Consider the following 72089-nt stretch of genomic DNA (forward strand, 5'->3'; position numbering starts at 1 on the left):
TAAAGCACACCAACACTACACACGCAATAATATTAAAGATTAAACCTTTCATAAGCAACGAACGGTGCATATTAAATTTCCTCAAGATAAACAGCCTCTTGATGCGTGTGATAAGAGCGCGTGCGCACTATCGATTACCGCCGGCACAGCTGTCAGTGACGTAGCGTACAGGAGACGTTCGCCTTTCTATCAGTTATATATCGATCTCGAGGCTACGAACACATCCAACGTTCTGCTCCACCGAATGTATGTCACCCCTCAAATAAGCGTGACAGGGGCGTGTGGAGACCCCTTACCCTTAAACAAGTAACCCGTGGACATTGATACCGTAAACATTGCTGCCTGGAGGTAGGTCATCTTTCCGAATACTCTACACACATCCACATCACGTTCGGTGTTAACGCCAGTGTAAGATGTCTAAAATCGAATGATTGAACTCTGTGTGTGCTTTTCATGGATGTTTATAACTGTCCCATAAATTTTCATTTTTAGCATCAATTCATTCAGGTATTGGAACTTATTAAACTGTTATATATATTTTCTGTAATTGTTTTGAATTATGGCATATACTGAATAAGCTTAACATTAAGCTAGCTTTCAAATTATTGACCATGTATGTATGCATAGAGGCTGTACCTGTAAACCCGCGACTCGCAATAGATTTTATCACAGGCGAATATCTTATGGACAATGCTGACAAAGGCAACATCTGGGCGCGGATGAATTAGATAAACGAAATTGACTTAATTCAGTTAAATAGCCCAACATTTCAATGATATTAAGATACAGATAAAATTTCTATGTTGAACTCATTCGCCATCTCGATACTGAGCATGGCATCGTGATAAACACAAGTGAAAAACACCTCAACCCATGAAAGACCAAACTGTCCTCTATATTTCGTTCATTAGCCAATGTTTACATTATTAATCGTGCAATGTACGTGTCTGTAGATATATTGCCTACATACTATTTGTTGATTGGCGTGCATTCAAATAACGTTTTCAGAACCTAAACGCTCTCACTATGACTAAAATTATCACAGTTACCCAATGGAATGTTTATGAAGGGATAGTGCCCAATGAAAAGAAATTTGTAATCAGCTGATGCGATTGTGTAGCTACGTTGGCTCAATGCGCTGACACGGCGGGCTTAACATTGTTACTTCTGAATCAATATTTCCCGTCAATAATTGCGCGGGGAGCTTGCAATGAACAAACCCCCTCTTTTAAACCCTGTTTATAGCCGAGTGGCGGACCTCATTTTAGCTCTCGTTGTTGTTAAACGTCTTGCATTCACGAGAACAAGGATTTGGATAGACCTACGAATCTCCTGGAGCCACTACTCGTGCAGAAGGTAGGAGTTACGACAGCAATCACAAACGATGTAATATATTAATTGGGAGTTCCCGATAAGCTTTCTTTTCGACCCACCCCCTCTTCTTTTGTTCTCTGACGACGGTAAAAGGTTGTCTGAGAGGCCTCACTCGAACCTGTATCCTTTCTCGCTGTTCATAGATTAACGTTAGTGCTAAGATTACCGTATTTTCATGACAGATTGCTTGCAGTTTGGATAATAGCAAAGTGTGCAGATAAAGAGATGAGATCTGGCACTATAATGGATGCAGTTTTTTTTTCTGAATCATCTATTCAACGTGAGTCATCCACGTCTTGGAACGAAAACGGGCCCTTTGTTTGGTTAGGAAAACGCCCATCTGCACTATTGTTCTGCCATGCCTGTTTCGGAGGAACCCTCGGATGGCACCGAAGTCTGGCTTGTATGTATACACAGAGAAGCCGATGAAATCGTTTGTATAGGTTTCCTTGAAGAACATTTATCACGGTTAAAGTATGTTATAACGGATGTTTATGTTTATCTATGTTATAACGGATGTTTGTGTTTATCTGTAAATTTCATTACCGATCACTATTGAGGTGTCGACACACAAATTGGTCATCTTTGAAGTATTTTAAGAACATCCTGTCGATTTCGTTAACCGTCGTTGATAACAGACACGCTTTCGATGACCTAAGAATATACGAGCTGCTTTATGTATCAGTCAATATGTGTAGATGCTCGTCCCTTATGTAGTTGTAACAGTATTATATTCAGAAGTTTCAAGAGATCAAACATGACTAACAAGGCACCAATGAATTGTATTTCACAGAGCTGCCTATGTGGATTCAGCTGTTATTAATTATGCTTTATTACCAAGAAATGTTTTAGTAAAGTAATTGCTAATAAATTACTTTACCTATATGTATCTGTAACTTAGACCAAACAACAAACAACGTCAAATTGCCCTTTTGGAGGAAAGGTGAGATTGTATGCTGTAATCCTGTTATGTATTAACTTGCCTTACACTCGATATCATGTATTGTCATATCCGATTATTTAAACCGGGACAGTTTGAGTGATGACTGACAAACCTTTTTTGTCAAGAAGAAAAGTAGAAATATGTCACATGAGAGTCACATGCCGATTTGCACACACACACACGCGCGCACGCACGCACTCACGCATGCATGCACGCACGCGCACAAGCACACATGCGATCACAAACACGATCGCAAACACACACACACAATCACAAATACACACACACAATTACAAACACACAATCACAAATACACACAGTCACAAACACACAATCACAAATACATACACAATCACAAATACACACAATTACAAACACACAATCACAAATACACACACACAATTACAAACACACAATCACAAATACATACACAATCACAAACACACTATCACAAATACACACACAATCACAAACACACAATCACAAATAGACACACACAATTACAAACACACAATCACAAATACACACACACAATCACAAACACACAATCACAAATACACACACACAATCACAAACACACAATCACAAATACATACACAATCACAAATGCACACAATCACACACAGTGTCAAAAACGAACACACACACACACACACACACACACACACACACACACAATCATTAATTCATCTAAAAGGGAACCCGGGCGTCATGTCTAAAAAGCTTTGCGTCAGAACTGTTCTTGAGATAAACTAACGTACGAATTATACAGTCAGGTACAACTGGGTATAATGTACATGTGTATAATTTGAGAAAAGTGATTACTTCCCGGTATAAGCTTGGCTTCAGTCTGAGCCGTGCTGTTAGACAGTTGCCAGATACATGGGGATTACCAGACCTGGCCTAGACCTGGGGAAATGTGAGACCAGCAGAGATACATGAACTCAGGTGTATCTGTATCTGTAGGTATATCCAGTATTGTCGCAATTTCATGAATAACATGCTCGCTACTGAATCTGAGGCATATATACCGTATTGCCCAAGGTAGGAGTTTCCACTTGTCAGCTGAATTTAATAATCGGATGTCTTTAAAAGCATAAGCACAGATAAAGAACGAAAAGAACGGTTAATAGATATTTGCATTCATCATGTACAGTAAGAACCAGTTTAAATAAAAAGAACGGTACTTAAATAGGACTTAGGCATCAACCAACGAAATATGAAGTATACGACATAATACTTAAGATGTTGGCAACAACGATGCGTGTTAATAGGACAATCATGCATGTATGATATTATGATGCCGTGTAATACATAGGATGCTGATTTCGTATCCAAGGACGGGGTAAGGCATTTGGTGTCCCCTTTGACTCGCAAGCATGATATTATTCACTTTAAAGCGGTTGACATCATTTCTTTACCTCTTCAGTGTCATATAGTAGGTGATATTTCCTTTACTGGAACAGACCTGTGCTGTTTGATGTTATATTGTTGGCGTTATTCCCTTTATTGGAATAGACATGTACTCTTGAATGTCATAAAGCAGGCATTATTCCCTTGACTGGACTATAATGTCATACAGTATAGGTCCTATTCCCTTTGTTGGACTAGACATGTACTCTTTGATATCATATTGTAGCTGTTATTCCTTTTGTTGCAGTAGGCATGATCTATTCAATGTCATGAAGAATATGTTATTCCCTCTGTTGCTGTTGGCATGGTTTATATTATTCTCCTACTGTCGTAAACATTGTAGGTATAACCTACAAGGTATAACAAGGGAGGCGTTATTCCTTTATTGCTGTTAACACGGTAGGTATAACATCTCCATTATAACAAGGCAGGCGTTATTCCCTATTGCGGCAAGCAGTACAAGCATCACCTCTTCATTAGATATCGAACCTCTAGATGAAGGCTTCCAGATGTACAACTCAATCAGAATGAGAGCCTGTTGTTATTAGCAACGAAGACCGCTGATTAGAGCCAGTTCAATGGATGGCTAGTGATGTTAGTCAGGAAGCATGATATAACAGACTTATCCGCATCCTCTACATCGTGTGGTATCTGACTGTTGCTCCATCATTGATCTTTCCATCCGGCCATCACCAGAACGTGTTGTAAATACTACAACGTGAACAAGCAATCTCTTTACGACCTTGACAGCCGTGTTGGTACTGACGCTGACAAACACTCTAGGATGTTGTGTAAAATTAATTCGTTTCCATGCCATTGCGCTGTCATCTGTTTTTAGCGGTAATGCTTTTTCCTAGCATCATGACAAAGAGGTTGCCTGATCTGAATTACGCTTCGTAATTCAGTCAATGAAGGAAAGTGTCCTTGGGTTGGAATGAATAATTTTGTTTGTTAAACTGAGTAAATATTTGCTATTAATGCGAATATGCATGTATGATTTGATGTCTGTTAAGCATGGGAATTGTCTATTCATATTATGTATCCCATCAAGCGTAAGTATTTGTCGCTATGTCCCGGCCATTCAAAACTGAAAGGATTCTACTGCATAAATAACATATCATCTTAATAATGCATCAAACCACTGGAGGCATGGTCCTCCAGAACGCTAAAATTCGTTGTAAAGTTGCATAACACTTTCGAATCCCAGATTCACATCTGGTTTGTGTTTCTAGTGAACAACACGTGTTTGTGGGTATCGTTAAAGTGGATCACGTCTAGAACCTGCTTCACTTTCCACGAACATCTTCAATCCATAAAACGAGTTGCTCTACCCGTCTTACATGCGCACAATGCTACCACGTGCTTGCCATTTCTCAGAACGTTATTACGCGATGGGTAGTTTGCTGAAGCTTGACCGACTGTACCTTACAACCAGACATCTAAGATAAGCGAGTGAGTGAATTGAGTTTTACGCCACTTTTAGCAATGTTTCAGTAATATCACGGCGAGGTACACCAGAAATGGGCTCCACACATTGTACCCACGTGTGAAATCGAACCCGGGTCTTCGGCATGTCGAGTGAAAAGCTTTAAACACTAGGCTACTCCAAGCGCCCCTCTATTGCAGATAAATAGATTCTAGCATCATGGAGTTTATCAATTAGGTCCAATTAGATATTTATTCCGACTGATGAAAGAAGTTCTTCAGTGTCGACGATAATCTTAGATGCTCAAAAAGCATATATCAGTCCCAATGCGACCAGTAGCCCATTATGTGAGAGGGTAAAGAGACCTCTTCAAAATTCGGTCCCAATTATCCACTAATGTTTGAGTCCAGACTACCATAGTCAATGGCATACAGCTGGTTTGTGACCAGCTCGCTTATGCTACCAAATTTTCAAGGTTGCATCATTAAACACAGAAAGCAAGACAGCAAGCGCTACTGAAGTCTGGAATTGGTAACATGAAATGGCTGCAGCAACATTGTGAAGTTCTCTTGCAGCGTGACAGAATCAATGAAGTCTGTTCATTTGCGGTCAAGAACATACTTTGATCGAGTTTTCATTAGCTCGATATCAAGGAAATCCTGACCGACTTCTCCCTCGAGTATGAGAAATCCTAACCAGGCCGCTCCGGTGATTGGAAGGGCGGGAGTGAAGCCAACGGAGGGGGTATTGGGGAAGGGATGGCAGGGGAGAGGGAGTTGCCGAGTCTGATAGAGCTTTTTGGTGTATCAGAGACTGATCAATACAGTCATGCAGACCGAGGCAGCATCTGCTGCAAAAAGATTATGAAATGGATCTGCTTTGCTATAAGACTTATTAAAGTTCACAAAACGGCCGCCATGTAATTTACACCTTCTATGATGGGATGTAAATAAAGTCTGATTTCAAAATAATGCCTTAAGTCACTTGCCTGATATTTTCAGTATTTAGTAATCCCGCCATTTACTGCAAGTACAGCCCTCATTCGCTAAGGCAGAGTAGCATACAGTGAGTATGTGATGTCCAGATACCTTGAACGTGATCTAACCGATCCTGCCTGGTTTATTTTCCATGTAGCTGTCTTTGTAACCTGATGTTCAGAGTTCTCTATACATTTTCAATGATATTACACTCTGAGGACTGAGGAGGCCAATCCATTGTCTGAGTGTCATTCATACGTTTAAACTGAATTGTCTGTCTAGAACCATGGACAGGACAGTTGTCCTCTTGAAATATATAGCCCTAGTAACTCTGTCAGTTCATTTTCTTCTCCTGCCACTTCTGATGATTTTCTGTATTTCCTCCTTGAAAATACGTCTTCAGGAATTTGCATACAGTAAACCTATTGATTACAGTTATTTTACAATTTCACTTCCACTCTTGCCTTCTGAATTAAAACTTCATGTGAGCCTTATCTGATAGACTGTATGATCTTTCCCTCTAGGTGCCATGGCACTTTGAGCAGACGTCATACAAAGTACCTGAGAGTTTACTGTCATTTGTCTACAAAATGTAACAGATGTTAAGTGAAATGTGTACCCCCTAAAGCTTGAAACTCTATAACTATTGCCAAGATGAAATATATTTTCATTTAAAAGAACCAGCTGCTACTGGGAAGAATCACACCGGTCATTTTCTGAACTTTAATATGGCACATGAGCGTAAGTGGACAAAGATCACCGTGAGCACGTTCAAAGTATATTTTGTGCATGAAGACGGTTGTCTATTTACAAAATGTGCTGTCATATCAACGTGTTAATTTCACCATCGTTTCTGCCCTCAAATATGTGTGTGTAAATTTATTTAGCTGTCGGATGTACACGATCCTCTATTCCGCGACCATATATACGTATATATTCAGCTGTCAGATAAACATATTCTTGTTTTCATTTGTCAGATATACATGTTCTTCTATTCTATTGCCAGGTATACTTGTTCCTAAGTCAGGTATACTTGTTCCTGAGTCAGGTATACATATGTTCCCCTAGTCAGCTGTCAGTTATACATGGGCCCCTATTCAACTTTCAGCTATACATGATGTATTCACCTTTCAGATATCTATGTTCTTCTATTCACTTGTCAGATATATATGTTCTTCTATTCAGCTGTCAGTAATACAAGTGCCTCTATTCAATTGTCAGATTTACAGGGGCCTCTATTCGGCTGTCAGATATATGCATGGGACCCTCTTCAGCTGTCAGATATAGTTTTTCCTCTATTCAGCTGTCACGTGCCTCTATTTAATTGTCAGATACACACGTTCCTGTATTCAGCTGTCAGATATACGTGGACCTCTATTCAACTGTCAGATATACGTGGACCTCTATTCAGCTGTCAGATATACGTGGACCTCTATTCAGCTGTCAAATACACACGTTCTTGCATTCAGCTGTCAGATATACTCGTATGTATACAGAGGGGCACCAGGTACAATAACCTACTTTGGTGTCAAAATGGATATCTGATTTCACCCATCTGCACCGTCGACAGTCTTAAGACGTCAACGACAATGCCTTTAGTCACATTTTAGAAATGCCATGGAAACATATAACGTAGTGGGGCGATTAAGCCTTACGTGTTTATTGTTAATGCCCTCGCCATGTTACTTAAAAACAGTTGGAAAAACACATGCTTGATATATTATCACAGTCTTACATAAACATTGATAGTTAATTGCTAAGAAACGTTCAAGATAAATGTGAATGTAGGAGACATATCTATAAGACAGTAACGCTAACAACTTGTTACATATTCTATCACACCATCCCCATGGCATTTGATATGTGATGTGTCATAATAAAACTTCATAGACTGAATCAAAAGCAGCGACATATGTACAGCTCAAATGTCACTCTGAACTACAACATCACACGTGAAATATCAGCCGAGTTCTCGGTATTCAATATGTGGCAAATTACATATGAACTACCCATCGGCGACCATGACTACGTTTCCCACTGCTGTACTACCTGATGTGATACCACACTGAAGATGAAGTACACTTTATCACCATGACAACGGTTTAGGAAAAGTCTTTATTTTTAAAGTATGAACATTAAGTCTCCAACTGCCAGCCTTTCATTACAGATCCGCTGACAGACTTTTTAAACACTTTCAAAAGGAATCGTTAGCATTTATTAGACATCGATTTCTCATCAACGACGTCTCTTCTGCAACAACAGGTATGTTGTTCTACATCGATGTCATTCATTACAATCTCGTAAAGTAAAGGTGTCGGTTTCATATCCGTAAAATGAGAAGACTGAAGCTATTTTGTAAAAAAGGAGAGCTCTATGTACTTTTCCATGTGTTCCCTCCCCAAACTGATTAATATTGGAGATTCATGATTATTGTTATGTTCCGTACATTGACGTGTAACATAGTGTGGCTTTATTCAATTCCATATTTATTTTCCGAAACTTGCCCGTGGTTAATTAAGGGTTCAAATGATACAAGTGAATCAAATATATTTCCCGAAACATACCTGTGTGCTCAATTGAGACGAGGATTAGATGTCATGGGTGTACTGTGTAGAGATACATGATTGTATCCATTCTTCCATCCATCCATTAATCTATAGAAAGTTGGTAATATATATTGTACTGTGTGCAGACTACCTTGTAGACTGTTGGAGTTGGGTGTCTCTACTGTGTAAAGACGGTAATGTAATTTAACGATAGCTAGCAGTATATTCTGCATTCTGTGGCGGTAAACAATGAACCATTCAGTATTTGTAATGCTCCTAGTGGCCCTGTAGTCTGTCAGTGATCAGGGTGATTTATGTATTTGGTTGTCTGGGAGGAATCAATAGTGCTGACAAGACTCTTTTGTTTGAGAGCAGGTGCTTCATCAGCGGGACTGCTGTTTGTAAGTAGTTGCTGACTCCACCGTCCAGGTGATGTCACAGTAACCGCAGCAGTTGCAGTTGGCATCTCTACTACAACTGTACCGTAGTTTCTAAATGCACTGTCAGTATTATCTCCGCCATTCAGTGTGCAAAAAAGCCACTGGTCCGTTAGCCCGAGTCGAGTAAAAATCCTGTCTGTCCAAAAATTTTCAGTCACTGGCCCGACTTGCTAGTGAATTTCCATGGTTCATTTGCAAATATATCACTCTTACCGACTCTTTAAGTTGTAATGCATATTTAATTCAGGCATGACTATGGCCTGATGAAGATGTTCAGCATGCTAGCAGCTTAGTGATGAACCCTGTGTCTACACTCAAATTTCGGACTAGTGAATTATTTTGTTGGGTAGTAACTTTCAGGCACAATGAGCTCGACAGCGTAGCAAAATGTGAAAACTATTTCCCATATTGCTGTCATTAACTGTTTCAATGATAAATGCTTGGCGATGGTAGTAGAATATTGCCGAACAAACATTAGCAAACCATGACATAGCAAAACAACATTCATTGGGGAGGTGGGTATATACTGCAGGTTTGCAAAGTGTGAAACCTGAAGATTAAAGATTTGTGACTCTGAGATTTTGAGCTACTCTATTAGAAAGCTGACTTTAATGGTAGGCCCATCGGACCAAGGGGAACTACAAGGGTACGTTGACAGTTTACAGCCCAATACATTATTCCATCTCTGGTCTATGTGATTTACCCCTGCCTTGTAGGCCGTATCTTGGTCTCTCAAGGCTTGTCAAGTCCTGCGCAGCAATAACCAACTCGTGGTCTTCGTAAAATGTCTGACCAACCAAGTTATGTATTTTCACATTGTAAACATATTGTAATTAGGAGTAAGAGACATTTTAAAATGATCTGCAGGGTGAAAAGGTTTTACTCGTAAAAATTGGACTTTACTTGAAGGACATTAGAAACGTTGTTGCACTCTTGAAACACACCACATTGGTACAATATGTTAAGTCCATTTCCGCCGTCATGTTGTAGGAATATTACTAAAAGCGGCTTAAAACCATACTCACTCTTGAAACAGAACACTTCAAATTACAAGCCCATACATGTATACATACATACATGTATCATATGCATCACTATTGAATCGCCATTTCTGGTCTTTTTGTTATAACTGTAAGTCCTCGTTTATGTTTGTGACGTCATTTCACGCCGTGACACTGGACGTAATAGCGCTCGGGAATCAGTATCAATATATTGCACCTGCAGGACAGGTATCGTCCCGAGCTGTCACCTTGAGCCCCTAGTGATAGCCAGTAGCTGTTGAAGGTGAAACGTGTCTCACTCATTACACTGGGACCTTGCGTAAGTCGACGTTTATGTATAGAATAATGATAATAGCTTTTATGAGACATATATTAAAGGGAGCTTTCGTAACCAAATGTGATATGTATATCACCCACATCTAATTAGTTTGTAAAGATTAAACTTATGGAGTTATGAATTTAATGTTGTTGTCAACGTCAATATTATAACATGATAATATGTTTGAAAAAGCAAGCATTTTGAGTAGATTACTTGTTAGACCCCCTCTTATCAAATCTATTGACTAGTTTTAGTATTGTCCCTGTATGCAGTTGCTCACATCGAACATCTCAAGGGTAGTGTGGTAGCCAAGTGGCTAAAGTGTTCGCTCGGGTTCAATTCCCTACATATTTCCTAGAAGCCCGGTTCTGGTGTCCCAACATACTGATGCTGCTGGTATATTTATAAAAGCGGTGTAAAGTCCAACTTACTCAAATCTAGCTTCACGGGGGTAACTAATGTTGGTACTGTCGCGCCTTGTTGTCCAGGTTGGTACTGCCCTCCCTTGTTGTATGTTGGTACTGCCCTCCCTTGTTGTATGTTGGTACTGTCCTCCCTTGTTGTATGTTGGCACACACACACACACGCACGCACGCACGCACGCACGCACGCACACACACACACACACCTTGTTGTCCAGGTTGGTACTGTCCTTCTATGTTGTGCAGGTTAGTTCTCTCCTTTCGCGTCTTGCGGGTTGGTATTGTCCTCCCGTGTTGTGCAGGTTGGTATTGTCCTGTGTCTTGGGGGTTGATACTGTCCTCACGTCAGAGTGTTATTGAATCTAGACCCAGGGTGTGCTCTGGGATGCGTGTGAAACGCTGCTCCTTCATCTAACACACGACAGAGCCTACTCCTGGGTGAAGGCTATGTAAAATTTATCGCCTTGATCCGAAAAACCTCTTTATCTGGCCCGGGAGGCCTGTCATTACAGTAAAAGTACCGGAGGGACTTGAACTGTCAGTTAGGTAGAGGCTGAACTCCATGTGACTGGATATTGTTGTTTGTTAGGAACTTACTGCGTGCATTACAGGAACATGGTGAGGACCAATGGTTGCATCTGTTGTACTTGATGAGATACTGGCATTCCCTGACGTTGGACTTTTAAACGTTTGACGCCGTAACCAAGACAAAACAATGATGCATATTTGTGTGAGTGTATGCGTGCATGCATGCGTGCGTGTGTATGCGTAAGTGTGTGTCTGCACGCTCATGTAAAATATGTGTATTCGTGCATGCGTTCGTCGTGCCGTGTGTACTTGTTTGAAGTTATGCAGATCTACAGTACCAGCCTACTGAGATACCATGACGCAGTTTAACAGGGATACCCTACTCAAATACAATATACTCCACGCCGATCACTGCTGTTTCATCCCGTCAAGACCAAGCTCCAGGCAGCGCAACAACAAGTAGTGATGTGTGATGTGTATCGGTGTCACACGGACAGCTTAAAGACTTCCTCAACACCAATGGGCACGTAGTATAATTGCTTCAAATATCTAAGAATAGTGAACCTGGTGAAAGGTGATCGGATTGACAGGGTACGTTCTCTGGAGGTGTCACTTTTCAGAGATCGTGCATAGATAGTCTCACTGTTCAGATCGAAGTACTTGCGTTAGCCAGACTTCTGTATGGGGTATTGTCGACATAATTATTTCATTTTTCAAAGCTGCTGATCAATTATTCCAGCACAGCTAGATTAGCGTCTCAACGAAAACAACGTTCTGGTTAAAATTGGGTGAGTGCCACGACCGGCATCGCATCTTACCATGTTGCTAGTGTAAACCTTGGAACTCCAAACAGATCAATAGGATTCAAGGTTAACCAGTATCTCGGTTGAAATCTTGTTGGCGATGCGTTATTTAGGTCGACTCTATGCTTCGAGGTAATGTGTGGCCCTGTATCCTGGCCAGACAGCGCGGACAGCACGATGTAGGCACACTGACAGGATCGTGTTTTTCCTCTGTATCGATCAGAGCTTTATGGAGGGGCCAGGGATGCTATTGTTGGCGACTGTAAACACTTCCCATATAGGGTATACATGCAGTCGGTCAGGACTGATTGATGCCAGTTACCTGATCAACAATAATACTCAGGATCGAATTTGAAGTCTGATGTTGTTTTGACACTGAATGTGACTTAGTCAACTGGATCTGGGTCGTCGTTTCGAGTTTTCAGACGGTATTATGTTGTGGAGTGGGGAAAAAGCATGTTTTAGTGGGGATTGGGGGATATTTAGTTATTTAACTGTGTAGGATGGCAAACCTGTAGAGTATTCGGACTCGGTCACGTGGTGTAGGGTGGCAATAACGGTAAGGTCAGGTGATGCAGGGTGGCAATACAGGTAAGGTTGGGTGATGTAGGGGCAATACAGATGGGGTCGGGTGATGTAGGGTGGCAGCACAGATGTGGTCGGGTGATGTAGGGTGGCCACACAGGTGAGTTTGGGTGGTGTAAGGTGGCAGTACAGGTGGGAACGAGTGATCTAAGGTGGCAACACTGGTAAGAAAGGGTGGTGTAGGGTGGTTATACAGGTGATGTCGGGTGATGTAAGGTGGCAAGAAAGGTGAGGTCGGGTGAACTAGGGTGGCAACATAGGTGAGGTCGGGTATTGTAGGGTGGCAGTATCGATGAGGACGGGTGATGTAAGGTTGCAACACAGGTAATGTCGGGCGTTGTAGGTGGCAACACAGGTAATGTTGGGTGGTGTAGGGTGGCAATACAGGCGAGGACAGGTGATGTAAGGTGGCAACACAGGTAATGTTGAGTGGTGTAGGTGGCAATGCATGTGAGATCGGGTGATCTGAGTGGCAATGCAGGTGTTATCGGGTGATGTAGGTGGTAATTTCGGTAAGATGGGATGATGTGGGGTTCCAATACAGGTGATGTAGGGTGGCAATACAGGTGAGGTCGTGTTACGTAGGGTGTCTATACAGTTGAGGTCAGGTGATGTTGGATGGCTATATCGATGAGGTTGGGTGATGTAATGTTTCAATACAGGTGAGGTCAGGTAACGTAAGGTGTCTCTACAGGTGAGGTAAGGTGATTAAAGATGGATGAGTCTTGAACACGTAATGACGATGTGTAATATTATTGTGACACCGTGGCAATTGCATTGAATGATCACTTGTTACGCGAGTATGTTTCATGACATCTCAGCTTCCTTGGGCTTAAACAATGGTGACGACGCATTTGAACTCGTGAATTTATACTTACGATCTAGTCTGTAAATCATCGTTTATTGTAAACGTCCAAACTCATACAAGGACCTATTCCTACAAGCCTACGTAATTTCGATCTGGTGACGATGCTGCCAAGCTATGTTCCCCTCTACTATTCTATATAACCAGCGGCTTTGTATTGCGTGTAGATGTCGCTTCTAATGTTATCAGCTCATTCCATGCAAAGGAAATATGCCCCTGATTTGACATAGCCTGGCAGATGAGAGCCAGGTTACGAATGCTTGGGAGAGAAGAGGTCGGACCAAACCTAATTGAAACACTCAAACTTGTGACGCAAACTCAATTGCTCTAGGCTACTTCTCACTATCTAGTGTGGGGATATGATCAGAGGAACCTATCGATTTGTACATCATGGAAAGCGGCAATTATCGATGCTTACAAGAAAAAAACCCGAATCATCTCGTGAAAAAATAAAACCGCCGCCCAGTTGCACGTCATTCCGTCTGAGGAGGAGCCATTGGAGGATGCCAAACATATCGGAAACATGTACAAATCTGTCAGTGAGCTCTCCAGTTCCCGGTAGAAATGCCCCTGGGCAATCGGCTCTAGCTGGCAATGCTTACCTTGTAAATAAGTAAAGCATAAACATAACGCTTAGCACCCCGTGCTAGTTGTGACCACATATGTATTGATCAAAGGACTGTGAAGGATTGGTTTTGGATATTTTCGCTTCGATGAGAAGTGGGCGACTTCAAAGGACAGAAACGATTTAGAGCCAAAGGTATATGAAGTCGGGCGCTGCACAAATGAATAGGAGACGTCCTTTCAAGCGAACATTTCAGACAACGCCAGCAACTGCAACAGCACAGGCAACTTCAACTGCTTAGCCAGCTTCAACAGCTCAAGCAACTGCAACAACTCAGGCAACTGCAACATCGCAGGCAACATCTCAGGCAACTGCAACAACTCTGGCAACCGCATCAACTCCATCATCAATTCCAACAACCGTTCAAATTACAGCAACACTGCCAACTGCCAGGACCTGCAATCTGCAATCACTCCGAGAACCGAAACAACCTACAACATATGTTAGTAATATTATTAATGCGTCGAAATGAAGAAAAGCCACCATAATAAATTCGGTAGACTGGAGATAATTAGCAAAAGACTTAATTGAGATTAAGCATAGTGTCTGTGTTGATGCTTGTGTGTGTGAAGTTGTGGCAGAGTGGGTGGGGCAAGGGGGCTTTTTTTTATTTGGATTATTTTAAGTTGGACTTCTAGGTGGCTGCAGATAGTTATAGCGTGGGTTTGTCGTGGACTTCTCCTTAGAAATATTAAAAGTGATTAAAAGTCCAAATGAATTTCCTGTCACTATTTCTTTGCTAAAAGTATACGTAATTTCGAAACGCAAGCTTAAAACTCTTTATCTTTATATCAGTTTATATGCTCTCTTTATGCACCGTATAAGCTTCAACATGACGTTATCAGTATTTGTGGTAGCAGATTTATGACTAAACATGAGTGGGAGGGAACAATGCAGGTTGTAGATACAATGACGTCGTCATTCGGTCACAGCACCTTGTTCTGTGGTGATCCACATATTGATTCCTGATTCTACAACATCAACGTCTGTAACTGCTTGTTATGATCAGTCAGTGTTTATAGCTGACAAAAACATATCGTCTATCCATCCATGAATACATCCCATCAAACCATCTTCGGGTGATAAATGCACGGACATAACTGCGTTGATTGAACATACGTACAAGTAGTATGCGGTGATGACAATCACCACGGCGTTGGCGTGACAGTGGTTACGTTGTGGCCTCATCGCCAGCGTTAAATCAGGATAGTCAACACAGAGGCTTTGAGGGGGATTGAAGAATTTCTTGTAAGGCATGTTAGGTGTTCTTGCGGTGATTGGCAAACAAACCCTGACGTGAATTCATTAATCGTGTGGCTGTGGCAGCCCTAGAGAGGAAGGCCTCGGTGGGTGTTTGGGGAATAACATATAAATGTTCCTAATAGCTTAACGTAATCTCACCGTTGCAGCTGGCATTGAGTAATGACAATTGAAATAAATTTTCTTATGAGACACATCATTACAGTTTGCAGAGTTATTACGATGACATCGAATGATTAAATGCAAGGTTTTAGTACAATATTTCACTAGAATGTTTTCGCAAATGAGAATCTTGATAGTTTATACCGCAATCTAACTCTGACGAGCGGGGCTAAGGAGAGAAAGGGGAGTTCAGGCTCAGAGCCCAGTTCATAAAAGAAAAATTGTAAATCATTCAAATGTATAAATCTTACTTTAGAGTGTTAAAATGCTTATATATTTGCGAATTTCACCCGACGGTCACTGAAATAGACATCCGAAGTCATCTACCTGCCCCCTTTATAAGTCTATATATGACTTTAGTGAATGCAGGTGTCACAGGTTCTAGTGTACACACTTCCACTCGGATGTCGTTTATTGGTTTTTGACAGAAATGACGTCACGCATACTTCCAACACAAACATTCCTATTTGTCTTTCCACACGTGTTGCTAGGGGTATAGATTTTCCCGCGCTGTCAGATCCATACATCCTAGACCGACTGATTGACAGCTGGAAGTGACATGTAGCCTATCTGCACGTATCTGCAGTTTCATCATCTTGCGGATATTTGAAATAACGTCATAGATATTCCATTAACAACCATGTTTGGTTCAATCGGTTTCTTTACTACATGAAAATGCAATTAACGTATGTATTAGTGTCTGTTGGTTTAAAATCGTGCAGAGGTATTTTTGCAGTAGAAGTCACTTTTATATTTTACACCGAATGACCTTTACTCAGGTCTCGAGAGACGCGCAGTTTATAAATAAATAAATAAATAAATAAATAAATAAATAAATAAATAAAAAAATAAAAAAATAAATAAATATCAATACAGATTTGACCATATTAAACATCGGGTTCGTAAACATGTCGGTCGGTTTCATCAAATATGTTATCACAAAAATTATATTATTTTTTCACACTACGTCAAACCTAACCGCCACATTTCCACTGAATCAAAAATCTCAGTTTCACATCTGAGCCCCATTCAAACCCACCCTCCTTTAATTGATGTTTAATGAGGACTGGTTTTCCTTAAAAAACCCTACAGGGAGTGGTAAAGCAGTCACTGTATAAGTGTATTTATACCTACATTCGCCCGCAGCATACATGGACATTTGCCGCGGGCCGATCGGCGACGGTTTGCCAGTATTCAAGTTGTGAACTCATCTCCTAGGGCAATGCAAGATACTATCTTGTATTCGTGCGTCATCTCGGGTTAATCTTGCAAAAGCTGTTCCAATCAAAGTTGGTCCAAATCACTTCTATTCGTACTCAAAGGCAACCGAGGACACATGAAGTGCTCCCATTCTGAGCGATGTACATTGTAGTTTGAATTCCGATGGGAAGTAAGAGAAGGATGGGTTCTTTTGCAGGTGGTCACGTGGTAACTTGTAGGTGGGCGTGCATCGCTGAATTTTCATGTTTGATCCTTTATGTTTATATTGTGTCAGAAATCCCGGACAGTAAGCGGACACACACACACGCGCGCACGCGCACGCACACGCACACATTCATTTCCCTGTTAATATATATAAACGATTATCGCTAGGCATCAGCGCTTTTGCATGATACGTATCTTTATTAAGAGGAGGAACAGCTCTAGCCCGGGTCTCCTTTCACAAAGCACTAAGGTGATCGTAAGCTTTAAGTCACTAAGATAAATTAAGTGCAATGATAAAGAATGGGAGTTAAGGTTATTCTCAGTATGGGCTGCTTTGTGAAACGAGGCCCCGGTATTATTCAACGGCCTGTTAGCTCTTGGCAAATAACAGTTTGTTCCCTCTACACTATGTACATTCACGTCCGAATAGACTCTCAGTGGTTATCTACCTACTGGAAAGTCAATACTCGAATGAGCGTTATCATATACAGTACACATTCAACGCACAACTCATAACTACATACAGTACAGTAAGATATATGATTGCTAAATGAGTGAGTGAGTTTATATTTACGCCGCATTATTCCAGCTATATGGCGGCGGTCTGTAAATAATCTGGGCCAGGCAATCCGGTGATCAACAGCATGAGCATCGATCTGCGCAATTTGGAGCCAATCACATGTGTCAACCAAGTCAGCGAGCCTGACCACCCGATCCCGTTAGTCGCCTCTTACGACAAACTGAGTCGCCTTTTATGGCAAGAATATGGCCTGCTGAAGGCCTTTTCTACCCGGATCGTCATGGGTAGATATGGCTAAGGCAACTTATCTGCCGATTAAGCTATGAAGAGTTTTGATAATAAATATTATTAATATGTTCCTGATTTTCCCATCCCAGGAAGTAGATCGTTTCATATTTATGACACATTTATGACGCACTCAGTTGGTAAACAGATATGGAAAGTTTTCTCAGTGTATATGTGTAAATTCCAGGTTTAAGTTTTAACCTATCTGCACGTATCCTTAAACTAAAATATGTCAGAAAACTGTCATTGATTTTAGCAAATCGTAATGAATTTGGTACAGTTTAAATTTAAGCGAATTCTCTATCACTGCAACCCTGAACTAATACCGGCGTCATCCATAGGGACGGTTTTGTGGAGGTGACCTTTGAGATCCGATTAATTGCTTTGTTTTCAAAATGTCAAACTGCCTCACAAAAGATAGAGAAGATGGTTGGAAAAACAATTCACTGCATTTACATGACGCTATTGATACATTTCTAAAAAAATATCCAGTATGTCTAAAAAAGTTCCAACGTTGTGTAGATTACAAACATGGTATCATGCCCTAGGATCACTATTTGCATAAAACAGACAAACGGAATTTAACATTTAAAAAACCTGTTTACAATTTAAACTACATTTCGTGTAGCAATGTCCGAAATACATTCACAGTTTGCTTTTAAAGCAGCAATCATGTCTAAAAAAGGTAAAAAAAGATGAAGAAAAAACAAAACAGATGTTACCATAGTTATTGGTCTGAAATAAAATTGAATTTCAATGCCCGAGAAACGTTCCCCGTTGACATATACCTATCAAACATATGCGCATGCAAAAGTCATTTGAAAACCGACTCTGCGAATATTAAAAATGACGCACTCAAACATCAGTTTGTACATGTTTTCGCTGATAGTTACAATGTGATTTAATCACTCCCCTAAATTTCAAGGGGATCAGTCTTGTTCAGTCTCTTAAGATCCGGATTAGTCTTGTTATTCAGTTAACCAATGCTTGTTGTTAGAGGCGACTTACGGGATCGGGCGGTCAGGCTCGCTGACTTGGTCGACACGTCATTGTATCTAAGTAGGGTAAATCGATGCTCATGCTGTTGAGCACTGGGTTGTCTGGTCCAGACTGGATTATTTACAGACAATACAACTGGAATATTGTTGAGTGCGGCGTATAACTAAACTCGCTTTTCAGCGGAGTCAGCAGGTCCTAGAACTGGTTCAAAATAGAGTGAAATTACTCCATGCCTTAATATTAAATCAGCTACCCTTATGATAAAGTCACGCACACGGAATATTAGAACGGTGGTATGTTGAAATTAGTCCATTTTAATGTGTTACTATAGTCTAGCTATATAAATCAGTCATGGGTTGCAATATTGCAAGAGCAATATAGAGAATCTCAATTCATTGAATTCAATCACTCATTTAAAATGAGGAGTCTAGTACTCCATGCTTCTTGCTGAACAGGAATGATGTGTCCCTTGTTTTGTTAGGTGCACCATACCGTGCTTGAGAGCACGGTTGGTACAGCGAGCAAGGGTCTTGCTGAACCGCTTTCAGTGTGATGCGAGATGACGTTATCCTTGAGAGCACGGTTGGTACAGCGAGCAAGGGTCTTGCTGAACCGCTTTCAGTGTGATGCGAGATGTTGTTATCCTTAGCAAATATAAAATCATGCATTATGTTAGACTGTCGTACATCACGCTTCAGAATATCCCTTGTCTCGAATTTCGGGTGTCAGAACCGTAGAGCTGACAAAGCGTCAGAATGTGCACCACGTACATTTCGACTTGTAACTTCATACATGCAAGTGGTGTTGGGTAGATAATGTTGCATGCAATCACTTTTCACCTCGAAAACCCGGGTTGCATGTTTACATTTATGAAGTATATATCCCATCATTAGATAGCTGGAATATTGCTCGCTCGCTCACTCACTCACTCACTCACTCACTCACTCACTCACTCACTCACTCACCCACTCACTCACTCTATAAACACATTTTAAAAACTTAAGACAAAACCTATGCGCAATTGCCTTAATAAGCGTCCGTCTTCACCCACCATTGGCGTTGCGAGATCGCCGTTCCAGAATATTTCTCCACAAACAATATGCTTTTTTATGACCAACAAACCGTCACCTCAGCTTATATATATGTAACAATATGTGTTTTATTTCAGAGGTCACTGCACGAGGGCCCCCAACAGAGGAAGTAGGCCTGCGGGCCTATCTGCGCCATTATGAAACGCCTGTACACGGAAGAGAAAGAGTGAGTGCATTAACTGCTAGTAGTGTATAGGGACTTGTGTGAGGGCTTACTATACGGCACACCAGGTAGTGGTGTAGGTTAGCGGGCAGATCAAGGATCATAGCGTCATGAGAAGGCTTGAGGAGGAATACAACGAGTGAGTGTACATTTTCTTACTTGACAGGAAACTGTAGCTTGACTTCTGATTAGATGGCCTCGTGAACGACCAGCATGCGTTTTGAGTTGAGGCAAAGATACATTGTACTGTGAATAGTTTCAATAGTATTCAGCTTTCTGAATGAGGAAATTATTCGTATGATGCTAGCACTGTTTACACAATTAGATATAAGTAGATCAGCATGTGCATGAGTTTGATGTGTTCTTTGATGGGACATTGTTGAAAAGTATGCATCATTAGTGCATGCAGAGACCATATACCGATCGGTATATGATCTCTGCTGCATGTATTAATGTGGATGTATATACGGGCATGTGGGCGTGTATAGGGCATGCAGATGTTAGCCTGTTTGCGAACACCTGATCTTATAACGAATATTCAGTATGCTACTTACCTGTAACGACAGTCAACAGTGGGAGGAATTTCTTAGAAAATATCATATTATCGCCTGTCAACTCCAAATCAACTCAAAGGGTGGTTTATCCTACCGGTTGAAATTTGTAAGGGCTTTTCCTCACAGGGGCATTTAGCCTAGGTTTTTCGTTCTTAAACCTTTTTTCCCGGTTGGCTTATTGTCTCCCCACCGAAAGACTTACGTGTTTTACTTGGGGAGAGACTATGAGACATACTTCTACCACTGACTTACCCCTATACCACTTTATGTCATACACGATACATACCGACCTGTATCGATATAAAAATATACCCCTTACATTTCATACAGTATACGTTACACTGTTATACATGTTAGACACTGATGTCATCTGAATATTGAAAAATATAATTATTATATAAAACAGGATGCTTCTAATCTAGCCTATCCCCCGATAGATTAACCAAAAGATTTGCTCTTTCTTCTGACCCTTTCCATAAGGCTAGGACTCGAAATGAAGCAAGTCGTAGAATGTTCATAGGTTTAGTAGCTTGCCAAGAAAATTGTATGTGTTAAACGTAGCGGCCTGTGCCTATTAAACTATATATAAAGACTAGGCGACAGTCTGTGACACTGGGTCAGGTATTTTGGTCACAATAGGTCGGCACTTTAGACTTGTATTTTGGACTTGCAGTGGGTTCAGGAACAGGGTCAAGAGTCTATGTCCTGTTACTTCCGCCCTATTTCACACAGATGATCTACACTGCAGCATCAAGTGTTTTTGACGTAGATCAGCAATATTGGAATTGTGTGCTTATCTATGGTTATTGCCAAGTTTACGTCTTCATTGAAATGACTGTGAATGGTATCTGTCACATTTTTATCACAATTACCGTTTGTGCATAAACAGGGCCACTGTTTTGTTTGTATGAGGTTTCGGTGCCCCTGTCGTGAATATGAAACAATGTATGTGCATATATGAGTAGTTATCTCCCTTCGATATTTCGTAACAGTAAGTCTGGCTGTGTGAAACGGTGTTCGGACTCCACACTTGAAAGAAGATCTCCCACACAAGTCTGACCAGTGGGTCATCTCATCTTATCACGTTACATTATAATCCGTAAAATACACACTGCTGGTCAAAAATAGTCGACTGCAGTGTTTAATGATGGCTTAGAAAGGACAAGCAAGTACCGATTATTCAGCTGTGATGTACTGATACGAGCCACTAAGCCATAGCTCTTACGTTTCGAAATGTTTTACTCCAGTAACTGTCACATAACGTTTTCAATATTTTCACAAATCTGATTTTCAAGAGTATATCTATCTATTGCCAGGAAGTATCCAAAACTTCACGGCCTCAGGTGTATTATACTATATATTTATTACGGCCCCAAAGCTACAATTCAATAACATGATTACGAATGACGCTGTAAAATGTATTACTTCTGCGAACAAGTTCATGATTATATCGAATGACCATGGGCGTCTTTGTAATACGTTTGTGTTTATATTCCCCCTAATCATGTCCAATGCTTACACTCAGCGTGCTAAACAACGTAATGTAATGCTATTGCTTAGCTCACGTCTGTTCATCCTGAACCTCCAGGGTCTGGCCCACAAGTCGTGTATGGTATATCAGATATGCCTTATCCCAGCAGTCGTACATGGAACCGTAAGACCTCCTATTGTGGTCAGTGAGGACGGGTGAAACATACGTAACAGCGAAACCATCTCCCGAATGTGTTTCTGGTCATTTGACGTAACGTCTCATAGAGAAGAGTAACTTGGCGTCCTGCTGTAACCCTATATGGCTGTCTCATTTCTTCTTGAAGTTCCTGTGGATGTGCTCGCTTCAAAAGAGCAAAGGATCACGTTATCTTAGCCGTGTCTGCTGTGACCGCTGCGACGGTCATTCGCCCAGCACTAAGGTTTTTAGGTGACCGCTGTTTCACTACCACGGCTACCCTTAATGTTGGGTGGCCGCATGTGGTATTTAAAATGCCCGCTGTGACGGCATGTGTGTCTTGCTGTTGTCTCACCCAGAGGTCTGTCGTTTGTTGAGTCTGTGCTGTGAAACATGCATCTGAAACTATCGTCTGTTGTGCAATTGCCATAAAATGTTCACGTGAAGGTATTGCCTACGGTGTTTGTATCATTAAAGATTTAGATTCTGTTGTCTGTCGGATCTTAAACCACGCTTGTGTGTGCATGCGTGTTATTATTATCACATGTCTGTACCATGTTTGACACTGTCGTTAGTCTACCTCTACATCTAGCTCGTGTGTGTGTGTGTGTGTTAGTATGTGTGTGTGTGCACGTGTGTGTGTGCGTGCGTGCTATTATCTGTTACTGTATCTGTGCCATGTACCATGTGTGATAGTCTGTCGTACAGACCCTGAAGTATATATATTCAAGAAAGCCCACGCAAGTCTAGAAAATGTGGCAAGTCTAGATTTCCTTAGCTTCTGAAAATGAAGAAAGTCTCAGGACTCCATTTCATTATAATTTTTTTTTTTCACTATGAACGTTTTTCAGTAAAATATGTTCATTTCAGAGACTAGCTGTTAGTCTACATGTGTGATACCGTCGTCTGTAAAACTCATGAACAATGTTTGATAATGTCGTCTGCTTCCTACAGGGCGCCGTATGACGAGTTGGAGGTGGCCGAGGAGCCTCCGCCTATGCTCAACAAGGCACAATGCATCTTACTCAACATGACCTCGTTTGGCATCAACTTCATGGTGCTACTCCTTAGCGTCGAAGGTATCTTAATATTAATTGTAATTCGTTAGAAAAACAACAACAACGTGTTATATCTTCTTCAGGGCACATGACTTTCCATTCTGAAATGCGTGTCCATGAACGGTGAACAGTGGGGTAGCCTAGTGACCTTGGTTCTCAATGCCTAAAGCCAAAGAACTTTTATCCCCAGTATTTTAGTGCTTAATATGATAATATACCCTAACATGGTTTTGAACTGATCGGAAACAGCGTAGGACCATCACTAACTCTAGCACCTAGTTGAAAAAAACGATTGTATGTTTTAGAAAATCCAAAATTGCCCACCCCAAAACTACGATATAACATGAAAAAGGCCATCACTGTGATATTGAAACCACTTTTAAGTAGCATGAAAGGTGTATATCTGATAGCGTTCCTATCAAAATTAGGGTTTGAACGTGTCTGATATGTTAATGAGGTTCCAACACACTGTGCGATATCACTGGACAGTCTTAAGATATCATAGTTAAATAATAATCACCATATACATAGATATACACATACACACACAGTGGACATCTTCATGTGTCTACTTTCAGTGATTCCGGCTCAGGTGGAAGCATTGGTGGGAGATGGGGCTAAGGGTAGCACATTCGGAGGCATGGTTGCTGGAGGAGCAGGTATGGTAACAACAAACTGGTTATAATTTTTGAAGTGTATCGTTTTAATGAATTATATAAATGGCAGCATTTAAATACTGCTGAGACAGATTTCGGTCGTAAAACAAATTTGTAACATTTTTGTTCATAACCAATTTTCATATATAGTTGATTTAAACAGTTACTGTATACTTTGTATGACCATTGTAGAACTTTGATGATATTGTGATACTTTATAGCTTGTCTTTCAGTTCCAAATCTGAGGCTTTAGTATGTCCCGATCTCCATTCCTTACTTAGAGTTGACTGATAGGAGCTTTGTCAGGAATATTGCCAGCTGCAGAGTTGAACAACATTCAGTTACACCCTTTACTGTTCAACCATCATAGCGTGTCCATGTCAAGATGACAAGAAAATGATCCTCTGTATATGAAATTGCAAAAAAAATGCAAGAAGAAATAATAATCAATACGGATTTGACTTGTTGGTCCCATGAGCTTGTCATTTGCATTTTGAATGACAAGGATGCGTGTAAAGGATGTGTTACGACCCAAAGGACATTTGTATATATGTTCTAAAATGCCTTGACCTTGTGTTCCAGCCTTGACCTTCTTCGTGAGCCCTGTGGTTGGGATGGTGAGTGACCGGTTGACGTACAAGATGGGCAAGAGGCGACCTGTCATGATAATCGGAACCATCATCCTCTGGTAGGATCATCACAGATAATCATAATCATAATAATAACAGTAATAGGCCAATATACAGCCTGAGACGAATTCCAGCCAACAAACCTGATCTTGTCCTTTTTGATAAAGCCAATGAAATTATTTATATCATAGAATTTTCTGTCCCTTTTGACAGCAACGTGATTGGCAAAATTCAGGAAAAGCATGATAAATATGCGGACCTCGCCTTTGAAATGTCTCCCTTGCATCCCAAGTACACTGTCGTCAGGCTCCCCATTGTTCTCGGTGCCCTTGGTTTGGTACCTCCTGATCTCTTGGCGCAGATCAGGAGAGTGCCCGGGTTCTCCACCGGGAGCACATTGCCTATTGCGTCCCACATTCACGCTGTCTATATAAAAATGGACGCGTGTATTACCTGTACACCAGCCAACAGACGCCGACATGAACACCTGGCAACAGAAAACGCATCGCACAGTTTGGACACAACATCAGACCAACAAAACACACCGTTCTCGAAACCAGTATTCATGTCTCTATCTTAAGGAAATATAACCTTGTAATTATAATCATTTATCCTCGAAAATCCAGTTATTATGTATAATATTTATTAACCTAGACAACGTGAAACACACATGCTAAGATCAATAAGTATAGGCGTGAGACAAGTCTAACTACTGAAACCAGTTCCGGAAATTAAACATTTACGGTAACTAGGAAAATAATCGATTATTGGCAAGCCCCTAGGGACAGATGAAGATGAGCAAAAACGCTGACTGAACTGTAATCTGCCGCCAGGTTACCTCGTGAAAGCCTTGTTGGTTGATATCATGTGCCCGTGGTTACAGAGACATTACACGACTGCATGACTGCCGCCTCATCAGTTTCTGCAGTTTCTGAAGCTAATTATTACAGCCGGTTTATCCATATGATAGGTCACTGGTCACATTAGTCTCTGTGTATAGGATTTCTTGGATCGTTTTCATTTACGTGGGTGCTTATTTGTACCGGGGTTGATCTATAATTTCATGACACGTAGGTAAAAGCAAGCACTGGTTTGTAAACATATAGATTATTAAATAAGGCTCCTTCAGAGCGGTGGGTAGCTTAATGGTAAGGGCGTCCGCTCGTCACACCGGAGACCTGGGCTCATGGATACAATTTCCCTCATGGATACAGTGTGTGAAGCCCATTTCTGGTATCCCCGTCTCGAAATTGCTGGGATATTGCAAAAAGAGGCGCAAAACCATTGTCATTCACTTGCTCAGAGCCGACGATATATAATCATTGACTTCATCGATGTTTTAGCATTGAAAAATTCCATATCAACGTAATGGCATGGTTCGGGTTTACCTACCATACCATGCTCAGACATCTTTTTGATTTAATGATGAACTGTGAAAGATTTTCTCATGCTACATCAAACGTTGTTTTGGGAGTAGCAAGGAAAGCTATCGCACAATGTTGAAAGGGCAATAGCCCTGTCTGCACCTATGACAAATATTCTTGTGCACTAAACAGATGTCACAAAACAGTGTCTACAAAATAGAAATTATATGTAAATCTCATATTCTGATTATATAGGAAAACAATTTTATTCAGTTTTCTGAAGCGAGAAAATATATTCCACACACGTGATTCCACGTACTAATCAATATTATTTTGCACTAAACAGATTTCATAAACCAGTGTTTCCGACATGAATAGAAACAATGTATAACTGTCATACTCAGAACACATAAGAAAAAAAATGTTAGCCTGTTCACGTGACAACACATTCCATGCACGTGAGTCAACTTACTAATAAACATTGTAGGTTGGAGAGATGAGTAGTTGTACGACGTCGTAGAGATGTTGCATTTTATTGAATTGGTATGCCTTTTTCATTTACATTTTGTTCACCGTAATAAGAAGGACGTCCGACTATAATCAAAGATGCTATCATGATATTGAGGCTGTCAGGTGTTAGCTGATAGCTCACCTACAAACACGTGCGAACACAAGTCAATTGTTTATCTATACAATAAATGCTGCTCCATGTGTGCTTGTGTCAATTGCGTGTGTGCGTGTGTTTACTTTCACACCGCCTTCAACAATAATCCAGCAACATCACCACGGGGGACACCAGAAATTGGCTTCACACGTTGCACCCATATGGGGAATCGAACGTAGGTTTTCGGCACGATGAGCAGACACTGCGACTACAAGGCCTCCCCAACACCCCCAATTATGGAAGACCCGTGGATAAGCGAAATGTTTATGATTACTCAAGATGAAAAGTGAAGCGCCAATCTGAGTGAATGAGTGAATTTAGTTTTACGCCACCTTGAGCAATATTCCATCTATATGGCGGCGGTCTCCAGTCTGAACCGGACAGGCCAGTGATCAACAGCATGAGCATCGATGACATGTGTGAACCAAGTCAGCGAGCCTGACTACCTGATACTGTTGGTCGCTTTTTACGACAAGCTTGGGCTACTCAACATCTACTCTAACCCGGATATTCACTATTTGATGCAGGCTAAACGGAAACTGTGTATTTAAAGGTGCCTATGACTTAAGTACGACTTAACTTTGTCACGCAACACGTTGAGAGAAAATGAACGTCAGAGTGAACGAAATCGTGAAAACACAGTTAAGTGCCATGTATTTTTTGCTTGTGACATATGATCATCAGCACCCGGAACACTAAATTATTCATGTACCTATATTTTCAAAGACGCAGGTTTAATAAAATGGTGGTTGGTACTGACCTGTTTTGTACTTGTTTCACTCAATATAGGTAACCTGGTCCCCACGACAGAAAAATGATACATTGTATTTATTTATATAGTGTAACCGAGGAATCAAAATAATACCACTATTGTAATCAATATGCAGTCATGCGATTTATACAGAGAAATCGTAATGTCAAGCTATGAGCTATTTCTGATTTCACGCCGGATGGAAGCTGTTTCTGAATGACGTCAATCTGTTGATAACGATTAAAAGAGGAATTATTCTCACAGAATGATGCACAGCAGGGTGTCTCCGTTTTTCTGTCGGGTATTTTATATCTGTTCTATTAACAGCTGTGCACACATATTGATATTACCCCTGTGAAAGACCAGATGTCAGGTTTCATGAATACACTGGACGGATGTATTTGCCTTCAAATATTTACCTCAGGCAAAACTGAATTCAATCGTGTGAAACAAATTTTGATACGGTATACTTCCCTAATGATTGACGTGGTCGTATCCAAAGTTACCTAGTCAATGTGGGCACTGAGAGTACGGCGTAATGATATGTTAATCCTGAAATGTAATAATCCGGTCGTTTTCACTTTACAAATACTGTCCTCATTAACAGGGTTCGCTGCATGTAAGAGGTATATAAATATGGAGAGTAAAGTTCAGGTGAATTATCTCTACAAATGTGTGTTTCATTGATTTCAGTTTTGGTCTGATTGGCATGGCTTTTAGCGCTCCACAAGTTGACGTGTAAGTACATCGGCATATATCACATGATACGATGGCGAAAACCGCCCTGACTTCTCTAAACCGATTATGCGTTATATATATTGATATAAGTCATAACTCGACCGAAATCATATGGAATACTATAAGGTGCATTCCCGTATATTTGGCATATTTAGTCTCTCCAAAAGTCGGAATCTCGATATTGCGGGAACAAGATTGTGACCGTGAACATGTTCCATATAGGGACCCAGGCTACTGTACCTAATGCAGATAACTGTGTTAATTAACCTTGACATGCCACTCCTACAGTCTTTTGCCAAGCATTCATGTACTTTGCGTTCAGATGACAGTTTCTTTTATAAAGACGTGTGTTGATGATTGTATTATATATGCTAATTTTGCAGGCAACACAGGGACACTAAGGGATTGCTTGGCAACACAAGTCGAATGGTAAATATACCCAAGTCTGATATGTGTGAGGAGCTAGCTGGATCATTGCCCCGCGCCCATATCCACCGAGCTCTCCTTCCAGTAGGCAGGCAATATAATACACCCGCTTTGGGGCGACTTTGTCCTAAATATTTGTTTACATATTATCACCCCTATCGTGATCATACGTGAACAAATCTTGACATTAAAACTTTCGAAATCCGAAGTATTAAACATGTTATAGTTTAATGGCCGCCATATCGATCCAGTCCTCACACATAAAAAGTTAGGTACTCTTGCGCAAACATTCCTTAAAAAATACCACTCATACGACTTTTAGCGCTTTTAAGCCAGAATGGTTGTCCTCGTTTCAAACAATTGTTTCACCAATGAACAACTTTAACTAACTTTGTGATATATTGGCTGACCGGTCACTGCCCCCCCCCCTCACCTCCCACCAACACGGAGGCGTACAGATAATGTGTTCAGGCTCTGCATCGCATCGGAGGATGTACAGTATGGTTCAAAATTATTGAGAATAGCTAAATCATTTCATATTATTAAACGAGAACAAATTAGATAAATTTGAATGTATTGTGAAATTGAACTGACCTTTTCATGTTGTGTAGGTAACAATTTAATATTTTATCAAGTCTCCTTGAGCTTCACGGCACAGTCTAAGACGAGTAGGCATACTTCCTATCAGAGAGGTTAGTGTCTCGTGAGTTATGCTGTCCCAGTATCGGACCACTTCTTTCTTCATGTCTTCAATTTTTGTCAACCCCTTTTGATTCACACATTCCTTCATCATCCCCCAAATGTTCTCAATGGGATTTAAGTCAGGACTATATGCAGGAAATGGTAATGCAGTCACATTTTTCTCCTGAAACCACTGCTTGGCATGTTTTGCGGTGTGTTTAGGATCATTATCTTGCTGCAAAATCCAGTCATTTCCATAAAACACGTGCACTTGGAAGGAGAAAATTATCTAATATGTTAGTGTAGCGTTGACTTGTCAGATTTCCCTCAAACACACACAGCGGGGTCGTTCCTAATAAGGATATCCCTCCCCATACATGAAACTTTGGGCTGTATTTAGGTCGTCGATACAACGGTGCTGACGCAGACTTTGTCCATATTTTCACATTATTGGGATATACCCATATTGAGCTTTCATCAGTAAAAATCACATTTTCCCAGTCCAAGTTTTCATGTGCCAAACACCACTCAACACGCCTGTCTTTATGTTCTTGTTTCATGAGAGGAGAAGGAATTCCAGTCTTTTTCTCCCATCCAAGATCAATCAAATTTCTTCTAACTGTAGATTTTGATACAACTGTTGATCCCCTTTCTATCATTTCATACCTGATGTTGGAGATGCTTGCCCTTTGCTTTTTAGACGCTAAAATTCCCAGCCGGACGCGATCTGAGAAGTCCAATTTTCTGGGTCTCCCTGCTCCTTTCTGGTGCCCAAAATCCTTTCCCTCTTTAAAATTCTTCCTAATCCTATACACAGTAGAAAGAGGAGTTCCTGTTCTCTCTGCCAATGTATTTACATCATCAATTCCTTGATTACACAACTCAAAAATCAACCTTCTTTTATCTTCAGCAGACATTGTTGACAGTACTGAGGAAAATGACGTCTGCTACAAATTCAGGGGAGGTAACTCTAATTGTACTATACTCAGTAGGCCAAGATGAGTTACCTCCCTTATACCATTACTTAGTTTTAAGTATCAGTGAATCAGTTGAGGTGTTAGGATAGCTCAAAGTAAGAAGAAAAATTCTCAATAATTATGAACCAGACTATAGCTCTGCATCGCATCGCAGGATGCAGCACATTAAACTGGTGTGATTCTCGTCCAAAGTATTTCTTGTGTTTACGGAAAGGAATTTGTCGCTTCTATTTAGATAAGGGTGGTGGGGTAGCCTACTAGTTAAAGCGCTCGCTCGTCACACCGAAGACCTGGTTCGATTCCCCACTTGGATACAATGTGTGAAGCCCATTTCTGGTGACTCTCGCCGTGATGTTATTAGAATATTCCTAAAAGCGGCGTAAAACCAAACTCTCTCACTCTATTTAGATAAGAATTAAATTCAAATGGAATGTGCATAAAGTTGCAGATCTGCATGATTTGCTTATAATGTTTATATTCTCCAATAAGCCCATGATATGTTATATCTGATATGATCCTCCGACAGTGTCAGCTGGACCTGGTGAAGGAGAGGTGCGCCCCCTACATGAACCACTCTGTACCAGCCAAAGATTTCACCAACCCTGCCCAGAGTGGCATCGTCGCAGACAAGAAGTCACTGACGGAACCCGTCGTCGCAGAGAAACCTGGAAACCTAGGTAAAGCAAATAGTTATTTTAAGCAAAACTTAAATAATGATCATCTTTTGAACTGCGCAGGTCTGAGCTAACAACATGCACTTAATAGCTTATCGTAATCGTATTTCATAGTCGGTCTTTACACTGTATAAAAAAAACGTTCCTACTTTTAATTCCAAGCCAACTTTTACACTGGTATCAGCTGCGCCAGGTCAATTTACTGCTCGTAAATCATGCCTGTTTACTATGGGATAAAGGATGCAGGAGACAGACAGCTTCTTCTTAACTACTTTTTGTTATAATAAATCGATTTCGGGTATATACAAACCCATTCCTTGTTACGTAAAGATTGTACTTTATGTCAAGACTTCAAAAAACTGTTTCAAAGGAACTGCAGCCACAGATGAAACGTAGTATCCTGATTGGCTTATTGGATTTTCAGTGTACCTTCTGGCTCTCAGTATATTGATGAAGGCGTTCTGTTGTATTTGGCATTAACATAATATTTTCAGTGTGTTTTAAGGAAAACATGTGAAACAAAATATGGTCTGGTTTTACAAACTTACAATGGTATATGATTTAAGAGAGAATATAAATTAATTCTGCAGAGGTGGTTCATTGGAAGTCTAGTCTATTTAGCAATAAGCGCTCTTCTCAAGATGAACAGGATTATCTTGATGGTGTTGTACCGGGAGGGCTAAAATTTATTTTTCAGATGTCCCGGGAAGGCTAAAATGTATAGTTCGGTTTTCCCGGAACAGCTAATTAGGGAAGTACCGCCAAAGCTAAAGATAAAGATAAGGTGCCGGGAAGCATAATCCATGTCGGGAGTAGAGAAACTTCGCTTCTTTAGAACTTTATGCTTCAACTTCTTCATTCTCATAAATCACCATCGGTAGTCCAAGAGCAAAGAATATACAATATTAACAAATGTACATAACTATAAACATGCGCTATGATGATGAGTAATTTAAGTAACAAATTATGCAAGTGAGAGGTAAATGCTGATAAACATTTGCTAAGCTTTAAATTGACAGGCGACATGACCTTGTTAAGTGTTGATAAATTGGCCCACTAAAAGTCATATACGTTTAAAAAGATAATTAAATTCCTCACCAACTAAAGTAGACACCAACTAAACAGAAAATGCCGAGGGATTTATATATATATATTTCAGATAAACCAATTCTGTCAAATAATTATTTCATGGAGTGTATCCTGATATGGGAATGTTCCCGATGTACATTGTTGGCATTTTGTTAGGAAATACAACTAAAAACCGGATGTCCAGACAACGATGGCGTGGCAACTGAATGATTTTGTGCGTTTCAGGGTTGTACATTACATTCTTCCTGATGGTCATCTGTGCACAGGCAGCTGTCACCGTCCCTTTCAACGCCCTGGTGGCGGACAAGTCCCACCCGACACAGCGAGGTCAGTCGGAAACTTCTCCCCCAGTGAGTGAGTGAGTTTAGTTTTACGCCACATGCAGCAATATTCCAGCCATATGGCGGCGGTCTGTAAATAATCGAGTCTGCACCAGACAATGCAATGATCAACAGCATGAGCATCGATCTACACAAATGGGAACCAATGACACGTGTCAACCAAGTCAGCGAGCCTAACCACCCGATCTCCTCTTAAGACAAGCATAGTCGCCTTTTAAGGCAAGCATAGGTTGATGAAGACCTATTCTACCCCGGATCTTCATGCGAAACCATTCTTCCAACATTTTCAACTCATAAATCAGCATGATCAGTGTCTCGAGATTGAAGAGTGCGACTAATGAGATCCACTGTGAGATTAGTGATGTCGCGTGATTGTGTCATGGTAATCAATAATGTCACAATTGTCTGTTAAGCATTATCAAGCGAGGTCTCCTAGGACACATTGCTGGATCACACCAAAGTGATTTCTGCCATTGACGTTAGGTTTGGATGATGATATAAATTATATATATATAAATGTAGGTAAATGCAAACTTTAGATTGTATTTAATGTTGTTCAGGTTTTAACTCTGGTGTGATGGGCGCCATGATATTGCTGGGGAATGTGAGCGGAGCAGCGGCCGGACTCGGCTTCACGGTAAGTGTGAATTCTGTACACAGGCATATAATCATACTCGTTAAACCGTGAACCTTGTATACTGATGGCGTACACTTCATGGTGAAGACACTGCTAATAGCCAAGTGGATAGAGCTTCTGCCTGAGATAGGGTGTTTAGAAGCTGGTACTTGTTGTTACCCTACCTGAGAGGTAAAACTAGGACAGATCGACCCGGAGTCAGACGGGTTTGAGACGAGTATCCAGGTTCAACACCAGTGTCCGTGTATGAGGTCGCTGTATAAGTGAAAGAAATGTTGAACCGGACGTTGAATCTCGTTTCCGGGTGGTGGGGTAGCCTAGTGGTTAAAGCGTTCGCTCTTCGCGTCGAAAACCCGGGTTCGAATCCCATTGGGTGAAACCCATTTCTGGTGTCCCCCGCCGCGATATTGCTGGAATATTGCAAAAAGCGGCGTAAAACTAAACTCCGTCACTGGATCCAATGTCATCTCATGATAAACAATAACTACAAGGTCGTCGTTACCATTGTTACACCTCAACTGTATGATCATGAAAGTCATTTTGAACATAGTTCATTTAATGATGTTGATACATCACATATAAACGTATTCAAAGTGATTCAGTATTATAATAACGATTGCCAGAGTGGGGTATTATAAGGGAGATAACTCTTGCAGCACATCGGCGTGATAGGGATATACGGGCTGATTCTGGGGATCCTGGTGTTGTGCGTGACTGTGACGGTCGTGTCTACCAAAGAGTATCGGACCAAGGAAGAACTGGAGCTCCAGCCACTGGGTAATGACTACATTGCTATAAACTGAAGTCAAATGCCATATTTGTTCATGTGACTCAAGATGAACGTAATTCAACATTATCTGAAGCGCACGTATAATCATTACTTTTACCTTTATATTGTTAATTCGTGTCTTCATGTGACCTGGACCTTTCTTTTAACAGGATGCAAGCTTATATTCTGTGGATTCTGGGAACCATTGAAAGGTGAGAGTGCCTTATATCGTTTGAGACGCTATCCCCGTTATATATGTTATTATATTGACAATTTTCTGTTAAGAATATATTTCTAGGTTTGTCGGTGTTAATCTATTTCAGAACACGATTTCCGTTGGGTCTTTATAACGAGGTTCCTCATGCAGCAGGGCGTGGCTACCGTCACTGGGTGAGTCTTAAATACTGGGCCGGGGTAGCATTCATCTTGTATTTTAGAAATATTGTAGGGGAGTCGAATATATTACAACGCCATAGTTTACCACTGAAGTAGACTAACAGCTAGTCTCTGAAATGAACATATCTTACTGAAAAAACATTCATAGAGAACAAAAAAAAAATTATAAAATGAAAAGGAGACCTGAGACTTCCTTTATTTTCAGAAGCTATGGATATCTAGACTTGTCACATTTTCTAGACTTGCGTGGGCTTTCTTGGATATGTGTACTTCAGGGTCTGTACGACAGACTACCACTGAAGTTGCTCCTGGGTGCTTATTGCCGAAGTAGGTCATAATCAATGCACTGGGATATACAGATTACGTGATGGTGAATGAGCCAGGAGTTAGGGTAGTCAGTGTACAGATTACATGATAACGGATGGGCCAAGTAATAGTATAATCAGTGGACACATCACATGATAATGAATGAGAAAAATATTTACAAAGTCTGATTACATTATGCTATGTGGGGAAGGTGTGAGAATTCTGTGTATTTGGCGGAACATTCAGTGACAGGTGTATATGAAATTATTCATATGAAATCGACTGTGTCATTATCGAAATAACTTTTGCGAAATTTGAAAACGGGTACGCCTGTTGTGACCTTAGAGCTAAAATGGTCTTAAGTGTAGAATAGTCATGGATACTCAGTCAGCGTATGGAGATTATGTGACCACATCACAACATACGTCCTTCAAATGCGATTTGTTATAGTCATATTAGCAATCACTGGATTGTCTGGCCCAAACAAGATTATGTACAGTCAACCATCACATGACAACGCATCAGGAACAAGACTAACTAAATGAGACATAAAACTGCTGTCTTCAGATTCCTGGAGTACTGGCTGGGCGACATGATACCATTGCCAAACTGTTGGACAGCTGCTACTTCTGTGTCTCTCATGCTGCTCCCAATGCTCTTCGCTGCTGCTTTCAGGTCAGTATTTCATCTTGGATCTAAGATCTTCCAGATTGTCATATACAGATGCTCCAAGTGTCCTACAGAAACTACAATCGAGGTCTTACATTATTGTCCAATTCACCAGGGTTAAAATACACAGAGATCTTGGTATTCAGAGACACCGGTGCCGTGTGAAAAAAGGGAACTATTCAGTGGCGTATTATACCATTACAGACACGTAGTGGCATAATGGTAGAGGGATTTGATATTGTGATCTACGATCAATACTGGTATGATAGCAGTTGGTTGATATGATTGAACTGGTTGATATGACGGCAATCATGAACTTAAATGAGGTTATTTCTCTTTCAGTTCTGTAATATTTGGAATAATATCTGACAGAACAAACAGACGTAAAAGTATAGTGACAACTGCAGGTAAGTGTCACTGTTTCCATGTGTTGCACGAATGTTTGTCAGTAGTGACGTCCATATATGCGAAGAAGATCATGGACACTCTCCTGTTTGTGTTCCCAAGCTTATCTTAAGCGTCTTCGTGTTGACCGTCAAAGTTTAGAAACTATGTTCAAGACCAAAACCCTGATATGAACATTTTGGGCAGGGTTTAAACTCACATAAAGTTGATTTAAACCCAAAATATGCATATAGTGAAGTGTAAAATCTCATTCAAATGATGAAATCTGCCAAAGTAATTTCAAAAACACTGTGAAATGTTCAAAGGTTGCTGATTAAGGTCAGAATAATCCTACAGTGCCTGTCACTGTATGTATGGTGTCGAGTAACACGCTGTGTAGCTGCAGTGTCATATACGTGTGTTATCTGTTCAGCTGTAGTGATGGGATGCTGCGCCCTGACTGACGCATTCCTCAGGGGGAACTACGCTTTCTACATCGCCGTTGTCATGGCATTTTTATTCGGTAGGTAAAACACGACGTTATAATCCTATAATACCCTGTAAACATATGCTCTGGGTATAACCCACTCTCCCTGTTATTCACACATTTTAGAAAACATATATCTTGTTTTGTTTGTAGAAACAAAAGGAGTCAAGTTAGTACAGCTCCATCCGTGTATACATATGTTCTAAGGTGACCAAGTGAACTTGGATTATAATAATGTCAAACCAGAGTGTCTTGAAATATGCACATGGAAAAGGGTTACCACATTATAAAATTTAACGTAAGAATATCAAGCTTGCCAAGACAGTTATGTATTTTTGTATAGAGTGATCATGTGTCGCAAAAACTCTCATTTTCCCCCGCTTTTCATATGGCACCGTCCACAGAAGGATATTCATAATGATCAATTTGGTGTCAGTCAATCTTGACCACAAGGAATTGTCAACTTTCACCTGCGACCTTGTCAGGTGTGTGGTGTCGTACAAGTCATCAAGAATCTATGTGGAGGTCTGCCTTTGACCATTGCAACAGGACTTATCTCCCCTTTATATATGATTTTCACATACCCATTAATATACTCTGCCTTTTACGCCCAAGACAATCCATTTCGCCGGATAACAGAAACTCTCTAGTTTGAGCGTGTAATATTTACATGCCAGCGGCATACATCACTGCTATTGCTAACGTATGAAATATCTCACTAATGAGTGTATGCTACCGATGTGTTTGCAGGAACCGGATTCGGAGCGTTCCAGTCCGTGGACTTCGCCCTCGTGATGGACGTTCTTCCAGAGGAGAAGGACAAGGCCAAAGACATTGCTGTGTGGCACTTGGCCCTCATCCTTCCTCAGGTCCTGGCCACGCCCGTGGGGGGCGTCGTGCTGGATATATTTGAGAGGGTCGACTGTGAAATCGGGCTCGGTTATATCATTGTGTTTGTTATGACTTCCCTATATTTTCTGCTGAGTGGACTTTTTGTCTTCAAAATACGAAGGGCAAAGTAGAAGTCTTGAATCTGGATATTTCACTTGTGGATGGATTGCATAGGATGGTACATTTTCTAATGCCATTGTTAGTCACAGTGTCTGATATCTTTTGGCCACTGAATGGATGTCATTTTAAACATTTACTCCAACCCCTGGTGTACGTGATCACATCAGTAATGGTGGATGTCGTGCTTATCATACTGTGAATCTAAGGGTTTTACATGAAATCCTGACTGGATATTCCCGCAGCAATGAGAAACACGGGGAGGTCATTATTTTTAAACGCGACAGTTATGTCGATTTTTATGTCATAGTCTTTATTGATGTATGATCCTACATGTATGCACGGTGTTTCACGTTTTAAATCAAATCAGTATTGTTATCTATAGTAGTTAGGAATTGCCAGTGTCCACTCCGTAGATGCCCAGGTTAACGAAATTTACCTTTAGTTTAATTAAACTCAGTTAAATCTAATTTCGTTAAAAATTGAATCAACTTAGTCAATATTCATTTCAATACTCTTTATTGTCGTATCTGTTTACATCTAGCTGATTCCAAATGCATACACTGTAAGTTAATCGATGCCTCAATGAGTCAACAGTTTCGAACATTTGTGTAGATAATTCTTTTCGCTTCAAATCTCATTGTCCGCTTTTCACTCCATGCACCGCTATAGTCGTAGTACTGAAACAAGGCGAGGACACAATACAGCCCTGGTGTTGGGGATAATCCGGGTTTTCGTGGAAGTCGTGGGAATGATATTGAAATCTGTCATCATAGTGCTTTTTGAACTTATATGTTTTTATGTATATCTGTGTCATGACATTTAGAACGCAGTACAAAGTATTTCATTTGTTAGTGGCTTTACTGTGATCTCTCACCGCGTGGTTGTTGTGACATCGGTACTCTATTGTTTTAAAATAGCTTTTAATGAGTGCTTACTCGCTTACTTGCAAGTACTTTCAAAGAGTTGGTTATAGTGTCGCTATGAATTACATCATAGACACCGTCTGTCATTTCCATGAAAATGTTTCAGCGTAATGTTTACATGAGTTATACATGAAGGACAGTTGTTAGGAATAGTGTGAGCTACACGTAGAAACCGTGGAAATCTATATGGAAGAACTAGAAGGACAAAACATCACAGGTAAACTAATACCAGGGCAGAATAAATCTTAATGCTGAAACATCTCTATGGAAGAGGCAGAAGGACAAAATATCACTTTATGATGAAGCATTGAGGACAAAATATCACATGTTAAAGCATTGAGGATCCCCGTGGAACGACTAGAACACAATGTATCATTATATTGAAACACTGAGTCCACTATGGATATCACAACTGAAATATGCAGCATTGTATAGCATCATACACATAATATTTACACGTTGTTTAAGGTCGACAATGTGACAACGCATCAGCGTCTTTGCGGTTTCTCAAGGAACTCACACAAGACACTGACAACTGTACATATCAGCACACTCGTGTTGTCCGAATGTATTGATACACTGTCATTATGATTCTATAATACATTGTACTTGAGTTGTTGTTCCAAAGACTGGATTGACGTCAGGAATGTTTACTTCATGTAAACTGAACTTTCCTACTTACCGAAAACTTGTTTCATCCCCGAAGAGTTAATAATCTCATGTCTTTATGTTTCAAAGCAGAACTCTACGACGTATAGGATTTGTGTTAATGAGGGTACGATATAATAACATTTAATGGTATGTGTGTATATTTGTTCCAAAATGTGATACATTTAAGACAGATCCGAGGTTTGAAACGGTTGGATTTTGGGCACATTATGCAGTCGAGAATATTCTACTTAATGAAAATGAAATTCATGCATATTCTGTTTTAATGAAATACAGCTAGGTTTTACTGATGAAATGGCAAAACTGCGTCAGTATTAAGCTATTGTCTTTGTTACACTGTTACAGGTACACAATCTATTCTTATAATAATAATTGTTATGATCAATATACCACTCTTTAGAAACACACGGATGTTGACTTAAGTATTGAATGTGTAAGAATCGCTGTTGAATGACTTCAACGAAATGTAGTATTAGCATCTCTGTGCATATTGTGTATGTGATAATTCCGTTCAGGTGATTCTTCTGTAATCATTCGTATCATTTCGGTATGTTCATTTCAAATGTCAGGGCTAATCACTCTTTGGTTTTCAAATATCATCGAATATAAATTCTAAATACGATATGTTTTCAGTAAACATTGAACATTTTACGTTTAACCATTAAAACAGCATCATCGGGTTTGTGAGGCTCCTATTTCCGCGATGCCCCTGATAAGTTTATGTGTAATGTTGATGGCCATGATGGTAGACTGAGTCGCACTGATGTCAGCTACTACTTGAGAAGGACAGGATACCCTTGTTACGAACATCATGGCAAATGATGCCATTCATTGTAACTGGCTTCCGGATTCCGAGCCATTAAAGGTCAATAGACATTTCACTGTATATAGTTAAAAGGACACTTACGTGCAAGTTAAATGTATTTTGTTGTCTCATCTTATGGTCACAATATTGTCTCATGAGCTAAACGTGTTTGGAACGTTGATGCTATTGATTTCAATATGCATTGTAAATCGTAATATTTCGATGACAACGTGCATGTTACATATGTTCACATTTCTTGACATGGATGTATTTTGCAATAAATACATATGTATCACCAACGATTGATTTGATTTGATGTGACTCTTGCTCAAACCTTGTATCAGTAATAGTTTCAAAGTAGTTTACGCTACGCCTATGGAGTACATGGGCATGTTCCTCATGTTTAATATTATCTTTAAAGTTTTCTAAATGTTGGTTTGCCTTTGCATGTGTTTGTGACGTCTTTGACGGTGATTCACACCTGCTCCTGTGTTACGTGTCGATTTTGAAATCGGAACTACCGGGGTCCAAACATCCGGGTTAGAATTGATTTTTAGCATGATGCTTGTCGTAAAAGACGATTATCGGGTGATTAGGGTCGCTACCTTGTCATCGTATCCCGTTGTCGTAGATCACTGCTCATACTATTGAACACTGGATTGTCTGGTCCAGACTGGATTATTGGCAGACCTCCGCCATATAGCTGTAACACTGCTGAGTGCGGGGTAAAACTAAACTATCCTGGAACTATGATTGGGTCGGAAACCAACAAACAATGAAGAAATGCTATGCAATTAAAAATAGTATTCTAAGTTAACGTTTACAAATAATTCAGATTACTGCAGAGGATTACAATGACAGTACAACAGAGACCAACAGTACACATTCGGTGGCAGTGCTTATAGGCAGCATGATATATAATTAATAGTTTTAGAAAAGACACTGACAGTAGTTTTCACCTCACAGCAACAGCTAGAGGTCAAGCTTGCGAAAAAGGCTAAGGCTGAGTAATTTAAACTTTAAGCTGCCGGTGTTCTTCAAGTGTAAGAGGCAATGCCAGATAAAGAAGGCAGTAGTGCGCCCCCTTTCACATGTTTACAAAATACGCATGCATTTTCTCTTACTCCCTGGGCCACGTCTAAATAACGTTGGCATTTTCCGTAAGCCAGACTAACCAGCAGGCCACTGCCCTTTACGATATTTTAGAAGCAATGACAGACAAAAACAGAGTTGTTCAACATTGAATAACACCTTCATCCAATCATGTAATGCGAGAGATGTTGCGTGAGATGACAGAGGCAAGGATGTGTCATAATTATATATACAGTATGGTTCAAAATTATTGAGAATAGCTAAAGCATTTCATATTATTAAACGAGAACATATCAGATAAAATTGAATGTATTGTGAAAGTGAACTGACCTTTTCATGTTGTGTAGGTAACAATTTGATATTTTATCAAGTCTCCATGAGCTTCACGGCACAGTCTAAGACGGGTAGGCATACTTCCTATCAGAGAGGTTAGTGTCTCGTGAGTTATGCTGTCCCAGTATCGGACCACTTCTCTCTTCATGTCTTCAATTTTTGTCAACCCCTTTTGATTCACAGATTCCTTCATCATCCCCCAAATGTTCTCAATGGGATTTAAGTCAGGACTATATGCAGGAAATGGTAATGCAGTCACATTTTTCTCCTGAAACCACTGCTTGGCATGTTTTGCGGTGTGTTTAGGATCATTATCTTGCTGCAAAATCCAGTCATTTCCATAAAACACATGTGCACTTGGAAGGAGAAAATTATCTAATATGTTAGTGTAGCGTTGACTTGTCAGATTTCCCTCAAACACACACAGCGGGGTCGTTCCTAATAAGGATATCCCTCCCCATACATGAATCTTTGGGCTGTATTTAGGTCGTCGATACAACGGTGCTGACGCAGACTTTGTCCATATTTTCACATTATTGGGATATACCCATATTGAGCTTTCATCAGTAAAAATCACATTTTCCCAGTCAAAGTTTTCATGTGCCAAACACCACTCAACACGCCCGTCTTTATGTTCTTGTTTCATGAGAGGAGAAGGAATTCCAGTCTTTTTCTCCCATCCAAGATCAATGAAATTTCTTCTAACTGTAGATTTTGATACAACTGTTGATCCCCTTTCTATCATTTCATACCTGATGTTGGAGATGCTTGCCCTTTGCTTTTTAGACGCTAAAATTCCCATCCGGACGCGATCTGAGAAGTCCAATTTTCTGGGTCTCCCTGCTCCTTTCTGGTGCCCCAAATCCTTTCCCTCTTTAAAATTCTTCCTAATCCTATACACAGTAGAAAGAGGAGTTCCTGTTCTCTCTGCCAATGCATTTACATCATCAATTCCTTGATTACACAACTCAAAAATCAACCTTCTTTTATCTTCAGCAGACATTGTTGACAGTGCTGAGGAAAATGACGTCTGCTACAAATTCAGGGGAGGTAACTCTAATTGTACTCTACTCAGTAGGCCAAGATGAGTTACCTCCCTTATACCATTACTTAGTTTTAAGTATCAGTGAATCAGTTGAGGTGTTAGGATAGCTCAAAGTAAGAAGAAAAATTCTCAATAATTATGAACCAGACTATATAGTGCTTGTCATTATATCATAATTTATAGTTTCATACAAATCATAACAGTAATGGAATCATAACAGCAATGATGCAATGCAGTTGCGGCACTTTTCCTAACATTATAACACCTGATGTTGTCTTGTTTCAGAACTGAGTGTGTGGTTCGTCTTCCCCTCACTTGTTCGAAGTGGCGATATAGAAGTTATTGGCACACCCTGTAAAATAGAATGAGTGCTCTGCTATTGTCTTTCACTAGTCAGATATGTTCAGACTATACCCAAGTGCGTAGATAGATGCTCATGATGTTGATCACTGGAGTTTCTGGTTCAGACTCGATTATTTACAGTCCGCATCCATATATAACTGGAATATTGGTAAGTGCAGCGAAATACTAAACTCACTCACTCATTCACTAGGCTGTGTTACTGCGGGCAGTGTCGTGAACACCTATCTGCGCCAAAAGTGCACGACGACATGTATGTGTGTCACTGGCTGTCAACAATTTCAATTCAATAACGAAGTGAAAGGTGAATTTCTATTATGAGAGCCTTCGGCTTGTTACGCACAGAGACACATGCTTGCAAATGGTAAATTGTTTTAGTAGAAGTTGGGTTGACAAGCCGTTGACCCTATCGTAATTACAACAGGGTGTCTATAAAGACACCAAAAGTACCAAGAAACCAACAATTTTAAAAGAAATCCACATGCGAAATGCCCATCTGTGTCTTAGGTTACCAAGAACCGATACAGAATGTAAATTTAGAAGTGCAAACCGCTGCATCACTGTACACGGATTGCAGAGTTCAGAGAAACTTCTGTAATGGCAAATGATGCGTTGGTTTCACTGCAGAAGAAAGTTCCAGACATTGGGAATAGCATCGATGATAAAGAAGGTGGTGGTTTCAGTGAAAGGGAAGGTGTAAATATGATCACTGACATCTTCCCAAACAATGTCTTGTGTTTGCTTGATGATAAACTTTGCAGAAGTGATTGAGTGAGTTAATCTTTAATGTCACATCGGCAATATTTCAGCGATGTCGTGACTAAACTCTGAAGGACGTTCGTGAAGCACGAGCAGAGCAGTGTAACCGTAGAGAAACACGAATCCTCTTCTATGGCATCAGATGAGAATGGACCTGAGGACCTTGTGACACCAGATCGCCCCGATATCACGAGAAGGTAATGCAAATTCCAAAGACCACTCTGAACATTATCTGGGTTTATGACATGCATGCTACCTGATATGCAGAATGGGAATCCACGTGTCTCTACAGAAACTACGCACAAATTGGTGATCCAGACATTCCAACGTTTGGGCATTGAAAAATGGAGTAATAACACAGATCCACGTTTTTCATACTTGATTCTCACCATAAGCTTACAAATCTTTGTGTTGAGCAGAGCTCCAGATAAGGCGTGCATTTGCGTATCTTACTCAATAAAAATTACATTTATTTAATTAATTACAAATCTAGGAGTAAAAAAACAAAAAAAACGCACAACAATCACTTAAAACCCAATAGCTCTATAATACCTTGCGTACACTACTCAGTTAACTAAATTGGCTTGGGTATGATTCGTTGTTGCGCACAAACTCTACAACAGCATTAGCTAATAGTAGGCAACGCCTATCTAATACTATTATAGCCATAACGACTATCCAGGGTTTACTCTAATAGCCACAGGACTTCCTCATTGAGTACTTAGAAATGACTGCCAAATGTTTGGCAATATGACAATTACTAAATTTATCTTTTAGTCTATTGAGATGCATTTATATTTATATATTTAGAAGAGTTAAGTACCCATTAAGGATAAGAACCTCTGTGTAAAAGTACTCAATTCTTTTAACTAGTGGGAGTTACAAAATGACAGTTACTCCTCCAAAATTGAATTACCCATACATAAACAGAAGTGGGCGTAAATATCCAAATGCCAGAAAAATGATCAGGAGCTGTCTTTAAGGTCTAGGAATAGCACATTGTCTTGATATAATATATATATTCTCTAAGCAGTTTTCTCATTTTTCAAAAACTTCATTTTAATACTGGCTCTCTGAATTTTATAATATAACGTATAAATGTTATAAAACGTTCCCGTCACCGTGACACAACCAGTGTTATTCAGACGTAACGAACCGTTACTCTTTACAGTGCAAACCGTAACAGCAAACGTCTTGTCGCTCGTGCTTATTACAGAGTATGGCATTGCGTGTGGCACAGTCAACATACATGTTGTTGACACCTAAATTTCACAACATTTGATACTGAAAATTGATCATTCGCTAGCATTTGCTAGGTGTTGAAACACGTTAATTTGAATCTAAACTACGGGTACGTTATGCCACGACTTACGAAAGTCTCCGCGCCGCGGGTATTCTGGAGCATGGAATGGCCCAAAATGAAGTGGCCAGACATTTTTGTGTCCATTGCAACACGACCTCAACATAATGGGAACACGAGAGATTTGCCTCGGAGACACACGATACTAAATTTGTGAACTGTCTTTTGACACCACATCTCTTCAAAGGCATGTCAAGATGCCTTGAGCCAAATCAGATTTTGACATACTAGTAATCCTATCAACAATTAAACAGCTATTAAGGAAAACACGGCAAATCGTGTTACTATCTTTTTGCATAAAATATAGCATAAAATAATGTACCGTTACTTAATATAATATATTACTGTTTGCGTTTACAAAACCTCTTCCTAGCGGTGTGTTGTAGCCGGGCTTTTACACATGGATATGTGACAAGTTTTACACCACTTTTTGTTTGAAACTTTTAAGCGAATAAAACTGAAGTGAAAAAGTACACCACGATACGTATTGGTTACATTCAAATGATTCAGTTGACTTTTAAATTGTAAAAGCAGAAACGCTAAAAATAAACACACTGAAACAAGTATTGCAACACCTGTGAATAATGGTGTCCGAATATGACAGCTAAGCCTTACCGTTTCAATAACTACAACACATGTATCATTGGTGCGTTATCCCATATGGCAGGAACTCTGTACAATGTTAATTTTACTGTATTTCTGTATTTCTACATTTCTGTACGTGCACGAATGCTTGTTCTTGTATGTATGTATGTATGTATGTGTGTGTGTGTGTGTGTGTGTGTGTGTGTGTGTGTGTGTACGTACGTATGTGTGGTATGTACTTTGAAACAGCATAGAACACAAATTTTGTTTTCATTATCATGTCAAACGAAGAGACACATGAACGCAGTAAATTTCGTAACGCTTTGAAAATCACCCGTAAGAAAGTGAAAATACACTCAAAACTGTCCAGAGGACGTTTTTAAAAACGATTTGAGGACATGTGTAGTGCCAAAGTATGGCAACAGATGTAAGTTTATATCCCCATAGCCATTTACTTACTTGTCATAAACATTCTTATTTGTATGGTTATCTTTACCTTTCGAGCGCACCATTAATTTTAGATGTATGCTTCTATAAAAAGTATATCAGGTTTCAGGAAAATGTCTTTCAGCCAGATAACATAGAGAACCAGTTGATTTCGGTGCTGATAAGCTAAAATGGGGGTCTCCTCAAATTTCAACTACTCAAAGATGGTAAGTTGGTGGTAGGCGAAATGAGATATGGACAAAAAAAATTACTCGTTGGAACATGAAAGGATATTTGTACAAGGACACGAAGGTTGGTCTTCTCGTGAAGCTGTGAGTCTCTAAGTTTCCTAGGTAACGCGTTGGGTTACTGGGCTGGAATAAATCTTGCACCTGGAACTAGATGCCATATCTACATATACTTGTATCATACATTCACGTATTATTTTATGTGAACACTTTCTTGTCGTTATATTTTTTGCTGATGATGGGTGCCGCCAATGTTACCGGAAACACTCACCGTTATCGTGACATAGTCGTAAGAGGACAATACATTCTGCTTTCAGCAGATATTTCTCTTGGAAGTGGAAGTGGATATCTCGGTTTTAGTATAATATATTCACAAATTCTAGACAAGAGAATACACAAAGACATAGTACATTTAAAAATGTAATCTTTCTCTTTCCAACAGTGGTCCAGTGTGACTGATCATCTCGTAACAGATGTGACTTTTGATTATTGGCTTTTGTCCATGGTATATGACGACATATCGACGACACTGCCCGCAAATGCTCACCGACCATTGTGAAGGGCATTTCGATCTACCATTGATGTAGAAACGCATTTGTTATGTTGAGCTAATAGAATTGTTGTGATTTCATTCACAGGCATCAATTCACATATTTTTATGTCACAGTTTTCTGGGTTTTAAAAACCTGTGAAACAGAAATGACGTCATTTCTATTTAACCAGGCCAGGAAAAAATGTATTACTTTGCCGGTTTCCAAGATTTTATGTCAGATTGCTTGCTGACTAAAGTGAATTTGTTCTCATGTTCATGCCGCAATTAACATGCCATGTATAAGTAGACAAACTAATGAACCAAATAATGTTTCTTAAGAAACTTTTTATGTCATTTTATGTCATTTCGTATAATATAGCACCTTCAGCACATTAGGTTGGTACAATTATTACCTGGGCCGTCGGGGTCTTCGGTTATGTTTACTTTCCATTTCTCAGCGGACGAGTCAGTATTGGTACCTGTCTGCGTCTGGGTACACCCTGAGAGTGCCAGACTCCACTCGCCCCTGGATTTCTAGAAAAACCTGAAAACAGCAATGGGATTCTCTGGAGAAACGTGGTATACTCACTAAAAATAATAAGGGATCTAATGAAATTAGGGAACAATGAAAGTGTTATGACAACAAATATCTGTAAAATTTATTTGGGGCATGCAGATGAACATCCTCCTTTTTGCAACTGGTTTCCAGTTTAAAACAAGCACGTGTAAATAACATAATAATTGTCGGAAAGATTTCAAACTTGACAGGTTGGATCATCAATAATTAAAAACGAATTTCGGACAATTAAAAGTCAAAATGACGACAGGTGGCTCGGCAGTGCGATCCGAAAGTCAATAACGTGTGTGTTGACAAGAGCGTTGCATCGTCTGTACATGGAGTGGGTGAGACAGTTGATGAAGGCTACAGAAACTTGCGCCCAGACTTGGTGATACGCCTAAGAGAGTTCAGTTGCAGCTGTCGGGCTTGGTCTCACGTCATTGAGCCTCCTCTGAATCTCGTCCCACAAGGGTCCTATTGGATTTAAGTCTGGACTGAGGGCAGGCCATTGAACGACCAATATGTGGCACTACGAAGGGTCACAGTGCTTGATCAATGCACTTCTCTGTAGTTGCTCTGGTGGTATGGGCACGCACGTTGTCCTGCGGGAAGACGTTGTTTCCATAACGACCAAAACGTGGCACGGCGAAGATGATTGAGAGCAATAACACCTCAAACCACTGTGCTTGGATCTCCCTACGAGTCTCTGTCCAGGACACAATCATCGGCAAAACGCTCCCCGCGTCGTCACCACACTCTCACTCTGCCATCGTCGGTCGATACGCAATACCGGCTTTCGCCGGAGAAGATAGCATTCCCAGTGATGCTAATTCCGATGATGTGTGGCCCACTGGAGACGAGAACGACGATGTCGAACAGTGGGGATCGGACCCCGGTAAGGCCTGCGATATCTGACAGTTCTCTGCCTTAAATGCCTCCGCACTGTGATTGGTCAATGGTTGTCCGTGCAGTTTCCGTAGTCCCAGCGAAACGATTTTCAGGTGATGTCAGACAATCTGCCGGTTTTGCCTCAACATTGTCACAGGCGGTCTGGACTGGACTCGTTACTGAGGGCGGTATATTGTTTGAACAGTGACACAAATATGATTTACTACATGTCTTGCAGTCTGGGCAGCATTCAGCTTAAAGCTTGATCCTTCTGTTCCCCTGATAATCGTGGCATGTCTCTACTGTAGAACAGTGAATGGTTCGGCGCATGTTCGGTGGCTCTTCATACAGGGGTGACACCTCGGGATGCACGTGCATTTCATTTTCACGAAACACGCACATTATTTTAGTAACTGCGTTTAACAGAATCAAGAAGACACCAAATGTTCTTGAGCGTTGGCTACGAACCAGGTCTTTACGAAAGCGTACTAGGGCCACGGTGAAAAAATCTTTTGGTGTCACTATCTCCTACGTAGGACATACTATCTCCTACGTACGACATGCTATCTGCCGCGTAGTACTTAATATACTCTTCAAAAAAAGTAGGGGATCTTCATTTTTTTATTTACGATTAAACATATTTAGGAGATTCATCGACGTCAATCAATGTTGATATGATATTTTTGAATGTTTTGAGAGTGCATCACCATTTGCACTTCCGAACAACCATGGTTATTTGGAATGTATTTTGAAAGATGATTGGTGGATGGCATGTAATTTGCATACATACGATTTTCATTTTAAAAAAAAAACACACTGGAAACAAACACTAACAAATGTGTGATGCAAGATGAGTGTCAAAATTAATGTTCTAATTGATTTCTCGACCTTCTTGAAAAAACGTCAAAATCAAGAATGGGACCCCATGCGCGTGTATGGAGCTACTGCGTTGTGCACGTGCATATCATGCGATGTGTTTAGGGGTGGTAATACATGGAAATGGTTATGCGTTCATGAGATGTCTGTCCTTGAAACGTTTGTTAGCGTTTACACTTCCTATCCAAATTGAAAGTTCAGGTTCCCCTACTTATTTTGAGAAGTATATATCCTTTTAAAGGTTCGGATTATATGAAGTGTGGCTATTGAGAAATGTTTGGTTATGCAGGACGTTAGATAGTAGAAATGCACGTCTATGTATATTTATGACACTAACGCAGTGTTACTACACAGTGTTATTGTGGTGGGTGTGTGGGTGTGTGTATGTGTGTATGTGTGTGTGTGTGGGTGTGTGTGTGTGTTACGTTTGGGTGACGTGGATCTTGATCTAATTGCAGTTATGGGTATACGCACACGCACTCACTCACGCACGCACACACAGAGGAGGAAGGAACAGTTTCTGATATGAAATTCTCGTCATGACACGTCCTCCGAAAGTTTTTCTTGAAGCTAGGTTGGATCAGATATAACGCTGGTTTGCGGTTGGTATTTTCGTAATCGTTTACAAGGTGACTTGACTCGAGTGGGAAAGTGTTGAATGCACCGTAAAGCAATACGGAATTAAAAGAGAGCAAAGGGTTGTCATTATAGTTGCTTGTATAAGTATAAGGATATATGTGCGCGTGGAGAGCCACCGATAGACACGTCTGTGCACGCAGATTATGACTAATCCGGAACGATCTGAAATATCCAGCACATAATAGAAAAATGTAACTGCAACGCGTAACAATAGGGCAAACTGAACGCGAGGCAGCAAAGTACAACAGTCGGTCCAACACATGAAAGTATCATGCAACAAGTATACTACCCATCAAAAGTCTACACTCACTTAAAACAGCCACTATATGTTATATATGTATACATGGTTACAACGAAGATGAATTTCTCCACCAAGTTGCGGGAAACAACTGCAAACCTTATGCAGATTAATTGCACGAGGATGATTCATCAAATTGCTGAAAAGCATGTGCAAATATCGTGATGTGCAAATGTGAAGAGCTGCGTTTTGGTGTAAAGTATTGATACGAATTTGCCATTTTTCACCGAGTTTAATCATTTGTTGAATGCATGACAATAATCTTGTCAACGTTACGCATTGTTTTGTTATACATCAGTTAATGTGTGAACAGTACCTTTAAACAGTATGACATATTTTGCAAAATCAAGTTTAGAACAGTTGATTGAAGCATGCGACTACATTTTTGACGGGTAGTATAGTTGAATACAACAGTCTAGGAAACAGTAGACTCTTAAAAGTAAATGAAACACATGTTAGCAGATTCCAATGGAGTTATTATCTCCTACGTAGGAGATACTAAGTCCTACGTAGGAGATACTAAGTCCTACGTAGGAGATACTGTCCTACGTAGGTGATAATAAGTCATACGTAGGAGATACAAAGTCCTACGTGGGAGATACTAAGTCCTACCTAGAAGATACTAAGTCCTACGTAGGAGATACTCTCCTACGTAGGTGATAAGAAGTCCTACGTAGGTGATACTAAGTCCTACGTAGGAGTTACTATCCCCTACGTAGAAGATATGAAGTACTAAGTCCTACGTAGGAGATACTGAGTAGTATCTCCTACGTGGGAGATACTGAGTAGTATCTCCTACGTAGGAGATACTATCCTTCGTAGGAGATATTAAGTCCTACGTAGGAGATACTATCTCGTACGTAGCAGATAATGAGACTAAAAGATTTTCACCGTGGCCCTTATACGCTTCTGTAGGCCTAGGTAACACATAAAAAATGGGGAAAAAATAATTAAAAGTAAGGTGAAAGATATTTGGCCAAATTTTTGGTAGGGTGACGTTTCTTTTGGTGTTCAGTATATTTCATATTGTCATTACATCTGGAGAGCTTCTTCACTGCTGAGTGGACACCCCGACAGACTCCGTGTCGGGGACATGCCAGGAGACTTAATGGGCCAAACTTTCAGCTGATAATTGTCGCAAAAGGAACAAACACCGGATGGAATTCATGCTACATGCTGTTTGCCAGGCATATGCTCTGTAGAACAACCAAAACAGTTCAACATGCATACCGCCCACATAGCGCTCCAACGCCGATCATGGTTAACAATTGTAGGCTTCGTATGACACTTGCCGTGGCCAACAACGTTGTCTGCCATGTAATCGGAGGCAATTTGGATTCGTCTGTTAATGTGGAGTAATGGCACTCAGCACCTAGCATCTGATTCCTAGCCTACGTCTTCCTGTTATTGTATGATTATCTATGTTGAAAAGGATTCTGGTTAGATTCTATCGTCATGTGGAACTGAAATACTTTGACGATCTTGCATAAGAGCTATTTCTAAACCTGCCAAACCACAATCTGATTGGAACCCCAACCGTCTGACGGTACTTGTTGCAGAGTCATTGATGTGCCCCTGGCCCCAACTCTTCAAGCACCAATCGTTCTCAAATAAGGCGTCAGTAAACGAGAGTACGACGACAAACATGGATCATCACAAGATTTACCTGGAAGGTCAAGGTTTCGGTCCTGTGTACGTTGACGTTGTCTCCTGTGTTCACTGCGTGCAAGTTCCGCCCCTACCTTTTCGAAAATATCTGAAAACAATTTACTAAATATTACAGGATGTACCCGGCATTTTCGGTGTTGGTCCGTCGTTTAGGTATGTGTTTCCTTCAAACCTCAACAGTACTCATCTTAGACATCTTTAGACAGACATTTATCAAAACAGGATTTGCATCATCCTCTGTTTCCGTGTACGTATCAGTGTACCTTTGTGCTGAAGTGACCTCTTTGCTTGCCAAACTATTGGTTTCTGTCTTTCTTTTCCAGGAATAGTTCAAGACAACAATGGAAAAGATTCACGATCCAAAAAGGGAACCAACATAAGCGAACTGTTTGAACTGAACACGATTTGTCAGTGTCAAACCGTTAGTGGTAAATATGTTAGTAGCGTGAAAACGTATTTCTCATTGAATGAAAGTGAGATATGTTCAGTTGCAATACTTCACTAACCACATAGTCATGTGAATGTATTAGTTGAATTAGATATCATATCTATCCGACGATATCCTACGGTTGTGTTTCTGATATTAAATCCCCTACTGATAACATAATCAGGTAAGAAAATATCGTGTTGTGGAATTGGGTATCATAATACGATTTTGTATAGGTGTCCACTATGTTGTTGACACATGTACAAATGCTTAATGGCTGTTGAATACCTCGCCAATGGTTTACAATGAACGGCCAAAAACACGTATTTCCCTTTTTGCAACTGGTTTCCAGTTTAAAACAAGCACGTGTAAATAACATAATAATTGTCGGAAAGATTTCAAACTTGACAGGTTGGATCATCAATAATTAAAAACGAATTTCGGACAATTAAAAGTCAAAATGACGACAGGTGGCTCGGCAGTGCGATCCGAAAGTCAATAACGTGTGTGTTGACAAGAGCGTTGCGTCGTCTGTACATGGAGTGGATGAGACAGTTGATGAAGGCTACAGAAACTTGCGCCCAGACTTGGTGATACGCCTAAGAGAGTTCAGTTGCAGCTGTCGGCCTTGGACTCACGTCACTGAGCCTCCTCTGAATCTCGTCCCACAAGGATCCTATTGGGTTTAAGTCTGGACTAAGGGCAGGCCATTGAACGACCACAATGTGGCACTACGAAGGGTCACAGTGCTTGATCAATGCACTTCTCTGTAGTTGCTCTGGTGGTATGGGCACGCACGTTGTCCTGCGGGAAGACGTTGTTTCCATAACGACCAAAACGTGGCACGGCGAAGATGATTGAGAGCAATAACACCTCAAACCACTGTGCTTGGATCTCCCTACGAGTCTCTGTCCAGGACACAATCATCGGCAAAACGCTCCCCGCGTCGTCACCACACTCTCACTCTGCCATCGTCGGTCGATACGCAATACCGGCTTTCGCCGGAGAAGATAGCATTCCCAGTGATGCTAATTCCGATGATGCGTGGCCCACTGGAGACGAGCACGACGATGTCGAACGGTAAGGCCTGCGATATCTGACAATTCTCTGCCTTAAATGCCTCCGCACTGTGTCGGCGCTGATTGGTCAATGGTTGTCCGTGCAGTTTCCGTAGTCCCAGCGAAATGATTTTCAGGTGATGACAGACAATCTGTCGGTTTTGCCTCAACATCATCACAGGCGGTCTTCCACTGTGAGAACGGTGTGCTTCCGGTGGGCTGGACTCGTTGCCGAGGGCGGTATATTGTTTGAACAGTGACACAAATATGATTTACTACATGTCTTGCAGTCTGGGCAGCATTCAGCTTAAAGTTTGATCCCTCTGTTCCCCTGATAATCGTGGCATGTCTCTACTGTAGAACAGTGAATGGTTCGGCGCATGTTCGGTGGCTCTTCATATAGGGGTGACACCTCGGGATGCACGTGCATTTCATTTTCACAAAACACGCACATTATTTTAGTAACTGCGTTTGACGAAATATTTTTGTATCAAGAACAGAATCAAGAAGACACCAAATGTGCGTTGGCTACGAACCAGGTCTTTACGAAAGCGTACTAGGGCCACGGTGAAAAAATCTTTTGGTGTCACTATCTCCTACGTAGGACATACTATCTCCTACGTACGACATGCTATCTGCCACGTAGTACTTAATATACTCTTCAAAAAAAGTAGGGGATCTTCATTTTTTTATTTACGATTAAACATATTTAGGAGATTCATCGACGTCAATCAATGTTGATATGATATTTTTGAATGTTTTGAGAGTGCATCACCATTTGCACTTCCGAACAACCATGGTTATTTGGAATGTATTTTGAAAGATGATTGGTGGATGGCATGTAATTTGCATACATACGATTTTCATTTTTAAAAAACACACTAGAAACAAACACTAACAAATGTGTGATGCAAGATGAGTGTCAAAATTAATGTTCTAATTGATTTCTCGACCTTCTTGAAAAAACGTCAAAATCAAGAATGGGACCCCATGCGCGTGTATGGAGCTACTGCGTTGTGCACGTGCATATCATGCGATGTGTTTAGGGGTGGTAATACATGGAAATGGTTATGCGTTCATAAGATGTCTGTCCTTGAAACGTTTGTTAGCGTTTACACTTCCTATCCAAATAGAAAGTTCAGGTTCCCCTACTTATTTTGAGAAGTATATATCCTTTTAAAGGTTCGGATTATATGAAGTGTGGCTATTGAGAAATGTTTGGTTATGCAGGACGTTAGATAGTAGAAATGCACGTCTATGTATATTTATGACACTAACGCAGTGTTACTACACAGTGTTATTGTGGTGTGTGTGTGTCTTACATTTGGGTGACGTGGACTTTGATCTAATTGCAGTTATGGGTATACACACACGCACTCACGCACGCACTCACTCACTCACGCACTCACACGCAGAGGAGGAAGGAAAAGTTTCTGATATGAAATTCTCGTCATGACACGTCCTCCGAAAGTTTTTCTTGAAGCTAGGTTGGATCAGATATAACGCTGGTTTGCGGTTGGTATTTTCGTAATCGTTTACAAGGTGACTTGACTCGAGTGGAAAAGTGTTCAGTGCACCGTAAAGCAATACGGAATTAAGAGAAGGCAAAAGATTGCCATTATAGTTGCTTGTATAAGTATAAGGATATAAGTACGCTTGGAGTGCCACCGATAGACACGTCTGTGCACGCACATTTTGACGAATCCGGAACGATCTGAAATATCCAGCACATAATAGAAAAATGTAACTGCAACGCGTAACAATAGGGCAAACTGAACGCGAGGCAGCAAAGTACAACAGTCGGGCCAACACATGAAAGTATCATGCAACAAGTATACTACCCATCAAAAGTCTACACTCACTTAAAACACCCACTATATGTTATATATATATGTATACATGGTTACAACGAAGATGAATTTCTCCACCAAGTTGGGGGAAACAACTGCAAACCTTATGCAGATTAATTGCACGAGGATGATTCATCAAATTGCTGAAAAGCATGTGCAAATATCGTGATGTGCAAATGTGAAGAGCTGCGTTTTGGTGTAAAGTATTGATACGAATTTGCCATTTTTCACCGAGTTTAATCATTTGTTGAATGCATGACAATAATCTTGTCAACGTTACGCATTTGTTTTGTTATACATCAGTTAATGTGTGAACAGTACCTTTAAACAGTATGGAATATTTTCCAAAATCTATTTTAGAACAGTTGATTGAAGCATGCGACTACATTTACACTAGTGAGCCTAAACTTTTGACGGGTAGTATAGTTGAACACAAGAGTCTAATGGTGAAGGAAACAGTAGACTCTTAAAAGTAAATGAAACACATGTTAGCAGATTCCAATGGAGTTATTATCTCCTACGTAGGAGATACTAAGTCTTACGTAGGTGATAATAAGTCTTACGAAGGAGATACTAAGTCCTACGTAGGAGTTACTATCCCCTACGTAGAAGATATCAAGTACTAAGCCCTACGTAGGACATACTGAGTAGTATCTCCTACGTAGGAGATACGATCCTACGTAGGAGATATTAAGTCCTACGTATGAGATACTATCTTGTACGTAGCAGATAATGAGACTAAAAAATTTTCACCGTGGCCCTTATACGCTTCCGTAGGCCTAGGTAACACATAAAAAATGGGGAATAAATAATTAAAAGTAAGATGAAACATATTTGGCCAAATTTTTGGTGGGGTGACGTTTCTATTGCGGTTCAGTATATTTCATATTGTCATTACATCTGGAGAGCTTCTTCACTGCTGAGTGGACACCCCGACAGACTCCGTGTCGGGGACATGCCAGGAAACTTAACGGGCCAAACTTTCAGCTGATAATTGTCGCAAAGAGGAACAAGCACTGGATGGAACTCCATCTACATGCCAGGCATATGCTCTGCAGAACAACCAAAACAGTTCAACATGCATACCGCCCACATAGCGTTCCAACACCGATCATGGTTAACAATTGTAGGCTTCGTATGACACTTGCCGTGGCCAACAACGTTGTCTGCCATGTAATCGGAGGCAATTTAGATTCGTCTGTTAATGTGGAGTAATGGCATTCAGCATCTAGCATCTGATTCCTAGCCCACGTCTTCCTGTTATTGTACGATACTCTATGCTGAAAAGGATTCTGGTTAGATTCTATCGTCATGTGGAACTGAAATACTTTGACGATCTTGCATAAGAGCTATTTCTAAACCTGCCAAACCACAATCTGATTGGAACCCCAACCGTCTGACGGTACTTGTTGCAGAGTCATTGATGTGCCCCTGGCCCCAACTCTTCAAGCACCAATCGTTCTCAAATAAGGCGTCAGTAAACGAGAGTACGACGACAAACATGGATCTACCTGCAAGCAAGATTTACCTGGAAGGTCAAGGTTTCGGTCCTGTGTACGTTGACGTTGTCTCCTGTGTTCACTGCGTGCAAGTTCCGCCCCTACCTTTTCGAAAATATCTGAAAACAATTTACTAAATATTACAGGATGTACCCGGCATTTTCGGTGTTGGTCCGTCGTTTAGGTATGTGTTTCCTTCAAACCTCAACAGTACTCATCTTAGACATCTTTAGACAGACATTTATCAAAACAGGATTTGCATCATCCTCTGTTTCCGTGTACGTATCAGTGTACCTTTGTGCTGAAGTGACCTCTTTGCTTGCCAAACTATTGGTTTCTTTCTTTCTTTTCCAGGAATAGTTCAAGACAACAATGGAAAAGATTCACGATCCAAAAAGGGAACCGACATAAGGGACGCTATGTTTGAACTGAACAAGATTTGTCAGTGTCAAACCGTTAGTGGTAAATATGTTAGTAGCGTGAAACCGTATTTCCCATTGAATGAAAGTGAGATATGTTCAGTTGCAATACTTCACTAACCACATAGTCATGTGAATGTATTAGTTGAATTAGATATCATTTCTATCCGACGATATCCTACGGTTGTGTTTCTGATATTAAATCCCCTACTGATAACATAATCAGGTAAGAAAATATCGTGTTGTGGAATTTTGTATCATAATACGATTTTGTATAGGTGTCGATCCTAAATGTGCCAAGACGTGACCTCACTGGAACCCCAACCGCTTCACGACATATGTAACTCATCCATTAATGTGCACGTGACCTGCGCCTTTGAAGCCGTCACAGTACCCTTCTTAAATGGCATTTTATTAGCAAACATTGACACATATTATAGGTTTTACCTGCTAACATTTTCCGTTTTTGTTCCTGTTCACGTCGATTCTGTGTACCTCTGTGATGCAGTGGCCTCTCGGGCTGCCAGTGTGCCCCTTTCTTCTTTAACTTTCTACCAACAGCTGTAAACAACAATGGGATTCAGGGTAACAGCATACAGTATCTGGATGTATCAGTTAGTTTATGTACCCTCTTCAGTATCTCGGTGCAGTGTGAACAATAGCTATTGCCTAACGTTTCCTATCAACCAGTTCACAGCTAACATAGGTATATCCCGATACGTGTGTTTTTCACTTGCAGCACGTGATTGACAAATGTACCTATCTGATTGTATAAATGGAACTAAACAACATACCTTCATGTCCTCGACGATACCAATACTGCCATACCCGATGGGAGTCGGAGTCGAGTGGTTTGAAAACAGTCTCATGCATGACACACTGTAGAAGCCTTTGGCTATGGAACACGGAGACACATCTCGTGTTTGTAGCACACAGTACTACACATCTCATTCGGTCTGTGTTGCCACGGGTGCCCAGGTTTCCTGTGAGCTTTTCAACCTTAAAATACCCCGGCTCTTTCATATAAACATGCTCCATAACACCTGGGGAACACAGGCCTGGGTTTATATAGAACAAAGTGACTGCAAACTTCAGGGTACAACTAAGAACATACATTTCTGATTGCGATGCTTCTCCTTCTGTGAGGTATTTTATAAATGTATGCCCCCAAATTCCTATCTACGTCAGAATATGATTAAAAATTCAGATTTTACTTTCCTTAAAAGAAACAATCACTTTGCCTTTTGGGTGCAATTAGTGCGACTGGAGGTCATAAGAAGAAGCCATTCAGTATTTTATTTATTCAAAATTCGGCTATTTGTCTCGACCATTTCCAACCAATTGCGAGGGGACATAGAATACAGTTACAAATCCTGCACAAAATATATTATTTTCATTCAAAAATGTTATTTTATCAAACACGCTGCTTTCTGTTTCTTCAATTTCGCATTCTGCTTTCTTCTGCAATTGCATGAAGCTATTTCTGGTTACCACGCCGTGATGTTGATTGGATACTGCTAATAGCGGCGTAAAACTAAACTCACTCTCTCACTCTTCTGTAATGTATGTTGTAAGGAATTACAGATGAATTTTGAGATGTTACGAGGCAGTTCGTCTCATGTCCATTGAACAATAAACAATCGGAAGTGAAAAACACTAATTCTGTTGGGAATCACACTATTTTATTAAACACATTTTAATGATTAAGCCGCATTTTAAAAAGGAGTAATCCAGTGGTCGATGCACCTCTCAATTAAAGGTCACATGCAACCCAAAATCCAAACATAATTAAAACATAGTTAGCACTTGTTAATGATATATAAATGCTTTGGTGATTGTGAAAAAATAAAATCAAATAAACAGAATTATAAGCGTATAATCGCAAATCAAGAGTGCGTTATTTTGTACTTGGGTTTACCTCCCTCGAAACGAAGCCCGATAGGTGTTAATTTCAAATGGCAGTTATTGAAGTTGCGTATTGCATATTGTCATTAGCAGACAGGCAGTCAGACATTTAGGTGTCAAACCGGACACTGAGTTTTCTCTGTTACAGAGGTTGCCTAACACAATCAACATGTTTTTTATGTAACGAGCAGAACAATAATATACGACAAAATGTTATGGACGTCAACTTCTTCTTTATTGTTTTCACAATGTTTCTGGGCTATTCCTTGCCCAGGTGGATGCTAACTAAAACTCTTGAACAGGTTATATATACTAGTAATGTACATGAAGTCAGAGTGGTGATTCTAGGCATGTATATACAATTAAGACGTAGCACATGAAAAGAGAATTAAAATATACAAAAGCTGGTATGGTGTTGTTACAATGGATTAAGCAGTAGAAGCCAGTGTGTTTGATTGGTGTACAATGAAGGGGGGATGATAGTCTAACAATAACAAAAGCTAGGATAAGATATTAAGGGTGGGATGATACTGTAGCCATGGGTTAGCAGATGATTGGTGAAGCCTTGCGTCTAATTGATTTTCCAGGCAGTGGGTAGGTAAACCCCTTGGTCTCTGTTCATCTGTGCTGCTAATCTTTTGATAGCTTCTGAAATTTTGCGTCGTTGCCAATCATGGATGGTCGATGCTGTGATGCAGAACAATACTTCTTTATGTACACAACCAAGATTAGACTACTGCTCACGACCTCATACTGGGTAAGCATACTGTTTCAAGCTCCGCGAACCTACTCATTGGGAATGGGCAGTTTTTCCCCAGCGCTGGGGGGGAAATTGTATTACAGTTACTAAGATTGTTTACCACCAAAAAGCTGTTGATATTCATTTTGTAATTATTTGTTTGTTTCCATGAATATTTTGTGCGTACCATTAACATGGCTTTCACATCGCCGTTTGCCCAACAGAACGGTCCAGGATCACCTAAAATCAACCGGGTATTGAATGCACGCGCGAATATATGATATGCAGACATTGGTTGAGCGAAAACAATTGTGATTTTATTCCCTGTCAATATTTCACATAACTCTCATGGTATCATCTTTGAATGTTACGAGATCAGGATAAACTGTATCTCGTCACCTGTAACAAAGACAGTTAAGCAGTCTGTTTGCAACCAGATGCGAATCAGTTTTCACTTTCTTGTCGCAATTATAAATGGCACGTATGACTAAAACAATGTATCCATGCCTGATTTTGCAAGTACCTCCTTCAAACGTCTTGTCTCTTTTGAAAAATCTGAAAAGAGCAGTGGTATTCTCTGAGGAAACATGGTATACCATCCAAATCGGAGAAGTTGTACAATTAAGGACACATAAAAACGTGGTGACCATAAATATCAATACAATTTCGGCTTTGCTGGTTGATATATGCACTACCACTTAATGGCAGCATGCTGTCGATTGTGTGTCGTTTCCTTTGTGCCCCTAACCCTCCAAGCACTAATCGTTCTCATCCTAGATGTCAATTTGCAGGAATACGAAGACAAACAATGGTCATTACAGAATTTACCTAGCAGTTTCTGAGTACGCTGTTTAGGTGTACCTTTCTGTGTATGTCGGGATGGCCTCTTCGGTTGCATATTTTGGTTTACTCCGTGTGTACGTCGTTTAGGCGTAGCTTTCTGTGCACGTTGCAATAACCTCATGTCTGGCCAGCTTGAAAGTTCCCTTAGTGCCTTCGCGAAAGAAGCTGAAAACAGCAATGGCAATCTTTGGGGTAAAATCATACCCTATCCATAAAGGGAGCATATGAAATAAGAGAACGCTGTGGTAGAACTAAAATTCTATTGAAAGTTGCGTTCAATGAATGAATGATTGTGCAATACTTAATTGGCAAACGTTTTGATATGAATGTATCAATGCCTTATGACATGCTCTTATTTTCACGTGCAAATCGTGATTAACAACATGTTTAGCTGGATGTACGTATCAATTGGTTTCTGTAACATACCTCCATTTTCACTGGCAACTCTTGATTAACAAAAACATTGATCTGGACGTTACTGAATCACAAAAGAAACGTCGCATTTCAAAACGAAATTTCAAAATGTTGATTTTACAAGTGTTACGGTTAATACATTACCGTGACAAAGGTATAAGAGTCCCTTTTGAACCAGCAAGATATAACACAGACAAGTCCAGAATATTCAGTAATATATTGAGCAAACAATGGCCAAGCTACAATGAATCACAATACAAATTTCTAGTGCAATGCATTTGACTCACATGTCTAAGATAACGGGTCCCAAATATACAATATTAACTCACCAGAATCTTGGCATTAAACACTGAGATCAGATATACTAACTGAAGGTAGTTTACAAAGTCTGTGGTCAGGCAAAAGGCCTCCATCTTGGATGTAGGTGATGGTGTTGACAAACAGACGATGACAGGCAGAGGCAGAACTCCAGATGAAAACTCCGAGTGTAAGTCCGTTTGTGTCCTTTATACAACCAGCCTTTATATATACTGACATAGTGTCGGGGACGATCGAGCAGCGCGTGGCTCTATCAGTATTCAGTCAGAACGCTCACGAAAGGAAGTAAACAAAAAACAATAGATTGCCAAGAGCAGGTAACTGGAGGTCTATCAAGAAGGCCTGCCGCTAAAATTATTGTTGCCATTGAGCATATATGATATGAAAAGTGACCCACAGTCCACACTAAAAACTCTAAACATTGTGATCCCAGGATAACTATCACCTAATCAACAATAATACAAATTACAGAAAACACGCTCTCGTATCACAGGGTGGCGTTCCATTTTTTGTTGTTGTTCCGTTTTGTTAACATGTTTTACAATCCAAATTGACAGTTATTACCAACATCAGTGCGTTTCCTGGTGAAAAAGCATCCCGACCAAACGCACAAAAAGACATGGTAAAAGGTTCCGTATGGCATTCGTGAAAATGAAATGCACGCGTGTGTCTTGACATCCCTATCAATGAAAGTGAATAACAAACTCATTTTTGTTCACCTTTCCACAGACTTACTAGAGATCACAGGAACCAAGTATTTGGATGATTGCAAGTTAGGGAGGGTAGCCAATCATTTCAATGCTCATATTAGGACAATATACAGGCTGCGGGAGTGTTATCAGCTCACCAACAGCACCCAAGACTGTCCACGCAGTGGGTACCTTCAATAACATCACAACGTCATTATCGAGAGAGTGTGCACAACCATCTGTAGGGTCACTTCTCCAGAACGACGGAAACAGGACGCCAGGCCATTGGGACTCACAACAGACCACCAAGTGCCGATACAGTGCGTCGACTTTTGCGCGGAAGAAACCTTTGCTGTCACACCATATCTTAGTCCTGTCCTCCCCGCTCATCACCTCCCAAACCGACAACAACGGGCAACTCCCCATCGAACTTATCGTATCGACAATGGGGAACTGTGTTTTTATCTCACGAAAGCCGATATTGTGTTTCGATAATCGATGACAGAGTGATGGTATAGTGAAGCCGTGGGGGACTGTTTCCAGCGAGTGTATTGTTGAAAGTGACTTGTAGGGTGGTCCAAGCATCATGAAGTGGGGTTCAATCGGTCTGAACCAGTTAGCTGACAGCATGGTTTTCCAGTGTCTTGGTCCAGATTGAGGAAATGACGTGACAGAAGCTCGCTATTTTGACCAAGCCACAAGGTCCCACTTTGTACAACAACGCGGTGGGTGAGCTGGCTAAAGCGCCAGGCAAGTGATCCAGCGACGTTGAGGTGTCAGGGTCGAGCCCACCTGTGACTGTGTGTAAAAACGAGTCAACTTTGTGTGCAGACTCTTTCAGTGTTGTCACAGCCCCGTGCAAACACCTAATTGCGGGTACAGCAACGTGCTGTGAATTCGGACAAAATACTCTGGCTATGTGTCTCAGTCCACACAGCTGTGAATGGGTACCTTGTTTGTATGACAAAAACTCGGTGAGCCTAGAGGCAGTAAGAGTTCTATAACACCAAAGGAGTTGAGACTGATAATACGTTTGAGTTTGACATCCAATGATCGAGCGAAAGAACAGCGCCATGAGCATGTATTAGTTGCGCTATGTAAATATCCTGAAATAATTTTGGACGTTACACATATCAAATCTGCCAGCACGTCAACGCCCGTGCCCATACTGTCGCAGCAACATAAGATTTCCCAGGACAACAAACCCTACAATAGCCTACATTCAGCCCAGATATATGTCCAATAGCGCACCTTTGGGACAAGATTCAAAGGAAAGTGAATGGCCGCCAACCAAGGCGAACAACTGCAACTGAACTCTATCATGCATTTTGCAAATGAGTATGGACCCAACTACATGTGGCCTTCATCAACCGGCTAATTCATTCAATTTACAGACGATGCAGCAGTTTCATTGATGCCCACAGTGTGAGAGAGTGAGTGAGTGAGTGAGTGAGTGAGTTACAATTTATAGTCACACCGGCAATATTTCAGACAGGAGAACCAGAAAATTATCTGTTACACATAGTAATTCATGGGAAATTATAAAACCCTGTCATCGAAGGACAGTAAAGCCGGCTACCGACTAGAATGTGACAATATCAAGAAATAAAGCTAGCATATATTTCTAAAACAGGACAATACAATATAAAAGGGGATCGCAAACGACTGTGAGTAGACCACTTGATGCCCATGGAGGCCACACGCAATACTGACTTTGGAGAGTCTTAATGGTACCATTTGTGATGATTTTGTTCGTATGAACTCTAAATATGATCCCCCAAAATGTGTGAGCCATAATTGTCAAGCTTGAACTAAATCCTCCGTTATGATTGTTAATTTAGAGTGAATTAATTATGAAGTGTGTGCTTATGTGGTTCAGTATATTGATTGGTTTAAGTAACATACCTCCATTTCCAACTGCAACTCTTGATTAACAAACATATTAATTTGAATTCATCCATTTATAAAATTCAGTATCTCGGTGAAGTCTCTGTGTGAGCAATGGTGGTTGCCTCAATTGTTCCAGTGAGTGAGTGAGTTAAGTTTAAAATCACATCGGCAATATGTCATCCATATCGTCACTAAAGCAAGTCTAGAATTCACCATAAATACATGTAAGTTGTATAAACCTGTCAACGGATGTACAGCCTATTCAAGCTTTGTAATCAGAGTATGGAAGAAGTGGTGTCACAGATTTGTTGGAGAGGAAAAGACAATGCCGTATTGGCCAGTAGAAATATTATTGTATAATCAAGTCATTTTTATTAAAAGTGGACATTTATAAAAACACATTTTAATCACCTGAAGGCAAGCAAGAGAGTGAGAAAAGATTATATATTGTTTATGTTTAGGGTGTCTATTAATATATTTTCAGGCTGTTAATATTGTGTTACATATTTTTACCGCAACAAGAAACATTAAAAGCATATACGAAATGTGATCCATCCATTGAATCATTAAAAACCTTGGATAAACTGTTGATCTTATTACTAAACAGTTTGTGAGAGAGAAAATACTGCCTTGTGCCACACCCTGACCCTGATTATATTGTAGAACCCACTCGGACTTAATATTGCCTGTGACATAAAACGAGGTAAACGAGCCCTCACACCAAAATTATGTAAATCCTTCAACATGCCATGCTTCCATGTGGTATCGTATGCTTTCTCGAGATCAAAGAATATAAATACTGAATGTTCTTTATTTACTATTGCATTTTACAAATAGGATTCTAAAAGTACCAAATGATCAATGGTACTACGATGTTTTCTGCAATCACATTGAATATTAATAATAAGGTTACTGGTTTCAAGACACCATGTTAATCTTGTGTTTACCATTCGTTCCATGGTATTACAGACGCACCTGATTTGAGATATGGATCTGTAATTAGATGGATCAGTATGATCCCGGCCAGATGCTGGAATAGGGGCTGCAATGGCATTATGCCACGAAGGTGGGAAGTTGCCTAAGTCCATATTTGATCAAAAATTTCTGAAAAGATTTCTAAACAGGAAGCAATCTTCAAGAGGTGTATTTAGTCAGCTCCTGTTGCTGTATCATGAGCTTGCTCAGAGCAGAACGGAACTCCTGTTGCTGTATCATGAGCTTGCTCAGAGCAGAACGGAGCTCCTGTTGCTGTAGCGTGAGCTTGCACAGGGCAGAACGGAGCTCCTGTTGCTATTATGAGCTTGCACAGGGCAGAATGGAGCTCCTGTTGCTATTATGAGCTTCCTCAGGGCAGAACGGAGCTCCTGTAGCGAAAATAACTTCTTGTAATCTTCGCCATTTTCTAAGCTAAAATTTCTTTTCTTCTTCCTTCGTTTCTGATGTTTTTCTAAACTACGGGACATAATTCGAAGAAGAATGTTTGGCGAGTGTTTCACCAAGTTATTCGCAATGACAGCTTTATCAGTAAAAAACCGACACCATCTGTAAGATTATGAATAGTAGATTTGGAGCCTTTGCCTTATATTCTTTGAACGATGTACCACACCTTTGAAATCGGTGTACGAGAATTTATTTTGAAAGTTCTTCCAAGGCGTTTAAAAGTACGTCGAGTCTTGGCAGTTAATATGTTTACTTTGTCTAAATTATGGACAGTAAGATGACAGCGATAAAACTTTTTCTGCTTAGAGTGGACACACCGCTACCATTTTCTGTTGAACTGGGCAAGTCTCTTCCAGTCCTTGGGTACTATCCATTATCAGGGTAGGGTACTTGCCACAGTGGAAGAAGGACCCTTCACATTTCTCAGGCATTCGTCACACTCCAGTGTTTTAACGCTTTTATTACAATGTATACACTAGATATATCTACTAGAATATAGCATATGTAAAAGGAGCATGCGCGAAAAACAAAACCACAAAACCACAAAACCACATTTAAAATACTTCTCTTTCCAATCGTGGACCAGTTTCGACTGACTTGGCAGCAAATACAGTGTATGTTCTCATTCAAAATAGCTCACAGTCGCTGTGGTTGGTGATTCAAATGTTCATGGACCACTATTAAGGAGACTCAGTATTCCAAACTACCATTGTTGTAGACATATTTTTGTTAAGCAAACAAAATTGCTGTGATTTTATCCCCTGTCATCATGTCACACATTTTCCGCAGGTGCCATAGCTTTCTCTGAACTCTTTCTCAGTTTTACCACCACTTATGAGGCAGACACGGCATCATCTTTGAATGTTACGAGGTCAGGACAAACTGTACCCTTTCGACTGTTTCCACGACATTTAGGCAGCCTGTTTGCAACCAAATGCGAAGCTGTTTTCACTTTCTTGTCGCAATTATAAATGCCGCGGATGGCTAAAACAACATACTCATGATTGAGTCTGCCAGTAACTCCGCTTTCTTTTGCTTCAAACGTCTCCTCCTTAACTCTCTTAAGAAATCTGAAAAAGAACAATGGGATTCGCCGAGGAAACATGGTATACTGTCCAGAAGAGTGAGTGAATGAGTTAATACTTAAAGTCACATCGGCAGTATTTCAGGCATATCATGACGAGAACAGGCCTGACATTGGAATGGAAGATATATATCACAAGAACCTGTCGTCAAATGACAGAAAAACACCTAAAATATCACAATTACAAATAAAACCAGGGTCCGTTTGTAGTGAATTTCACTTTAACCAAAACAGTAAACCAAAGTGAAATTATCATTGCGAATCCTAGTGATTTTATCTTACCAACTGAAAATTTCAGAAGTTTATTCAATTGAGGATGAAAGTTGTTTAACAAATGATCACAATTTCACTTTATTTGATTCACTTTTTTGTTTAAAGTGAAATTCATTGGTACGTTTTACCGGAAACGGACTATAGTGTGGAAAGTTAAAACTAATAGCACTATTTGGACAATGCAATATAAAAACAGGCTATAGATCGCCAAGAACTGAAAGTAGATCACCATTACTAGCTAGGGCCCATGGATGTTTTTGCAGAGTCCACCATATGCGACGAAGCCATAAAATAGCTTAGATCGTACCAACGATCTGTATAAGTGAAGGAAGGTAGTTTGATCCTCTCCCCACTTTGAATTTGAAACAATCTATGACAAATGTATTGCCTCCAGGCATTTAGCTTTAAGGGGCTTTATGTGTGGCAAGAAGGTTACAAAAGAATCGAAAATTAGACCTAAGAATTTGGCCTCCTTAACAACTTTGATGGGAGCACAATTTAAAGATAGTTCAGGGTCCTTATGGGACGTATATTTCTACAAAAGTGTAGACAATTGGTTTTTGACCTAGAGAATTTAAAGGCGTTTTCAAGAAACCATTTGTTTATTTCATTTAAACAGAACTGTTCAATAGTACGCATAGTTTACTATGACAGGAAATATTTAAATTACCCACCATCAGTGATCCATAAGTTTTGATTATCAGAACCCTTCGGGGGTCTACCATGTTTTCGAAGATTCTGCTCTGGAGTCGTTGTTACTTTGAACATTATTCTTTTCGATCTAAATTTTTGAGAGACGAAGGATGTTGTCTCACTACTCGGCTGTGATGGAACTTTAGATACTAATGGAGCGTTGATAGAAGATGTCGAGGTCTGAGTAGACTATTCAGGTGTAACAAACTGAACATAATTTGTTTTAACATGTCAATTCTGTTTGGCAATGTATCGACGTGGTGGTTACTTTTGAGATGATTTCAGAATGTGTTCTGACAGTTGAGGCGTATGATTCAGTTGGTTCTGTAGATTCTACAAGGTTGTTTTTGGCAAAGTTGATCTTCTGGGTGAATTTAATTTTAGTGATTGACAATTATTTCTTCCAGACTGGACAGTCTTCGGAGAAAGAAGAATGATTTTCTGAACAATTTGTACACTTTTTGAGGTCACTAGTACAGTCTTCTGTGAATGAGTAGTCTCACCCTGCCCATACTTTTGACATCTAAAAGTATTTAGAATGTTATGTCAACTGAAATATATATATATATATATATATATATATATATGACAGACTTCGGAGGATTCGGAGATGAGAATGAGAACATATATGTATTCGTTTGGATAGATTATTGTTTCTGCTGCTTGTGAATCTTGTAACATATGTTATTCCCCAATCTATCATCAACCAACAGGGAACCTGAACACAAGCGATAAATGTTTTTACCTCACCTGTAAATGACAGACAGCGCAACGCCCATGGAGGTAACACGCAATACTGACTTAAGAGTATCTTAATGGTTCCATTTTGGGTGATTTTGTTTGTGTGAATTCTACATGTGACTCCCTAAAATGTGTGAACCATAACTGCCAAGTTTGAAGTAAATCCTCCGTTATAATTGGTAATTAGAGTGAATTAAATTGTGTTCTTCAAGAAACCGCTATTGGTGCGACATTTCTTTTGTAGTTCAGTTTATTAATTGTTTTAAGCAACATAATTCCATTTTCGATCTTGCGACTCTTGCTTAAAATACATATCGATATAAATGTGTTAATTGGTCAAAGTAGCATATGTCACTTGCAATGCTTCATTAACAAACACATTAATCTGAATCCATCAAATGAAATTCAGTACATCGGTGCAATGTCTGTGTGAGCAGTAATGGTTGCCTAATGCTGTAGCACTCGTGTATACCGATAGACCCTTCAGTTGAAATGCCTGATTAACAAATATGCTCTTCCAGTGTATTAACTGGATTAAATATCATAACTTCCTTTTCATCACTTGCAACGATTAACTAACAAAAATATTAATCTGAATGTATTAATCAAATGAAATAACACACCTTCATGTCCACGACGATACCAGTGCTGCCATGCCCGATGGGAGTAGGAGTCAAGATTTATTTTAAAACAGTCTCATGCATGACACAGTAGAAGCCTTGGCTATGGAACACGGAGACACAGTGAGTATGTGCCACACATCTCGCTCGGTCTGTTTTATAGCGAGGGTGCACATGCTGCCACTGATCCTTTTAACGCTAACAGTTTCCGGTCTTGGTCCCTATATATGTCGTATAGGGAGATATAAATTTCCTTCAAACACTAACCGTACTCATCTTAGACGTCACTTTGCATTAAGAAATATACATTTATCAAAGCAGAATTTACCTGGTATACTCCCCTGCTTCAGTGAATGTTTCTGTGTTGGTTTCTGTTTACGTCGGTGTGGTTGTGACTTCTTTGGTCGCCAAGCTATCTGTTTCTTCTTTAACTTTCCAGGAATAGCTGAAACCAACAATGGAAACCGACATAATAAGGGAACGCTCTGATAGAAGTAAAAGAACTATTCAAATTGACGTTAAACCCTTGTTACTCTCTGAATGTAGGTGAGATGGGTTCATCTGCAATACATAATTAATTAGGAACATATTCATCGAAATGTGTTACGTGAATCGAACAACATACCTTCATGTCTACGACGATACCAATACTGCCATACCCGATGGGAGTCGGTGTCAAGGGTTTTGAAAACAGTCTCATACATGACACACTGTAGAAGCCTTTGGCTATGGAACACGGAGACACATTTCGTGTGTGTAGCGCACAGCACCACACATCTCATTCGGTGTGTGTTAGCACGGGTGCCCAGGCTTCCATTGAACTTTTGGACGCTAACATACCCCTGCTCCTTCCTATAAAGATGCTCCATAACACCTGGGGAACACAGGCCTGGGCTTATATAGAACAAAGTAACTGCAAACTTCAGGGCGAAACGAACAAACATTTCTGATTTCGATGCTAGTCCTTCTCTTCTTTGAGGCATTTGATGTATGCATACCCCCAAATTCCCATCTACGTCAGCACGTGATTAAAAATTCAGATTTTACTTTGCTTAATGGAAACAATATTCAATCTTGCCTACGGTAGTATGATAGTACATGATAGAGGAAAACAGTCAGTATCTTAAAAGACCAGCTTAACCAAACGTTCATGGAAGATGAGGAGCATTTTGACGAGGAGCAAGACACATTCGCTTAGTGATTGGGTGTCATTTAGTTGGGCATGTGGCTACCGTCGCACGTGCCAATTTTCCAGATATAGAGCCACCTGGTGATAATACCATGTTCTTGCCATGGCGGCTTTTCTACCCTTATCAACTCGTAGGCAAAAGAAAGTGAACACTTTTTATTTTGAATTTCTGGCAAAATTGTTCATGTTAGTAAAATTCTTAAAGCCGAAAAGGTTTGCCCACACACTGACTAATCGTGCACCCAAACGCGGATTGTTGACTGTGTAAAAGCACGTAAATTTGCGGAAAATGCCTCTTGTAGTATCTGCGAACTGTGCAATTCCTAACCCTCTGCCCATTACATGACACATGCTCTTCATCTGCGGGGTGAGTTTCGCAAATACACTGTTGGTGCATTGTCCCATATGATGACTTCGTTCATGTAGTATCACTTAAAAACAAGGCATGTTCTGCTTTGATTTTACTGGTTATTAATAAGAGTTTTCACTTTCTTTTTTCTTTTTTCGTTTTTGTAATGCCCAACTGGATATAATGCCATTTGCCTGTGGAGTTTGGGAACAAATATACATACCGTAACTGGTTAATTGACTTGACTCAAATAGTCATTAATGTATTAAGTAGCCATGTTATCCCAGATAGGATAGAACATGTGGAATACACTCTCTGACACCCACAACAACAAAGCACCTGCAGTCCATAGACGCTGGAAAAAATTTCAAAGGAAGGAACTTGACATGTTGTTTCGGAATTTACTTACATGGTGCATATAAATAATGAATAACATGCAATCCTTGCTCAATTTTAGTAAAACCATTAATAATTTCCAAAACATAACTTTCGAGAAAGTTTGGTTAAACTGCAGAGAGCTACTAATACCACTTGATCACAGTAAAATGTCAGTATCTGGTGTGATCACTATGAGCATCGATAACAGCTTGGCAGTGGTGACCAACAGAAGAAAGGAGGTGCCGAATGTTGTCTTCAGGAATGTTTTAATACTTTTTGTGAAGTGCAGTGTGCAGTTCTTGTAGTCTCAAGCGTCAAATAAGAGTATCCAAAGATGCTCAATGGGGGACAAATTGTGTGATCGAGAAGGCCAAGGCTTAGCTGAGTCAAACACGTGTACACACACACACACACACACACACACACACACACACACACACACACACACACACACACACACACACACACACACACACACACATGCATACAAAGTGTAGTCTCTGACATTATTCTCTTGACATTAGTCAGACTGGGTAGAACTGAGGAATTAAATCTGTGCTAAGGATCTTCAGACTATACAGTGCTCCGAGCCTTGTGTATTGTAATGTGATAGCTTAGTGACGTCATAGCTCAGGGGTGCTGTCATGGGCATGTGCCAGCTGTGCCTAAGATATACTAGTTACCTACAACATCACAAGGCTACCGCACTTGCCCTACCTTATGAGCTTGGTTCAACCTTGTTCCTAGTGTCGGCACAGATTGTACAGGGGGCAGACTTTTTCTTGTGCCTTCCTCTTCGTCCTCTTCTTCTTAGGGAAGAAAAATCATGTTAAGGGAAATGCAAGGGAAAGGGCTTCGACCTTCCTCAATCTATGCAGCCCTTACCCGGGGAAATAAGAGTGGACACTAAGGCCTCAGTCTGCATACAGTCTGCATTCTCCCAGAAATCCCTGTTCAAGACCATCTAACCAACTTATTGTCAGACTGGGCAAAAGTCTCTTCAAATCACGCGGTCTTGTCCACCATCAGGAAAGGCCCCTTGCCGCATTGGACGAAAGACCCTCCACATTTATCAGGCATTCGTCGGACTCCAGTGTCAAACCAGCCAGAGAAACACTTACTTCGAGTCGAGATCAAAGCATTGCCAGACAATACCTGTGATTGTGAAAGTACTAGTAGGATAGAAAAACGAAAGAGTTTACTCCACTTTCTTCTTAGTTCTGAATAGAGAAGAGGGCTCCAGCTACCGTCCTAAATAGGGACTGGCTTACGTCAATCATTTGGTGAGAGACTACTTAAGGACACATCTTCCATAGCAAGTGCGTTCAAACCACTTCCGAGTGCTGACGTCAGTTGGTGCCAGTGATGGGGCAGGATATAATCACCTATTTGCGAACACCTCATCACACATTCCTATGATAAAGTCTTACGTTGACAATCCACTCCTGGACGTGGAAAGGGTTTTAATGCTTTTATTACAATGTACACACACACACACACACACACACACACACACACACACACACACACACACACACACACACACACACACACACAGAGGACACGCAAAAACGCAAAAAGAAAACAACAAAACTGAGCTGTATTGCCTTTCTTTCCAATCATGGACAAGTCTCAACTGATTTGGCATCAAATACGCCGTATTCTCTCATTCAAAATAGTTCACAGTAGATGTGGCTGGTGATTCAACTCTTGGCTTTTGAAAATGATATATGACGACAGGGCGGAGAGAATGCCTGCAAACGTTTATTGACCACTGTTAAGGAGAGTCAGTATTCCAATCTACCATTGTTGTAGACTTGTTTTAGTTAAGCGAACAAAATTTCTGTGATTTTATTCCCAGTCATCATTTCACACATTTTCTACAACTGTCATCGTTTTCTCAGAACTCTCTTTCTGCGGTTGTAAAATACGTATGAGGCAGACGTGGCATCATCTTTGAATGTTGCGAGTTCAAGAAAAATGTATGTCTTGACCTGCTCCCTCAGCAGTTAGGCAGTCTGTTTGCAACCAGATGCATAGATGTTCTCACTTTGTCACAATTTTAAATGCCACGCATGACTAAAATATCCAACTCACGAGTGATTTT

The 72089-nt window shown here is 40.4% G+C and overlaps 1 protein-coding gene across 2 annotated transcripts; it reads left to right on the top strand.

Annotated features, from left to right (window-relative positions):
- Positions 1–220: 220 nt before the first annotated feature.
- Positions 221–39795, top strand: LOC137284257 (uncharacterized). Of its 2 annotated transcripts, XM_067816001.1 has the most exons (17): positions 221–348; positions 20087–20175; positions 23347–23471; positions 24029–24109; positions 24689–24794; positions 28208–28252; positions 28636–28681; positions 30863–31013; positions 32325–32426; positions 33001–33077; positions 33734–33854; positions 34017–34058; positions 34170–34236; positions 35116–35223; positions 35560–35624; positions 36035–36124; positions 36839–39795. In XM_067816001.1, the coding sequence occupies exons 2-17, from the start codon at positions 20147–20149 to the stop codon at positions 37108–37110; spliced, it is 1527 nt and encodes a 508-aa protein (XP_067672102.1). In that variant the 5' UTR covers positions 221–348; positions 20087–20146; the 3' UTR covers positions 37111–39795. The 2 variants fall into 2 exon arrangements, with proteins under 2 accessions (XP_067672102.1, XP_067672101.1); XM_067816000.1 differs by lacking the exons at positions 221–348; positions 20087–20175 and adding an exon at positions 20178–20311.
- The last annotated feature ends 32294 nt before the right edge of the window (positions 39796–72089 follow it).

This window comes from Haliotis asinina, chromosome 5 (assembly GCF_037392515.1).
Source record: "Haliotis asinina isolate JCU_RB_2024 chromosome 5, JCU_Hal_asi_v2, whole genome shotgun sequence".
In the NCBI taxonomy this organism is placed as follows: Eukaryota; Metazoa; Mollusca; class Gastropoda; order Lepetellida; family Haliotidae; genus Haliotis; species Haliotis asinina.

What these genes read in the sequence shown, in the direction of transcription:
- LOC137284257 (XM_067816001.1), top strand. Translation starts at nt 20,147, where the DNA reads ATGAAACGCCTGTACACGGAAGAGAAAGA. An exon ending in GTCCCACCCGACACAGCGAG is followed by an intron (nt 32,427 to 33,000) that starts GTCAGTCGGAAA and finishes AATGTTGTTCAG; the next exon opens with GTTTTAACTCTGGTGTGATG. An exon ending in GGCGTGGCTACCGTCACTGG is followed by an intron (nt 34,237 to 35,115) that starts GTGAGTCTTAAA and finishes TGCTGTCTTCAG; the next exon opens with ATTCCTGGAGTACTGGCTGG.